Genomic DNA, 70,184 nt, shown 5'->3' on the forward strand with positions numbered 1-70,184 from the left:
ACTGCAATCAAATATATTTTTACTTTATGGCTTTTATCACATCTTTACCTAGGGTTAGTCTTCTGGTCTAGACAGCCTAACCCGAGACCAATTCTAGACCAGACAGGTCCAAGACTACCTGGGGTGCCAACAAATTAATCTGGCCCTGTATGGACACTGTGTCAACAATTATTAGGCAAGTATTTTGACCATATCGTAATTTTTAGGCATATTTTCTAATGCCAAGCTGGATAAACTTGAATGCTGAATGGATTTTAGCGCAGCAGGGGATGTGTATCTGTGTGTTGAGGGACGGTGTGGGCTAAGGAGGTTAAAAAAACCCTTATCTATCCATTATTAAGCAGCTTCTTTTCTTTAGGCAACATTGACCAAAAATACTTAACAGAATAAAAGGCTTATCACTCTTATTGAAAAGAAGTAAGGGGGGCTATTTTGATCTATATTGATTTTTTAATGTCAGAAATGCGTATTGGAAAGTTTTGAGTCATTTATTATTCTCACTTGAATTAAAATTTAAAATGTGACATGGGAAAATGTGTCTTTCATTTTGTCGTGTAATAATTATGCACAATAAATGTTGCCCAATATTTGTGCACATATATTCTCCTGAGAAAGCCGAAACCTATTATTTGGTCTCGTTTGAGATTCACTAACATTTTTGAATTAACCGAGAGCTCTGTAGCAAAAAATAAAAATAATCCTCAAAAATAAAACTTGCCTAATAATTGTTCACACAGTATTTATTTTCCACTAAAGTAGCATCTAGAGCTCAAAATAAAGTCATTCTACCTACATACATCTCAATTGTTTGGCACTGATCCTCTAAGAAGCATCAATCCAACCCTCAAATACACTGATCTTACTCACAGCAACAGGAAGCCTCGAATCCTTCATATGAGGTGTTGTTTGTTTTTGGTATTACAGTATCACTTGATCCCTTATGTATAACTTCACCTCGGTGATAAAAAAAAAAGGGTTAGTGCAAATTTCAACAGAACTGGCACCTGCTAAGTTTGCATCAGTCCACTGAAACGTGTGCGTGTGCTTGCTGTGTGTTGAATGTTGAAGGCTGGTGATACGACAGTAGAAGCACTGCTAAACAATAACATGGTCTTCGTGTAGGTTAGTGCCTTAGTTGGAGATGTTTTTTTTTTTTTACTTCCTTTGACTGATTCTTCCGGAGCTGGTGTTTACGATGTCGTCGTACTGAGGAGGCGGTTCTGTCTCTATCTGGACATCCGTGTGGCCCACGGCCTCGTCGTACGACGGCGGCGGATCTCCCGCGCTTCCTCTCCCCGACGTGATCTCGGAGCCTGGGTAGGCCGGGCTGCTGTGGATGCTGAGTTCTGATTGGTCGCCGTGAGGGTAGTCCCTCCCCCACTGGTCCATGGAGACCACCGACAGGATGTGGTTGTGATGCGGGTGGCCCAGGCCCGGGCTGCGCTGCGAGCGCTTGCGGGAGTGGCAGCGCCACGCAGTGATGGCGACGGCGACGACGACGAGCCCGACCACCAGCAGCGGCACGACCAGGTAGAGGGACTGGACCCCGCCGACCACAGAGCCCAAACCACCGGGTGGACTGGTTTCCCGGACTCGTTCCTCCCAGAATCGCTTCTGCATATCAAGGAAGAGATAGATGTAGTGACAAAGATTGCAATCAAGTCAGACTCAAAGAAAGCTAGAGCGCCACAACAAATCACTTCCTGAGTGATTGCTTTTTTTTTTTTTTGTATGTGGGAGGACAAAGAGAACCTAAACAAAAAAAAAAGAGAACACATGACTGGACGTCCATCTGCGTGACATTGTTCTCTGGGCTCTCACAATGGCTTTACAAATCTGGCTCCCTCTTTAGTGTTGCTCTTCCTGCTGATAAAGATCACTTCCTGAAAAAAAACACCCACATTCCACAAAAACCATCACTTTGGTTTCAGGATTTCACTGCTGGACACAGAAGCGCCACAATTACAAATTATAGAAAGGAAAAACTTGATCACGAGAGCATGGATTTTGTTTTTCCTTTAATAATACGTGTCTAGTTTATGTGACACAGTCATCATATTGATTTATGGATTTTAGCTCCAGATGTAACTCAGGCCTTTACAAGACACCTGTGAGCTTTTTGTAAATGTATGCCTCGCCACAAAATGTCTCTAATATGGAAATATAGAAGTAGAATATAACTTACACGTCTTTTGGGAAAGCATCTGTAATTTTTGGAGCAGTGAGTAGAACTAATTGGAGTTAATCTGTGTGAAAAATACACTACTGCAAATCCCCAACACAGCAGTTATGGCCTCCTAACCCACCAATTAAAGCAGCTCTACCTAAAAGTAACTGTAATCCTGTGGGTTAACCAAACCCACATCAAATCAGACCATAATTATCTTTATTGCTCATCTAAGTAGGGTCATTGGGGGGGATTTGTGATGCTTCCCTTTTCTGAGTCTTTTAGGTTAACACATGACTTGGAGTTGACAAGAACTCATGACTAATCTGAACTACATAGTTTTTTTCAAATAATAAACCACTGCATCCACCACACCTGCTGCAGGTCTAAATAAATGCTTTAACAAACAGGAAACCTTTAGAAAATGTTTTAATTTAAGAAAACCTTATGCAAACTTTTAATTACAATTCTTCGGTGGAGACATTTTAATTACACCTTGAATATTCTGCTCTCATTATCTATATTTTCTAATTTATACTTTTTAATTTTAAATCAGTAATCGATGACTTTTTATATCCCTGGGGTATAAATAGTATAAGACAGAGCCTCATTTCTCTTCAAAAGTGGGTTGAAGAGGGAAGAGGCCATAAAAGAAGACAGAGGTTTGCTGAGCTTCATAAGTCAGAGAATGACTAGAAAGGAAAAACAAAAAGCATTTTAAATAAACACACCAGTATTTACACTCACAGCAATAATCAGGAAGTGTTTCAAAAAGCCTTAGTATATGACTAATATGCATATTTCCACAGTAAGGATGTTGAGGCCGGTGAAAAAGTAAACACCAAAGTCTCCTTGACAAGCATTGCATGTCGTCGATATGCCAATCGGCTGTTTTGGGAATGATGCCAGCAGACACACTTGACTGTCCTACCGTCACAAACGTAAATATGTGACTTTTATGAAGCTGCAATATGCGGCATCTCCTGCTCCCTGTTAAGTACGGTGGGACATCTGTGATGACGTGGGCCCGTTTCTCGTCTTGTTCACCAGACACGAAAATAAACGCTTTTCCATGGCCACAAAGCCTATCCTTTAGAAAAGGAGGGAGATGAAATAAATGTAATAAATATTTGTGGTGCAGGTGATCTGGTTCATACCTAATCTCTTAATTTTTCCTCACCAGAATAAACACTGCAAAAACAGAACTAAAAATAATTAAAATGTTCATGAAATGAGTGTATTTGTCCTTGATTTGAGCAGGTAAATAAGATTTTTCCACTTAAAAGAGGAACAATTCATCTCCATCATCTTATTTCAAGAGCAGGATGTCTAATTATCTTATTTTAGGGATAAAGATACTCATTCCATTGGCAGATAATCTTATTTACTGGCTCAAATCAAGGACAAATAGACTAACTTTGAGAACATGTTACTTGTTTTTAGATCCGTTTTTGCAGTCAACCAATCAACGATTGGATTTTTTTTTTAAATGTTCAACAGGACGACATACTACCACCAAAAAAAGGTACATTTATTTTTTACTTCTTTCAATGGGGTGGCCAATACTCTGTACGCGACGATACCGAGTAGGAGCAAGTCTAAAGCGTAATCCTTTCATCCTGAAGCGTGTTCAGACGTTAAAATGAATCACTCATGACGCGTCTCATCTGCCGTACCGTCTTCTCGTCGTTCTCGAACGCTTCCCGGGCCTCTTCGTAGGTGCAGTTCTCCTCGTAGCATTCCCTCTCAATGTTGCCCAGCTTCATCTCCTCCAACATGGAGTTGGCCCTCCGCAGCCGCCTCAGCACCGAGTGGGCCGAATTTGCTGGCAGGAACACTGAAGGAGACGGTAACAGGAGAGGAGTGCAGGAGAAGAAAGAAGAAGAGAGAGAGGATACAAGTTTCAGAAAGATGAAAGTGACAAGCCAATACTTCTAAATGGGAAAAAAAGAAAAGTTGGTAAATGGAACGGCATGTGGGAGTGGGGGGGGATAAAAAGGCAAAAAGCTAGAAAACTAAAGGCCAAAACAAAAGAAGCAGAGAAGAGGCAAGCGATGATCTGTGCCCACATTTCTGCATAAAAACAAAAGATTTATTTTCCCAGACCACAAGAAAAAGTGGAGGAATTACCTTAAAGAGACAGTGTGCCCGTCTCCTTTGTTCAGGCATCCAGAGCAACAAAAAAAAAAAAAAACACCCTCCAAGATGCCACGACATGATCTGCTACTGATATTATTACTAAGCAATAACTCCTGCTTGACTCATAACTTTAAAAAGGAATTTCATCAACAAGACGAGACGTCAGAAGGGGGGGGGGGGTGAGGGAGAGGGGAGGAACAATTTCAGCAGGAAAACAGGAAATCTGAGATCAAAACAAAAGGGAAGAATGGGAATTGTTTTTATTGTTTTCCTCCAGCGTCAGATTCCAGCGACTTCTGTGCGAAACAATACTGAAAAAACAAACACGCAATCATTTGAGAAAACGGCTGAAACTTTTTAGAACATGTAACCTCCCGGTAAATAGATCTTCGCAAATGCAACCATTTTGACAAGTCTTTTAAAAACAGTACTTGAACAGGACTTGGGACTTTTGTTTTTTGTTCTGTCCATGTTTAAAAATACATTATTTTGTGATTAAGGGAAGAAGACGAAAGCATTTCATTTACACAAAAGAGTTGAAACCTCCCAGTTTTAAAGATTCAGGTGACAACTTGCTGGATGTTGAGCTGCCATTATTTGTATCTCCTCCCAGATCCTGACTAGGGCATCACTGAGTTACAAACTGATGGCATTAGATGAACCTAACATGATGTCCCAGAGATCTTCTGTTGGATTTAGGACCAATGAGAATCAAGGCCAGTCCATGGTATCAATACCTTCATCTTCCAGGAACTGCCTGCCTACTCTTGTCACATGAGGGCGGGGCATTATTACGCACCAGGAGGAACTCAGAACCCATTGCACCATCAAAGAGTCTAACACTGAGTCTAAGGATTTCCTCCCCATGCATGAAATCCTTAGACAGGACACCATAAGGTATCCTGTACAGGTCTGAGTGTCTCTCCATGGTTATGTGACAACACTGGACACCAGAACAATGTTGCATGCAGCATACCATTCACCGCAGCTTCTCCAGACCATTTCATGTCTGTCACACGAGTTCAATGTAACCCTGCTGTCATCTGTGGGGAAAAAAACAGGGCACCAGTGCGGATTCCTGCCAGTTCCAGTGTTCTCTGGAACATTTCAGTCAGGCTTCATGGTGCCAGGCAGTGAGCACAGCGCCTACTAGAGGACGTCGGGGCCTCAGGCAACCTTCATGAAGTCTGTTTGTGATGGTTTGGTCAGAGTCATTCATGCCAGTGGCCCAGTAGAGGTCACTTTGTAGGGTTCTGACAGTACTCATGCGGTTCCTCCAGATACAGTCCTGCTGACGGGTTAAGGACCTCTGGTTGCCCTCTCCAGCAGTCCTAGAGTAACTACCTGCCTCTTGGAATCTCCTCCATGCTCTTGAGACAGCTGGGAGACACTGCAAACCTAGCAATGGCCATTGCAAAACAACTTAAAAGTAGCAAAAAAATGAGAATGGGATAATGTCTGGTGGCTCCACCCGAATACCTTTGATAACAGCTTCTAGCTCCTGTTCCTTGACCTTCTACAGGGTCAACTGTAAGAACTCTATCGTGGGACGGAAAGGAACTTCGGACTGCAGTGCCGATTTCAGACAGCCTTTAACTCAGACGTCATTACGTGACGAAACACACACGGATGATGCGAGTCAAACCCGGGTCTACAGCCGTCAGAAAATTAACTACAGAGTGAGCGTTCTCTGCTCTCAGGACATTTTGATTGATTTCCACGAGGGGGCTGTGCTCATAGGTCATGTCACGCAAAGGATTGTGGGATACCTTTAGGGTTCTTGGTGCCGGTAACGCATGCCGTGGGGTCTCTAGGCAAAACTAGCCGCGGGACGGAGCATACAGGCGACGTTTCCTACCTCTTTCCTTACTAACTGCACTATCGTGACAGCACTTATCATGGTGACCGCTGACGCACTACCGCTTTGACTAAAGAGTCCAATAAGTCTATAAGGATATTCGGATTGAGCCGGTGTCTCAACTTGTGAAACCATTCTTGTTATGGGCTCGTCTCGTTGGTGCCCCTTTAGAGCCCCTATTAATACTTTCATTAGCCCCAGAACAGCTGACACTGATAACACCCCCCCCCCCCCCCCCCCCCCCCCCCCACACACACACACACACACACCTGAACTGACCAGATCAATATTCTAGGCGTTTAACAAACTTGGTATTATATTCTGAGAAAAATGGTTCCTTTAATTTTTGATTGAGCAGTATATAAATACTTTTGCAAATTATCAAATGACAAATCTTTAATGGACATGACTACAGTTAAGCTCTATTATGATTGCTGACCAGATTTTGCATACTTCTACTAGTATTTTGTCAATTTATCTTTGGTGAAGAGCTCCAAGTCTTTAAAAAGTTGTATGGCCTACTTGTCTACACCCTAACCTTTATCTTCCTCATCGATTGGCCATCAAATTCAACCAGGCTCTCTGGCTGGGCCACACTAAAACGTTAGTTTCACTTCCAGTCATAGGGAACTTGTTGACAAAATGAAAAGATGAATTAAAACCTTAGTCCAGCAGGGGTAGGAACTGCAGATGAAACATCTTCTGAGTGCAATAACTTGTTGCCAATTAGACTTTGCTTTTTGAAAATAGTTTAGGTAAACTATCGGATGCAATTCGTTTTCCAAGGTAAAAAAAAAAGCAAAAATGAAAAACAAAAATCATCATCAGGATGACAATGAAACAAATTCCATCATATAATCAATTGTATTAACAGAAAATTTCACATTATGCGTGGACAGAACAAAAGTGGCCCCATGGTGGCTGACGGGCTTGACTGAAGGTGGGCCCCTCAAAATGAACAGCCCTGCTTAGGGCCTCTTCCAAGCTTTAGCCGGCCCTGGTGTTGAGGGAAAACCATGAGTGTACTGTAAATAAACAGTGAATCCACTTACCTGACATGATTCCTGCCAGTATGTTTGGGAGGATTTATCTGTGGAAAAGGTCAAACATAATATTAAAGGGATTATCAGGAAAAACTCTCCCTAAACAACCTCTTTTATGTCTAATAAACTCACATTTTGGGCTGTTTTCACAACCACACAATCCAATGATCTAATAATATTGCACACGAGGGACTTGTTCCCGTATAGTAATAGCCAGACCATTTGCAGAATCTCTCACCTCACTGATATTTCTTACAAACAGTTGGCAAGCAGACGGTAGCTGAACTTTAAAAAAAAAAAAAAGGCATCAAACACTGGAAATCAATGTTTTGACAACATTTTTCAACATCGATGAGTTAAAGGGCGTTTTTTTTTCTCCGTGCGGTCAACAGGACACATGCTCGAGATAAAACGACCAAAGAGTGAAATATGTACGCATGACCAATGTCGTAAACACATTAATGAACTCCCAGATTTCTAATCCAGCCTGAAATAGATGTGCGGCAGGGGAAAAAAAAAAAAAAAACTCCCAAAACAAAGCGCCGCCGCCCCGTTACAACAACAGCCCTGAAGCCCAGATTCCTCACCCCTAAACCGTGTCTTCGGCTCGGTTCGGCTTGGCAGGTCCGCAGCGATCAGAGCCCTCGGTGAAATATAATTCAGTGGCTCTAATCACCTCCAGCTCAAGATGCGATTTAATGACCGACATGTGGTTCAAAAGGCCGGATTTCCTCTCGGAGAGGTGGAGAAGGAGACCTCTGCCGACCATGATCTGTTTCTCTTCCAGAGCAAACCGACAGATCCAAAAGATATGAAACATGTTACAACTGCTCACCTTTTTTTCTGTTCGATGACAAAAGATATATACGTGCATAAACGCTCCCTCTCCTCGATCCTCCGTCAATCCGAGGAGTTGCTATGCGCACAGCGAGCGCGCATGCGCGAAAGGCTGTTTTTTTTAGGAGCGGACCCCTGATCAGTCCGCTAACGCAGCTCAGTTAAAGACACAGCCAGCATCAGGCGTACTGTTCTCACAGACTGTGCCAATTCATTTGTTTCTCAGTCATCTGCATTTTGAGTTTCTAAATGTTGAATATATGAGTACATGTTAGGCACAAATATCAAAGGAGATGGGATTTCTGTATGTAATTAGCAGTTTATTCCCTGCATTATGTTGCATTATGCTTGCGTATTTAAAAAAAAAAAAAATGTTTAATTAAATCCTGTATGTCCAAATCTTAGTCTTGTTATCAAGTTTTCCTTCTTTCCACTCCTTTTTTCCACTCAGGCTTTTTGCTCCTATAAAACTTCCATTCCATCTCACTTTTTCTGCCATTTTTTCTGTTTTTGGTCGATAATACTCCTTCTCTGTGATTTACTGACAGACTTATGGAGCTCAACCGGTGATATACTATACCATACCATACCAATTTTATTTATAAAGCACTTTAAACACCAGCAGGACCAAAGTGCTGTACACAATCATAAAATAAAAATGATCACCCATAAAACAATAAGCAAAATAGTATATAAAATTAGCAATAAAAGGAAAGTAAAATGCAATAAAAGAAAGTCAACGTGACAGCTCGCAATGACATTGAAAAGGAGATTTAGCATTGCAAAATCAAACATTAGCTCCATACAGACTGTGCAGGCGATGACACAAGAAGGAACAAACCAGAACAGGGGTGGCACAACGGAGGACCAGGCAGACAGTGAAATAAGTATCTACTTGGAATAAGACTAACCAACTGAGTAATACAGAGCAGAATATCAAATGAGGACAGGAAAGAACCGATCAGACTAACAAACAATATCAAAATGTTGAAAACACACACAGAACTGCACAATCCCCAGGAACCTAAAAATAGTCAAAGACCTGCCGATGGTGACAGAAGAACTGAAAAGCATGGTATGTCCCCTTTAAGGGGGACAGGGCCTTTCAGGCTGTAGCTCCTAAACTGTGGAACAGTTTTCCCCTGCTCTGCTGACTCTGCAGATGCTTTTAAAAACCAACTGAAAACCATTGTGTTCTACCACGCTTTTATGTCATGATTTATTGTAAATTTTACCATACTTTTTATCCTTGTATGTTATGCTATGTAGGCTATAACTTAAATGTGACTTATGTTGTACAGTGCACTTATTGTTTGTAACCCTATACTCTTAAACAGACCTGTTCAGAAGAATGATGAAAAACTGTAGCTTTAAAGGATAAAAATTTACACAACATATGTTTAGAAAAATTCCTGGAACCAAACGTAAAGTACTATCAAATTTGGATGAAACAATGTGGAGTAATGTATCGTTCACGAGTGATTCGTTCAAATTAGCGAATCGTTTTTTATGAACAAACTGAATCGATTCACTTTATGAACTGATCTGCTATTTTCCCAGTTCAGTCAAAGTCAGCCCAAGCCAGCTGGGAGCAGAAACTTCACCGTTCTGCTCCTCCAAGCTAACGTCTGAAGATTAGCACACTCACATTCACAGACCGACTCGTTCACAGCGCGAACGATTCACGACCTGGTTCGCTCACAGCACACACAAACGAAGCAGCATGTGAATTCTTAGTTTTGGCGTGAACGAACAAATAGGCCTGAATTGTGCAGTACTGAAAGCGCCGCTGGACTAAGATAGAACGAACAGACGTGGTTTTGCTGCTTCTCTGGGTACATTCACTCGGCGTTGTGTAGTGTGCAGCTCAAAGAGAGCTCTCCATCAAGCTAATCACAGCTAGCATTAGCTTATGCCGTTCAGGATGTTTCTAGCTGCGCTGATGCACGTTCAAGAGCTGTATTGCGCTTTTTATGTTGCTCTCAAAGATCTGTTTCATACTGTTCCATGTTGCACTGACATTTATGCTCATGAAAAGTGAGTGTAATAGTTTTCATCCTAATTCTGAAAACTTTCAGCTGCAATACGCTGCCGAGAACCCTGGTTTAACAAAGTTCTGTTGTTGATAGTATTAAAAGCGGTGCTGAGATCAAGTAGATCAACATGAAATATTTCCCTGCATCAGCAGCCATTGAGAAGTCGTTGTAAACTTGTAGTAAGGCAGTATCAGTGGAGTGTTGCTTCAGAGAGCCACACTTATACAACCAGGATCTGAGCTGACCTGGGTTTCTAGTTTGTCAAGCACACTGTGCAAATCCTCACTTTTCCTAGTCATTGCAACCCAAACACAAACCTATCCAGGAGTCTTTGTTAATTCTGCCGGGTCACACACTTAAGCAACCTGTAGTTGGAGCACTGCTGTCTTTGAACTCGTGGAGGCCCATTTAGGGATGCAAATCTGACCCACCCATCACTCTCCTGCATCATTACAGTCTATTGCTTGGTGTGAGTTGTGTAGTTGGCCACCTGAATCACAATGAGACTGTTCATTTAACTCTGTTGGAATGAGTTTCAGCACTGGGTTGTATATACTTGGGAGCTGAAACCACAATCCTGCCCCCTCTGTTCAGGGTTGCATTTTCTCTTTTGACTAAGATGGCTTCCTTCACCCCTCTTTCCAACAATTCAATTCAATTTTTCGATTCAATTTTATTTATATAGCGCCAAATCATGAAACATGTCATCTCAAGAACAGAAAATATGTCTTTTCTGTTCAAAATCTGAGCAGCTTGGTCATCAAAGGTGTGTCCATTGCTCTTGAGGTTCAAGTGGACTCCTGAAACTTGCTCCGAGCTGCTGGCCCTCCTGTGCCGCGCCATGATTTTATGTTGTTAATGTTTGGGTTCTCCAATGTAGGAGTTTGAAGAGTCCCGGATGCACTGAACTGCATACACAATGCCACTCAGGTTTGGTTTGGGTGTTCTGAGAAAAGGCCGCTTGGAAATAGAACAAAACTTACAAATCATGATTGCCCCCTTGAATCTTCAATTATTTGTGATTGTCAACAGTTTGTGGGACTTTGAGTTTCACTATAGCCATAAAGGAGGCTAAAAGACCTCAAAACGTAACATATCATACACCAATCCAAAGAAATTCAGCAACAGATGAGAAGCAAAGTCCTGACATTAATCTAGAAGTAGGTTTACAAAACCATTTCTACGGATTTTGGTCTTCGGAGAGCTACAGCGAGGGCTATTATCTACAAAAGGGGAATACATGGAACAGTGGTGAAGTGGTCTGCCTATCAAAATTGCTCCAAGAGCGGTTTAACAACTCATACAAAACATCAGAATCAGAATCAAAGTTTAATCGCCAAGTAGGTTTGCACTTACAAGGAATTTGACTTGGTGTTGATGGTGCAGACAAAAAATAAAATAAAAATACAATAAAATAAAATAAAATGGATATATATATATATACAGAAGCTGTATACACTCAGCAGACTGTGCGTCAATGTAACGCAGAAGCTTATAAGTCTTGAACGGGGGAGAGAGACAGTGTCCAGATTCACGGGTGGCTCTTGGCCTTGTTCATAAGACCGGTAGCAGATGGGAAAAAATTGTTCTTATGGCGTGAGGTTTTGGTCCTGATGGACCGCAGCCTCCTGCCAGAGGGAAGATTCCATCCTGAAGAGACGGAAGATTGCAGCCAATCACCTTCTCTGCAGACCGGATGACACGCTGCAGTCTGCCCTTGTCCTTCGCGGTGACACCAGCGTACCAGATGGTGATGGAGGAGGTGAGGATGGACTCAATGATGGAGGAGTAGAATTGCACCATCATTGTCCTTGGCAGGTTGAATTTCTTCAGCTGCCGCAGGAAGTTCATCCTCTGCTGGGCTTTCTTGGTGAGGGAGTTGATGTTCAGCTCCCACTTTAGGTCCTCGGAGATGATAGTTCCCAGGAAGCGGAAATACTCCACAGTGTCGATGGTGGAGTCACAGGAGGTGATGGGGGTAGCTGGGGCTGAGTTCTTCCTGAAGTCCACAACCATCTCCACTGTTTTTACAGCGTTGAGCTCCAGGTTGTTCTCCCTGCACCACGTCACCAGATGGTCAGCCTCCCACCTGTAGGCGGACTCGTCACCGTCAGAGATGAGTCCGATGAGAGTGGCGTCGTCCGCGAACTTCAGGAGCTTGACAGACTGGTGACTGGAGGCGCAGCTGTTGGTGTACAGGGAGAAGAGCAGAGGAGAAAGAACACAGCCCTTGGGGGGGGGGGGGGACCAGTGCTGATGAGCTGTGAGTCAGAGTCATGTTTTCCCAGCTTCACCTGCTGCTTCCTGTCAGACAGAAAGTCTGTGATCCACCTGCAGGTGGAGTCGGGTACATTCAGGAACATTAGATGTCATTTGCCTTTTCTTTGTGCCAAGTGCACTTGAGTCATGCCACAACAATGATTCACTGTTCAAACAATTCAATAAATGATTCTTTAATCATCTCTTGTTTAAACTGTGATTTCTCACGCTATAAGGTTTTGCTATGCATGTGGCAGTAAAATTAAATGCAAAAGTACCCTAATTCTCTCTCTCTATTTAACTTTAAAAAATGTGAAATGCATGTATATATAAAGAAAAACACACATCATCATAACTAATAATTTGAAAACTAAATTAAGTGTTTAATCGACATTTCCCAGGATCCACTTCTAATTTTTCAATTAATGATAACAGGAAAAATAAACTCAAATTGTTTTTCTAATCTGTTTTTCTAATCTGCCACAGACTCCCAACAGCAAACACATAAAAATCCACTGGCAAGAATGTTTTCCCCCCAACTAGTAAAGAGGTTTTACAAATACATCTGGCCTATGAGGCGCTTTAGGCTTTGTTCATTGTTTGATTTTATCCACCAGTTCCCAGAACAGACAAAAAAAAAATTTAACTTTTAGCAAATTAAAAAGGAATCTTCATCATATTATATTAAACTGTTTTTTTGGAGTTTGGAGCTTTTTCATTTTTGAAACATTATTATCTGTGTGTCAGTGTGTGGATGTGTTTGTGTTAATCAAACTGAATTAATTCTGAGGTTATTCCTTCAGGAAAAAGAATTATCAATGTTTAATTATAAAATAAATGAGCTGTGTAAGCCCTCCTCGCTGCATATGTGGGTGAGGGACAGACAAAAAAAGGCTTTGAAAAGGAACAAGACAGACTTGAGGCAAAAGAAGCATTGAGTCGGGAGCTACCAGACTAAAGCAGAGTATTGCATGCGTGATAAATGCTATAAATTATGTTTTTTTTATGTTGTTTGGATCTTTGAGGGCTGTGTGTATTTGCCAATATAATTCATAAAAGTAATCTTCTTCCCAAGAACACAACAGCAAGCATATCAATTACTGCTGATAGATCTGTTTAGCTTTTTGAAAGTCTAAACATTTCTCAAATAATTTAGCAATAACCTCCTTTAGGTAAAATAAGGGGTTCAAAAGGTATCAACTTACACATTAAGCTTAAAAGTAATACTAAAGCAAAATGAACTATCCATTTGATGCTGTGAATGCCAGAGAGATTTGTTCAGTTTTATGCAATTTATGCATTTTAGAGGAAAAAGGAAATATGAGCTATATTTGATAAAGCTGTATTTCACATAGGTCCTTGACCCCTTTCAAGCAACAGTTTCAAATATATCAAATATATATACATTGTGACAAGTCACAAATATAACTTGAAGTAGTTAGAGAACATTACCTCAAGCTAAAAAATAATAAAAAGTAATAAAAAAAACAATAGCCATCAATATTGTTATTAGTCTACAACCTCCGGAACAATCCTTGTTGAACTCAGCAAGTAATAAACAAAAACATTTTTATGTTATATAATTATAACAGTAAATACAGGAGACACCTCTTGTGATTTGACAAAATGTTTTTTTTTCTCATAAGTTACAGCGGTGGCCAAAAGTTGAGACTGATAGAAGTCTTCTTTTTCACCAACTATACAGCTTCAATGATCATTTTTGCACTTTGCATTGACCTAGGGTTGCAACAAACAGTGCAAGAAATGCAAGAAATTGTAAAGCGAATCAAAGTTGATGAAAATCTTTACCTCAACAGAAGGTGTTAGTGAGGACAGGTCAGCCGACGTAACTCTGTCTGTATGATTCCTTTGGAAGAGATTAATGGTTGTTTTAAAGGGAAGAAGTGCTTTAAGTCAATCTGAAATCTGTGCCACCGTCATTGAATCAAACAAGGATAATACAGCCGGAAAAAGCCCACTTGGCAGGATGTTCTCTGATGCAGGGCTTGCCTGGGAATGGCAGCAGGAAGATGGGAGAGGTTTTGCATACTTATTGAGGCTGAATACTTTGGATGATGACCTGGCGTTAAGAAAGGCAACAAAGACGCCATTCCACTTCAATATATAACATCAAGGACAGACTGAAACATTGCAGAAAGTACCAGGAATGTACTGCACAGCCCTGGGGTAAGTTTTTTTTTTTTCTCGTCAGACAGTTTGGGACATCTGGAGAAAAGACTGCTTGGAGAAGAAAAGACAAATGCTACCATGTCCTGTTTCATTCCAACAGGATATGGGGCTGCCCGTCATCTAAGGAAGTTGGCTCATTCACAGCTATGAATAAAAACACTGGCATTAGTAAAGAATGCAATCAAAACAATTCTTCATGAGCAGCTTTGCCCAACCATCCAGCAGCAGTTTGGTTATTATGCTTCTTTTCCCCCCATCTCAGGAGCATCATGTCACAAGGTAAAAGTAGAAACTAAGTGGTTCTAGGATTAAAACATCCAAGATCATAATGGCACTTAGAATCTGTTAATGCTCAGCCTAAACTTGATGCTTTCCTCAATTAAAAAAATTAAACTTAGGTTTGTTATCAAACTTCAGTATATCATAAGACAGGTGTCGAGCTTCAGTTCTCCGTGGACGGTTCCCTGAAAATTCCAGTTGTGTCCCTGCTCCAATAGATCGGAATCAGTTGGCTGGATCACCGTCTTAGGGAGCAGTCAGCTTCCACAGACTCCTGCTAATGATCCAAATATTTGATTCAAGTGTGTCGAAGCAGAGGCAAGTAGAAAACTGGCCTTTGAGCACTGGAGTTTGACATCACTGCTGCTGCAAAAAAAAAAAAGAAAAAGAAAAAAGAAAACATGACAAAAAGGTGTAACAACACTGAAGCAGTAAAGTTTGTTAAAAATAAAATTAGTCAGTCTTAAAACCTTGGGCAACCACTGTTTATCATTATATACCACAAATGTGTGCTTGAGGGCAGTGAAGGTCTTTCCAACAGGCCAGCAATCTTGATGTCGTGCATAATTTGCATGTGTGGCCCTTAAAATAAAACAAGCTAACAAATATTGCATCCAATGAGTATTTTGCAATCACAACATTGCAAACATTGCAAACATTGACATTGTGATTACATTGAGCAGCTCTAATTTAGTCTTTCCTTCAGTCTCCCCTCTGAAAGCAAGAGTTAAATAAAAAAAAAAATTAAAATTAAAATAAAACAATGCACATAAAATGTAAAAATGAAAACGTGTACAAACTGGTTAGAGTTGTAAAAGCTGCAACCAATAGTAACCTTTTTAAAAATCATAATACGGCATACTGATTTTTTTTTTTTTACTTGAGCATGCCAATTTATCAATAATTGTGCAATAATTACTCTGATATTTATTTTTACTTTTTTACTAGCCTTTCTGATAAAGCTCATTCTCTGTTGCTGTAGAACTAACTTTAGATTAGATTAAAACGTTTTTTTCATAACTAAAAATTGTGTGTAACTCTCTCTGTGTCTTTGCCACTGTCACATCGAAATTTCCCCACTGTGGGAAAATAAAGGTATTTCTTATCTCCGCTTATTTTACTTATTATTCTATTCATTAATGAATTTTACGCATTTATCTGATAAATTGCAGCATTAAGATGAGTAAATGCCAGAGGTGGGGACTCGGGTCATTGATTTTAATCTAAAAAGTGTTCAGACTTGTGACTTGACTTGGATTTAAACCTGTTTGCTTGAAAAGACTTGATATTGTACCCAACATCTAAAGCTTAAGACATCTATCATTTAAAAAGTGAGCACCCATCCATCCATTTTCTGACCCGCTTAATCCCTCATGGGGTGCTGGTGCCTATCTCCAGCGTTCACTGGGCGAGAGGCGGGGTACACCCTGAACAGGTCGCCAGTCTGTCACAGGGCAACACAGAGACAAACAGGACAAACAACCATTCACGCACACACTCACACTGTGGGAGGAAGCCGGAGTACCCGGAGAGAACCCACACATGCACAGGGAGAACATGCAAACTCCATGCAGAAAGACCCAGGGTCGGATTTGAACCCAGAACATTCTTGCTGCAAGGCACAGTGCTACCCACTGTGCCACTGAAAAAAAGTATGTCATTAATTAATTTCACTCAGTCAGTATCTACAAAGGCAGACCATCTCTCTCTATCCTCACTCTGCGTATGTGAGCGTGAGACTCAGCACAGCCACTCAAATTAACCAGATTTTTTTTTAAAAGGAAAGGAAAAAAGGCTAAGGACAGAAATGCTCCCAGGAGTAATTTCGTTTAGTTCAGAATATGAAGTTTGGCTGTTGCATTTTTCGCTGAATAGTCTGGAAAAATGTAGTTCAAAGGACTGTTCTTGAAGCTAAGGTTAATTTTACTGTTTTTTTAAGGTCAAATGCACTTGTTTCATCATGTTTTGAGATAAATACTCATTTAAGAACACATGCATTGTTATTTACATTTAATATGCATTGCATTGAAATTAGAAGTTTCGGACTTGGGATTTGACTCGAAAAATACCTGTTTTGACTTGAGACCTGACTCGGACTTGGCTTACCGTTGACTTGACTCGGCAAGGCAAATGGCAAGGCAAATTTATTTATATAGCACAATTCGGTACAAAGACAATGCAAAGTGCTTTACATGATTAAAATATAGCAAAATAAAAGCAAGTAGGAATAAAATGTAGATAGAAAATAGAATAAAAGCAAGTAGGGATAGAATGTAGAAACAAAGAAGAACAATAAAAACAGTAAAACAGTTTAACTAGAACAGGCAATTTTAAACAGATGTGTTTTTAATCTTGATTTAAAGGAACTCAGGCTTTCCGCACTTTTGCAGTTTTCTGGAAGTTTGTTCCAGATAAGCGGAGCATAGGAACTAAATGCTGCTTCTCCTTGTTTAGTTCTGGTTGTATGCAGATCAGACTGGAGTCAGAAGACCTGAGTGGTCTGGAAGGTTGACTCGGGACCTACAAAACAGTGACTTGGTCCCATTTCTGGTAAATGCACACAGATACATAGCACTTCATGGAGACACATGTCTTCTGAGGCACTAGGACCCAGCAGGTGTAGCATGGTGTTTTGGGCGATGAGCAGCTGCACAGTCCCGTCAGCAGAGCGCACTGTGCGCAACAGCAGGACGCGCAGCCAGTCAACGGCGGCGGCTCCCCGTCCTGCAACCACACAGCGCGGACTGGGGCTTCGCTCCGCAACCTGAACATCATCACTCACTCCATGGACTTCAGGAACGACAACAACCCACAAATGTTGCCGTTTTCTCTGCTCTCCTCCTCCGTTTGAATTCGCCACACACTTTTCTTTTGCGCGGGTGGGGAGACATGGCTTCATCCGTGAGCGGCACAGAAGAAGTGCGCGTGTCGGGGCTCACGCCGCTGAAGTTGGTGGGACTCGTGTGCGTCTTCCTCGCGCTGTGCCTGGATGTCGGGGCCATCATTAGCCCGGCGTGGGTCACGGCCGAGGACCAGTACTACCTGTCCTTGTGGGAGACCTGCTGGAAGCCCGTCAGCTCCGTGGACTGGTCCTGCAGCAGCACGCTGGCCACCGGTGAGAAAGACGCACGTTTTAGGGGGTGCTGCCGCTGCTTTGTTGTAAAGTTTTTTCCCCTCCGTTAAATGACAGGAATGTGGCTGCAGCTGACTGGCACCCACATTGGTAAATGTGCGCCGAGGCAACAATGGATCCCTGCAGTCAGAACACCGCTGAAACCAATCCAGTCTGTGGGTGAAATTATAAAAACATCACCCACCAGAGGGCTAGATGTTAATTGGCACAGAACGTCTACTGCTTAGTTAATTAAAACTACGGGATTTAGAGGGAGATTTCGGCTGCGCTTTTCTGTGCCGGTGGAAGGCAATGAGGTGAAGAAATCAAAGTTCATCCCTTAAGTGTAAATCTCCAGACGTGCATCTGGACTCTTTGTTTTTTTGCTGAAGCATTTCTCCGGTGCGCCGCAGAACGATGTGGGAATTCTGCCCGACCAGGAGCGCTCCAGATGGGGTTTCATTTGGCCTTTTGTTGCGTACAAAATGAGCCTTTGTGTTGGTTTTCTCCACCGGCCAAGGAGCAAGGGCAACTCAGAACACAGAGCTCCCCAGAGATCCAGATGCCTGGAGATTAGTTACCAGGGAAACAATTGAGGCACTTCAGAAATGCAGTTTTTTCCTCTTTTATGGGGGTCTTCCTCATGGAGTCCCCCCCCCCATAAGCTGCGTCTGGGTGCATTTTATGGGCCACCTCATATCATGGACAGTATATTATCAGTTATTGATTGAACAATATGTTGCATATTTGAAGCATTTTAAATTAATGTCACCACTAATAACCAATTTATTGCCAGATGATAAATAAAGCAGAATAATGCTGCATGTTGCTGATGCTGCATGGGCAGCAGATTGTCCAAGGTTGCATAAATTCTCAGAGGGCCAGTAAAGCTTATTGTTGACCAGCCACGTCTAGTATCCCATTATGTTTATCGGTTGTTGTTTTTTTTAATTATTACTTAGTGTTTTACACAGTTTGTTTTGAAGCTGTGACGCAACAACAAACTCTTTAAAGGAATAGTCCTGATTTATTTTAAAGCGGTCCCCATAAAAGGTCATGAACAGTAAATATCTGATCTGCGTTTTTTATAACTCTTTGAATGTTTTATTTTGAATAAACAGACCGTGTTTTCCTGGGAGCTGAAGCCAGCAGCTAATCAGAGCTGGGTCAAAAGCAAAGTCAATGTCTACCAGCCTAAAGCCTAAATTGTGTCCAGGAACCATAGTTTAGGTTATAACAACATCAGTGCCAAGTTCTTTCCTTGTCATCCTGAAAACCAGACATAAGGGTAAATGTATACAAGCAAACCATCCTTGGGTTTGTGCTGCCATGTCCCTGAGCTGAGCTTCTAACATTTTGTGCCTGTGCGCTCCGGTTTACCTATAAATATTTCATTTTTCTTCCCCGCCTCTGGCCTCCTCCTGCGTGCTGCATGGTGAATCGTGTTTTTGTTAGCTTGACAAAATGTTTTCTTTCTGTCTGAGATGGGTCACGCTGGCCTCCGCTCCTCCTCTGTCAGCGCAGACAAAGTGCACTTTGGTGCCCTATAAACACACGCCGTCTCCGCGTCAGCCCTCAGCAGCAGCAGCAGCGTGGCACACAGCGAACGCACGCAGCATACTTCCCATTTCCTCAGGCTTGTGCTTGGGTAAGGATTATCGATTTGAGGCCCAGTAATCACTTTCTGCCCTTCTCCCCTATCTCTCTCCCCTTAACACCCCCCCGTTGGTGTCATGCGCGGGGCATTAACTAAATCTTGTTAGTCTGAAACAGCAGCTGGCCACATCGGTGTGTTTGAACTTGCTCTGTGAGTCAGTGTGTGTCATGGAAAAGACAATATGACGCTGATGCTGCCTGTTCACAGGTTTGAGAGGTAGCAGATGAAACCATATTATTAAATTAAATTGAACACCTTGCAAAAAGAAGCATAATGTTTTATCCAGACTAACCTTATCCTGTTTTAGGTCAGACAGGATTACCAGAATCTTTAATTATTTTGAGATTTTTATGACTTTTTTTTCAAAGCCAAAGTTTAACACAAATATTTCTATGCCTTTAAACAGTTTAGGAAATCCCATATAATGATGTCCCGGCTTTTGCAAGCTTCTGATTGTTTGATTCGCAACTTTTGAGCACATGTGGGTGCATTTTAACGAAACGCCACAAACACGCCTTTTCCTTGTGTGGCATCATGGGAACGATAAAATAAAATCAACCTAGATGCCAGTTGGTTCATTCTTGGGTGCAATTTCCAGATGCCAGGAGGTGCCATGGCCATCTACTCCAACAAGCATAAAAAACAACAGGGGAAAGTTGTCTCCTCATGCAGGAAGGAGACGGGCTCCTTTGTTCCAGACATGGGCTTTGGTGCAAGAAGCACATTTGAACCCCAGAGCAAATGCAAAGAAGCTTGTGAAGAAGCCGGCTCAAGCTGCTAAGAAGAGCGCCTTTATCCACCGTGAAATGAATCCTGTAACCCCGACGTATGAAAGCAACGTAAAAAACCCAGATTGCAGTTTGCAAATGCACACGGGAAGAAAAAAAAAGACCGTAGGTGATGGAAACATGTCCTGTGGCCTGATGATGACCGAGTGTTTGTTCATCATGACCGTCGTGACGTTTGCGGTGCATCATGTGGTGCGTTTTGGCTTCAGGAGAGAACGGTGACGTGACAGAACTGCAACACCTCAACATTGGGAAGAGATGTGTCTTTGAAATGGACAACGACCCTACTGAAACCAGCAAATTGGCCACAAAGACATTAAAGTTGATGTTTTGGTGTAGCCAAAGCTCTGATCTGTGTCCCCCGGGCGGGGTTGAGAAGCAAGGTGACCTTCAAACCTGACTCAGTTACGCCGGCCCTGTCAGGAGGATTGGGCTAGATTTCAAGCAAACTATTGTGAGAAGCCGCTGGAAGGATTCCCAAATTATCTAACCGAAGTTAAGCAGTTTAAAAGGTAATAGGAACCCATAAACATCTCCACTGATAATTTCTGCGTCTACCGAATCCTAACTGATTGAAAAACAGACAATAAGGAAAAAAAGGATATGTTAATATCTCCATTTCCTCTCCCAATAATACGCACATAGACAGGGAGGAGGGGTCGAAGGGTCGAGTTTAAACAGGCGCTGGCTCGACGTCGGGCCTGGAATGTGGAGCAGCCACGCGAGAGCAGCGTGTGCCGATGCCAGGCCGGTGTGAGGCGAGGGGACGGCCGTGGCGCCGGCGTGCGAGACAGTCCGGCTCAGCGAGAGGCAGGCAAGCGCAGGCAAAGCACATTAATAATGTAATATTGATCCCATTTCTGGGAGCTTATCTCTTCTGCGAGGATGGTCACAGCTCAGCGATGGCCTCGTCGAGGTGGCAGCAGAGGGCTTGAACCGGGCCATGCTCGATCGAAGCGCTTTCTGCAATTCTCCGTCCCTCCGCGCTCAAAGTGGGGGGAGAGAGAGAGAGAGAGAGAGAGAGAGAGAGACACTCGGGGCTCTTCTGTGACACAGATCTGCCCAAGACAAAGGAAGCACACTGAGACCTCCAAGGTCTTTCTCAGTTTAAAACTTCACATCCACGCACAGGAACCGCGATTAAGTCCCAGATCGGATCTTCTCGTGTACTGTATCTGCTTTTCCATCTGTCATCACGCGGGGCGCAGATTAATAGTTTGGCACTTCCTGCTCGTCAGAGCCCTTTAAGCACTCCCAACTCTGGCTGTGTTTTTCTCGCGCAGCATGCAGGCTCTGCTCCAAATTTGAGATGAGACGGCTTTCTGCATCCTGCAGTTTTTTTGTTGTTGTTGTTGTTTTTTTTGTTTTTTTTTGCGAGCCCACCGATAAAAGCTCAGCCAATTGAGATGGACCGGAGGCTGAAGGCACTGAGCTGACCCAGGGAAGATATCAGAGCAGCGAAGTGCTGTGACAACTGCAGGTCAAGTCATTCTAACCTCGTCTCATTTCCACTGAGGGGCAGCGAAAGCCGAGGGGTCGGTGTGTGTGAGGGGGGGTCGGTTGTTTAACATGAAGTGGGCTCTTTCCAACATCCTGTGGTGACAGGGCCCATTTATAAACTCTAAATCCTGGGCCATATTTGGACAAAAGTAGCCGACGTTTGTTTACATTGGAGCTACTTGGCCTCTGGAATAAAGTTCCCTTCCAACAAGAGTGGGAACCGTACTTTAAGCGGCTTATGTACTTCCACTTTTCTTCCTTCTGGTGAATGTTTTGATGATTTTCTGCCCCAACAGAGAGGAAATCTTCTTGGCAATGCTCAATTTTTATTATTTTTTTTTTAATTCCCTGAGCTCCCTAAAAGGCAGAAAAAAAAAAGATAAAACCCATTCAGACTCAGGTCTGTGAATTTGAACGCTCCCACCTATTGTAAAAATGAGGCATGCCTACAGAGCTTGATTACTTCTATGCTTTGATGTCAAGTCTTCGCTCCACCCTCAGAGCATTAAATGATTTCCTTCTGTGTAATCAGATGCCTCCCCATAATATCCTCTCCGTGTTTATGTGTCTACCTCCTGTTTCCGTGAGTACACAGCAAAAGGTTTAAAAAAAAAAAAAAAAAAAAAAAACGAGGCGCCTAATCTCTAAACAATAACATTATGTCTCTGCAACAAACCCCAGCGTGTCTCCAATCGCTGTTTAAAACTGAAGCTGGTGTCTCAAAGACACTCTGTAATTATGCTCAGGTTTTTAAATGTTAGATAGATTTTTAAATGCTTTTTGTTTTTCCTCAGTGGGGTTACTTTTGCTTGCCAAAGTATTTCTACCCATTTAAACTAATCACACTGTATTCAAAAAAGTAAAAAAAATGGATTCCCATTTTTTTTTGTTGCAGTTAAAAGTAAGAAAAGTTTGCCCTGCATTTATATGCAACGCGCCAGAGTTGATGCTTTGTAGCATCGCCTTGTGGTACGTCTCTATCAGCTTTACATGTCTGCCCATTGTTTTTTTTTGCCCACTTTTCTTTGCAGAATAGCTCGGTCAGATTGGATGGAGGGCGGCTTTGAGCAAATCCTTTCAAAGTCTTGCCATAGGTTCTCGTTTGGATTTAGGTCAGGACTTTGACTGGGCCATTTTTGAATATATCTTAAAGTAACCAGTTCCATTGTAGCGATAGATGATTCTTTAGGCTCGTTGTCCTGCTGCAAAGGGAATTTCGTCAGGAGTCCCAACAAGGGCTGACCAATTAATCGCATTTGCAATATAATCACAATTTTAAAGGACACAATTTCCAAATCACAGAGGTCTGCATTTTTTGGCTATGTAAAAATTAATGGATAAGACACGTCCTTTAGGTGTGGGTAATATGTTTAAAATGGCTTTGCAGCAGGGAGATAATCTAATTGTATTACTTATTTTAGAGTTTATATAATCATATTGTTTTTACCAGAAACTTTCAGGAATCTCACCATAGCATTAAGTACCGGTCAAACTGTTTAATACATAGACTTGTTTGTTGGTTGAATTTGCACTTTATGTTCAACAAGGATTGATGTTCAACTTAATTGAAAGCAATTCTTTTGAATATTAATATTCTAATTAATAAAAACTGTTTCTTGGTTTAAATAGCCGTTGTTTACAGACATCTTTATCTACTGGTAATTTTTGTTCCGGGTGGTTAATGCTGAGAAAAGTCAAAATTCAATCGCACTTATGGTTGAAAGAAATCGGAAAACTGATTTTTTTTGGCAAAATCATACAGCGCTAGTCTCAACTCTTTTAAAGTCTCCAACAGATTTCTTTAATACTGCCCTGAATTTAGCGTAATCCATTTTTCCAATGACCAGCTTTCCTGACATTGTCAAAGGATAGCTTCGGCTCAGCCTGACGCCGCTGCCACCGTGTTTTGCCATGGTGCGTTCAGGGTCATGCGCAGTGTTAGTTTTCTGCCTCATATAGCATTTCTCTTTAATTTTGGTCTCATCTGACCTGTGCACCCTCTACCCCATTGCTTGCTGTGTCCCCTCCATGGCTTGCAGTGAGATTTTTAAGGAGACCTCTTCTTGCTACTGTTCAATGAGGGGCGTCCATCGTCGTGGTCTTGTCTAAATATTCCCACAGACATAGATCTCTGCAGCTTCTCCAGCGCAACCACAGCCCTGTTGCCTGCATCTCTGATTAATGCTCTCCTTGCCCGGCCTTCCCAGTTTTATGTGGATTTGATAGATTTGCAGTTTTGCCATACTTTTTTTTTCCCAGGTGATGGATTGAATAGAGCTCAGAGATGCTCAAAGCATGGATATCGTTTCCTGCCATGTTCCTCGGTCGTTACGATGCTGTTTTTTCTCTGACGGTCCATAAAAAAAACCCCTGTTTTTAGACCAAAATTAAATGGCAATAAATGGAGCCTGTTTACTAACTAGGTGGCATCTGGACACAGTTGGATTGACTACATTTTATTGAGGGGGATCAGAGTAAAGGGATCTGGATACAAACGTAACCCACACTTTTCACCATTTGTTTTATTTTTTTTAAACAAAGTTTGGGTTCAATACCTTGGCAAGGCCCGGGACGTCATGGTTAAAACTCCGAGACATCTGTTATTTCCAGTCGAGTGCTTTTTGGGAGAGGATGTCAGTGAAAATGCTGAGAATGCTGCTGTGCTGGCATCAGCCCGGAGACGATGGAGGGATGGACATTATGTGGTCAGCCGCCTCGCAGAACCACCTTTTCCTTTCTATTGCACCGGTAATCATTACTGAAGTGCTGAGATCTGTGCTTAGCAAATGAAGAAAGGGGGGAAAAAAAAGGGGGGGCTGTTTGTTTCTTGTCAAGCTGGAGAGTGCTGCGCTCGGACCGACTCTTGTCCGCTGAGTGGTTCACCTCCTTTATCTGCCGCTTGGTCGTTGGTCCCGAGGGACTTTGGATCGGGTTGGAGCAACAACTTCCCTTCAGACTATGCAGCCCTCCCAGTTTCTGAACCAGAAATACTTTGTTTTTACACTGTGGTAATGTAATGTACTACCAGCTCAGCTGCATGGGATTTTCTTTATTTTTTCTGTCACAAATGCAGGAAAAATAGCTTGCATACTTGATAAAAATGCATAAATGCATGAAATTAAATTAACCTTTCATTAAATGTACCATTATCCACCTCTGCTATATTTTTTTAGGATTCAGGTTGGGTTCTGGGATGGCCGTGGAAGAAGACGTGACTTTGTGTCTGTTGATTTGGCCGTCTGTGTTTTTGGTTTATTATCCCGTTAAAAGACCAGATTACCCGTCTTCTGTTCAGTGGCTGAGCCGACCAGATTTGTAAATTAAAACGTGAAAGATTTGATGATGTTTTGATGACACCAAAACAAGGTTTTCAGGGCATTTGGAAGAAAAACAGACCCACAGTATCACAGAGAATCCACCTTACTTAACAGTGAGAATGATCTTATTTTACATATATATCCTGCGTTTCATTTCTAGACCCACCTGGAGTATTTGTAGCGGTTTACGTTTGTGATAGTAGGACAGAAAAGCCTTTTTCCTGACAGAAACAACTGGTTTTTATGTTAATAGCAGAGACTATGAACTGCTCTCTTCCCTTCTTGTGTCAACTATATGAACATTTACCTTGAGGGGAGCCTCTGTTCTGTTCTGACCACTATGTCACAATACATCTCGTACTGATTCTGTTTGTTTTTTCTCTCCCTTTCTGACGGCGTTTCATCTCAGACTGGCAGATCGCCACACTGGCCATGCTTCTTGGGGGAGCAGCCCTCACCCTGCTGTCCTTCCTCGTGGCGCTGGTCTCCCTGTGCTTCAGCTCCAGGAGTCGCTGCTACAAGCCCGTGGCCGTCATGCTGTTCTCCGCAGGTCCGTAGGTTTCTGCAGTGACCGGGAAATCCCTTCCAGGGCTGAACAATTAATCGCATTTTCAATATAATCGTGATTTAAAAAAACGCAATTTCCAAATCGCAGAGCATGCAATTTTTGGCTATGTAACAATTAGGGAATTAGACACGTCCATTAGGTGTCGGTAAAATGTTTAAAGTGGGTTTGCCTCCACATGGAAGACGGTTGCAGCAGTGAGATAATCTAATTTTATTACTTCTTTTAGAGTTTGTATAATCATACAAAGCATTAAGTACAGGTCAATCAGTTTAATACATGGACTTGCTTGTTGGTTGGACTTTGCACTTTATGTTCAACAAGGATTGATGTCCAATTAAATTTAAAAGCTGTTCTCTTGAATAATATTCTGATCAATAGAAACATTAAAAGTTCATATTTAAAATAGTCCTTGTTTACAAACATGTTTATTTAGAGGCTATTTTTGTTGCTTGTGGTTAATGCCGAGAAAAGTCAAAATTGCAATTTTGGTTTAAATATATCGTAGGCAGAACGCAATAATTTCTGCTCCAAGTTTAGATGCTGCGGGTCTTTTAGCAACTAATCCACATGGTGAGGAAACAAATTGATTTGTTGTTTGTATATATTTTTAAACACATGATAAATTAAACTGAAAAAACAATCGCATTAAATCGCAATATTAAGAAAAAAAAAATCACAATTAGATTATTTTCCAAAATCGTTCAGCCCTAATCCCTTCTGTTAATTTTTTTTTTTAAAAACACATCGTTGATCTTGTTTTCCTTTTACAGTGGTCCTTCAGGTCTGCAGCTTAGTCTTGTTCCCGATCAAGTTCATCGAGACGGTCAGCCTGAGAGTGTACCACGAGTTCAACTGGGGCTACGGCCTAGCCTGGGGATCCACCATCTTCTCCTTCGGAGGCGCCATGCTCTACTGCCTGAACCCCAAGAACTACGAAGATTATTATTAAAAGATGTCAGAAAAGGCAAGGGGGGTAAAAAGTGTTCTCATGCTGTAGTTTTATGAACTCTCTCTGTTCCACAGTGCACAACCACAGAGGGGAAGGGACAAAATGTGCGTGCCGAGTTCTGCCGTTTGATGCTAGTGAACTTATTGTCTGAAAGACTATCTTCCCAAAACTGGACCGGACACCACGACTTCTCTTTGTAGGCTAAACCGCAAGCCCCGATCAGAAATTCAAAGCCAGCGAGGAGAAGACATTTGGGTCATAATAGCACTAATCGGATAATTACGTGCAGTTCATGTAGGAACAGGGGAATAACAACCTAGTCAGAGCAGAGAGGAAGATGTCCTGCCCCAGCGATATCCTGGTGATGACAAAGCGAGGAAGATGGGGAAACATTTTACATTTCCCCAGAGATGTATCTCATCTGGATCATGACCAACCTCTTTGATTTCAACAAGAATGATTTTTTTTTTTATTACCATGGAGCAATATGTTATCCTCAATTCCTATCAAAACCCTGAATAATTATTTATAATAAGCTAAGGGCTATTTTAAAAGGGGAAAACATTCCACAGCACTCTTCTAAATTTGATACCAGTGAGAGAAACATCTGGTGGTTCATTATTAGCACAATCAATCAGCGTGTCAATTTACCAACACAGTTTTAGTCACTGGTGTATTTTTATTTTTAAATATAAATTTAGTGTACCATATGTAATTATGTGTGCATAATCAAAGAGTATGCAGTCGCAGGAGAAGGAGCGGGAAGGAAAATAGCAAATGACCATGACTGCTGAGTGAAGGCATGTGTCTGGATCAGGAGTGTCCAAAGTGCAGCCCGTGGGCCATTTGTGTCGGTCCAAATGTTTTTTGTGTGGCCCTCTGACCACAATCCAAGAATGGTAACAAAAACCAAAAAAATAAAGAAAAAATAAAATAAATTTGACCTTGCTGCTGAGGCGGTTAAAGCAGATGGTACCCTTTTTAAAACCCTCTAGGCCAAGATTTTCTCTGACGAGATGCAGAGCAATTAAAACCCTAAAATGGAAAGTGTTTGGTACAAGAGAAGAGAAAGTATTCAGCTTTTATTAACCCAATTTTTTTTTCAGGCTTGAATATTATTGAAACTAAATCAAATTGTAGAATATAGACCCTGCTACTTTTTCTCAAAAGCATCACAGATGGTTTAAACTTGACTAAACTACAGCAAGTTTAAACTTTCTGTAACTTAGCCACGTTCAGAGCCACTTCTCTGAAACAGCAAGGCTTTTTAGAGGAAAAAGTGACATATCAAGATCTTGTTCCTAAAAGTTTTACACCAAAAAAGTAGAAAACATTTAAAAACAAATGATTGTGCCTTTTAAAAAGGCAAAAAACATTTCAGCTCAGATTGTAGAACTGAACCACAAAAAGTCCCAAGACACTTGGTTTCCGTTCTACAATCATTTACAGATCTAGAGTAAAAAATACCTGAAAAAACATTTTACTGTTTCAAACTTTAAAAAGTTGTAATTGTTTAGGCCTGCGAGTGCTTTCAGTTTGACCATTTTCTGGCCAGCGGTGGGAAAAAGTTAGGATGCCCCTGGTCTGCATGATCACGCTGCCCACCATGTGCTCACAGCGCTCCCCATGTGACGCCTGCTTATCTTCCCACTCTGCAGAAATGGTTCATTAAAGGGGGGGGGGGGGAAAAAAAAAAAAAGTCTCTGTAGTTTAAGAATGTTGTATATTTAGTTTTTATATCAAAACAATAAGCGTATTTAATGTAACGGAGTGCAGCGTGGTCAACCTGATCACCGATATCTTAACGGTGGTCCTAAACTTCTCCCGCTTGGTCTTCACAGAGTGAGAGCATGTGCATGCCGCTACTGTTTGCTGCAGTGTTTCTGATTATCAACATAAACATGTACTGAAAGAAAAAAAAAATAAAATAAAGCATTTTATTCAGGAAATCACAAGAAAACTGTGCAGTCTTGTGTCGTCAAGTCACATAGAATCAGCTCTTTTATTAAGTACAGCAAGTTGAGGCATTTACACAGGAAATCCACATCCTCTGAACACATAATACATGGTGGCATAATATGCATAAAAGTACAAGGAGCATACTTTTTTTTATGCAAGTGTCTCTTAGTGTTCTCTCAGTGATACGAGCTCTCACGTGGAGCCGGGATACAGTGTACAATCTACAATTCGCATTTGTCACAACTTTACATACCACTTTTGTTCTTTGTTCTGCCGTCATTGAGCGACGCCTAAGGTCTCGGGTTAAAGTGGACGTGCCTCCGGTCTGAGTTCAGTAATCGGCACAGTGTAAACAGGGCAGTCACTCTCTTCTGCCTGGAATGTTCCCTCGGTTAAACCACGGCCGCGTCTCCTTGATCCATAAACCGCTTTGTTACACTCACTGCTGCAAGTCGCACCCTTTTTCCGAGCCCCTTTGCTCGACGCACACCAGGAAATGCATCGTCACGCCGGAGAAAACTATGGTCATGGTGCGCAGTCGTGGAGGACAAGTAGTCAGAGGGGAGATAGTGGCTCTTCCTCAGCAGGTAGGAGGGGGCGGGGCTTGTATATCCATTGACGGGGGCGCAGAGGTCAAGACGGATTGTGAGGGGTCGGGGCTCCGGGCGTCCAAAGATTCGCGTAGATTAGGAGCGGGGGATGGGCGATGCCGTGCCATGCTAAGCTCAGCTGTAGCGTGGCATCTCGCACGCCTCACAGCGGTTGAGTGCAGGGTGGTTGAGGAGGGTGCAGCTATCACAGTTCCAGTGAGCGCCTTCGAAATCCTCGTCTCTCTGAGGCGTTGGCTTGGAGGCCTGCTCCCCTTCTACCGAAAAACAGGAAGAGAGGAGGTTTAAGCACAAATAATACCTCGTTCACTGCAAATTATTTGAATCTTATCAAGATAAAAAAAAACTTAGATTTAGAAGTGTTAGATCGTTTATCTTGTTTTAAGAGTGAATTTCTTATTTTAAGTGTTCAACTTTACACTATAATCTTAAATCAAGCACAACCTTATCTTTTTTTTTGTCTCAAATAGGCATGACATCTTAAAATGAGGTAAATAACTGTTAAAATAAGATCTTTTACATCTCTCCCCCAAATTCTCATCAAAATAAAGCTTGTTTTAAGATTCAGTAACAAACTCAAGTTGCTCGATTCAAGAGTCACACAAAAAAAGCACCTAAATTCTGGTGATAAAACACAGACGGCAAACATTTCAGGGGCTGAAACTCAATGCATTTTTATCGAGCGGTGCATTAAAGCAAAAAAGCCTATTCAACTCAAAGCACTGAAAGACATGGACACAATAAAACGCAAGGTTCTTGTCTAGTTTCCATCTCAGAGCAAGGCCAAAGTAGAGTCGTAGAAGATAAATACAACGCTGCAGCTTTAGAGGAAGACGGGTGTCCCTTAAGGGTCAATGTCGGGACTAATTGTCTGTTTTCCATTTTATGAATCTTGGGGTAGGTCTAGATCGTGCAACGGATATACATTTCCAGAATTTCAGTAAGTATAGACATAAAATTCACCATTAATTCATGGCAAACATTGCTGCAGCGCCCAGACTTTAAAACTAAAACCTGCAAAGAAACAGATGCAGACAGACAGAGACATCGGAGGAGCGGTCAGAAGTTTTAGAGCATTGGACTGGAAATATTTCTCCGTATCATTTCCTCCCCCATATTTATCCAGACCTAAAAAAATATGTGAATTAAATTTCCAAACAGCAGAACAGAGAGGTCTTTCAAACACGTATGCAGACTAATTTCCAGACCAACTAACTTTGAATCATTAATCCTAACTTGGCAATTTCAAATCATTTATTAAAGCCGCTTTAGCTGAAGACCTTCACTGTTTTTAAATCCAGTTTTCATTGAATACTCATTCTTTTTCATGTTTTGGGTAATTGTTTTGTTGTCTAGAATCTAGTTCTTCCAGTCTGTGTACAAGATTGTTTTGCGGCTCATCTTGACCCTGACTTCCTGGCAGAAGAGACATTGTGTCTCAATGAGACATTCCTGGTTAAATAAACTTAAGTGAAAAGGGTCAACAACTAGATACTCGGCTTGGAAACTAAAGTTTCCCAGTTCTCAATTAAAACTCAATCTAATTTAAGGAATTAAGACTTATTTTCATATCCTTATTATCATAAGTCTTTCATCATTCACACAAACACATTTCTCACCTTTCTTCCCTGGATTGGTCGGCGCCAACGGACCAGAATGAATGTTGTCATAAAAGTTGCTCATTGCTTTTGGGTCAAACTTCCCTGTGGAGAAAAGCAGAAATAAGACCAAGAGTCTTTGTTTAATCCCGACTGTCCGGTACACCTAAAAGGTCCAATCAGTTTAAGCTGCTCGCAGAGACAAACTAAAATAAAAACTTTAGATTTTGCAGTTTTTCCCCCCCTTAAACCTTCTGCTTTAAATTGTACAAATAATGTAATTTATGTGGTTATTTAGGCATCTGATGAAATAACAGCATGACCAGAAAAGGCTCAATATACAAGCTTAAACCCCTCACAACTGTTGACATGATCATGCAAACATGCAAGAGATGACTGAAAAAAAATACACTTGTACATTTACATGTCCATTGTAAAGTATATATAAAAAGCTTGTGCTCAGTCCTTTAGAGTCAGAACTCAGCAGAGCCACTTTTCACTGCAGTTGTACTCAGAATTATAATCAGCTTTATTGGCTGTGATTGTGTGAATCAAGTAGTTTGCCTTTGGTTACAGGGCTCACCGTTTACAGTCATGGGGTATAAATATACAAACAGCAGCATGTACCAGTACATGTGAGTTTTTTTTTGATAATGTGTAAGGAAAAGAAACACTAGGTTGTGTTAGCTCAAATGTACTCATATTGTTTCAAAGCAGTGTAGCGGACTACGGAGGCTGTAATGTTTATTGTGTTCATCAGGGAGAAAGCCTAGACCCGTACAGGTCCTGAATGGAGGGACGTTCAGCCCAGATGATCCTCTCCACACACCTAACTGTTTGTTTCAAACCACAGAATGATGGATGAACAATGAACAGACTGAACGACAGCAGTGCAGAAGACGACCCGCCGCTCCTGCAGGATGTTACACTTGTTGAGCTGCAGCAGGAAGTACAGTCTCTGCTGGGTACCTATGTGTGAGGACCAGCTCAGGTCCAGAGAAAGGTTGGCTCCTAGGAACCGGAAGTGATCCACAATAGACACAGTGTTATAGCTGCGGGTCACTTTGGAAACATCTCCAGCTTCACACATCAAGAGAATAAAACCCCCCACTTTTGGGGAAAATAATCAAAGTTCAGTACGATATGCAGTGTCTATAAAACAGCAGGTTTCAAGTCATTCAGCATATTCTCTGTTGGGTTTCTGTTTTTTTTTCTTCCCCGACTGAGCCATTCTAACACATGAATGTCCTTAAATGTAAACAAGTCCAGCATAGTTTGCATTTAGTCCTGTTCTCCTGTCTCAAGTCTATTGCAGTCTCAGGAAAGATCCTGATCCTTAATCTGTATCTCAGAACGTAAATGCTGTAAAATACTTAAATCTCTGAGAAAGAGGCTTTGATGAGAGCGTTTCTTTCTCTCCATACCCGTGGAGACACTGAAAGTCCAACGCTTCATTTAATAAAATATTTTCAATTTTTGTATGATGGATTAAACAGTGTTCTGTTAGATGTTCAAAGCTAATTAGATGCCTTCTGAAGGCAGAGCAAAGAGAGCTGAAAATGAACCCAATTCACCCCTTAGATTTTCATCTTATTCCTTCTATAACTTCTGAATTATGCTCAGCTTTGTGTTGGGCAATCACAACTGTGTTGTACTGCTTTTCACAATAATAACTATGTTAATACAGTTTTTTTTTTTGTGCGTGTGTGGGAGGTTAAAACCATAAACATATTTATAGATTTTATCCTAATTCAAAGTGCAACTCCTAAAATAGACCAAATCACAGAAAAAAAAAACTAAATCCTCTTTATTTGTCATTGCAACTTTGCAGGTTCCAATGAAACTTGACCTCTGCTTTTAACCCACCCCTTAGGAAGCAGTATTTAGCATCAGCTTCTCCCTTTTCCAGGGGTCACCACAACAAGTCTTTACAACTTGCACAGAGAGTTTTTACGCCGGATGCCCTTATTGACGAAAGCAGAATGAACAAACTAAACAGACAAATGACTGAAACTAATTTTCCACACATTATGTAATAGTTATATTAGTTATGCAACCAACAAGGGTTTTGTAACAACCAAACTGAGCACCGACAGGGTGGGGGTCCGTTATGGATCAGCTTGTTACTATTTAAACAGAGTAAGACAGCCTCTCCATCATTTTAGGTCCAACTCTGCCTGCTTTGATGCCTGATTCTTTTTTAAATTTAAAATCAGAAACACACTCAAAGCTTGGTTTATGTAGGAATTCATCATCGTATTTGTGTGTGTGTGTGTACTCGTACAAGCAGCTGAGTGAGAACATATTTGTCATTTTTTACCACCAAAGCAGTTAAAAAAAAAAACTGGGCTGGGGATTAGATTTAGATCTAAGGTTTCAATTAGGTTTAGGTTAGGATGAGGGTAAGGTGTGTAATGGTAATGGTTAGATTTAGGGTAAAGGTCAGGGTAAGACCATAGAAAGGGTTGTAAATGAATAAAAGTCAAGGCATAGTCCTCAGTAAGTATTTAAAACAAGGGTAGGTGTGTGTGTTTTTGTACTTGCAGCTGAGTGAGAACATTTTTTGAGCATTTTACTGTAAAGTGAAAACCTTTTTCTGGTCCTCCCTTTTTCCTGGGCTAGGAGCTAGGTTTAGGACTAAGGTGACAGGTTAGGGTTTAGATATGTACTGGTAAAAGTTAGGTTTATTGTTAGGGCCAGGGTTAGGCCATAGAAAGAGAAGAAAATGAATGGAAGTCAATGGAATCCAAAGCATGGTCCTCGGTAAGTATTTTTAAAACCAGGGTGTGTGTGTGTGTGTGTGTGTGTGTGTGTGTGTGTGTGTGTGTGTGTGTGTGTGTGTGTGTGTGTGTGTGTGTACCTCTGGACTGCAGCAGATCTGTTTCCTTCAGAGTGCAGTCAATATCAATCTGCAGCTGTCTGTTCTGAGTTCGAAGTCGGGTAATCTCCTCAGGCTGCAATCAATGAAAACATCCCGGTGAGTTTAGATAAGCGTCGACTCAGGTCATATTCCCATTATGACTTTGAAAATGTCTTTATGAAACAAATAAGTAAAAATCAGCTTTTAACGATGAAGAGAAGTGTTTCTTGCACACTGCACCATTTTAGATGTAACCGAATGTCAAGTGTCCTTTCGTTTGCTTTTTTTTTTGCCACACTTCAGATCAGAAAGCTAATTAAATATCTGATAAAAATATTGTGGGCAAATACAAAAAGCCAATTTTTAAAAAGAATATTTTACCTACTAAAAAGGGAAAAAGCTAAGAAACGTGGTCCTATGAAAAAAGGTTTTTCTGCCCCCTAAACCTAACAACCGGTTCTGCTACCCTTGGCAGCAATGGATGCCATCAAGGATTTGGGATAACTGAGTCTTACAAGCTTGAATTAACTTAAAGTTCATGCCTCTAAATGGGATGTGAATCCGGGCTTTGACTAGGCCAGTCGAGACCCTGTTTTGAGCCATTCTGGGGTAGACTAGCTAATGTGCTTCAGATTACTGTCCCGCTGCACAACACAACTGTGCTGGAGCCTAAGATTGCAAACTGATTGATAATGTGTAGCACTCTAAGTCCAGCTATCATCTGCAATTATTTCAAAGATGAAATCATGGATTCTGACAGATCAGATGTGATAGCAGCAGCAGCGTGTGCGTCCTCCTGCTCTGCCATGTTTGTGTTGGTTCAGCTGTGGACTCAGCAGCTCTTGCTTATGTAGCAGCGGTATGTTCTGCCTTAAACCACGATACTACAACCTGATTGGCCCAAAACCGTTTTTTGGTTCGGACACAAACAGTTGAAGCCGCAGCGATACAAGACGGATTCGCGTGTGTTTGTGAATGCACAAAAAAAACAAAACACAAGGTTGTGGTTTTTAGGGCAAGTCCTCCAGGTCCTGCAGAAGTAAAGCAGCTCCAGATGATCATAATCATCATACTAACTCATATGATGTGTTTTAACCCGGGTATAACAGCATCTAACCCACAAGTTAAAACTTCAACTCAAGGCCCACAAAATATTTACCCTAAGATCTTTTAGGACTGGCAAACAGTGTTATTCCTCATTATGTAAAAATGTGAGACAGGCCTTTGTGTCTTTTTTTTTTTTTTTTTTGAAGAGTCCAGAGGATTTTTCCTTGGAACTCTCCCATGGGGGCCATTTTTTTTGCCCAGTCTTTTCCTTACTGTTGGATTTAGGAACGCTGAATTTAAACGAGCAAAGGCGGCAGAGCTTTAAGGCACATTTGAGATCCTCAACATTTTTTTCCCCCCTCCTAAACATAACTTCCGAGAACCTTTAACCTACCTAGGCCGTTTTTTTTTGTGTGTGCATTTCCATTTTGGGGTCTGAAAGTTTATTTATGTGGATTACAACCCTACCGCAACCGTGAAGTCCAGAATGTGATGAAAAACAGTGAAATCAGACAAATACGGCATTTTTCTGCGATTGTTTCATGGCTTAAAAGTCTCGTACTGCCGCTCCAAGCTGTGTGAGATCTCAACTGTGCTGAACGGGACTCTTGGAAAGAAAGGAGCGCTCCAGTCAGGATTACAGTCAGCTATTGGGAAAAATGAGGACATTTCATGGCAGCTAATTGCCAAAACTGAGTGAGTATCACTTCCAACTCAGAGGAAGTTTGTGCTAATCAACAGATCTTTGACTCTGTGGTGGCGTCAGCCACCTTCTATGGTGTAGTTTCTTGGAGCAGCAGCTTATCTACAGCTGAGAGGAAGTGGTTTGATAAGCTCCTCACGAAGGGCAGCTCCTTCCTAGGATGCCCCTCCGACTCCATGCCCGAGGTGGAAGACAGAAGGACTGTTGCAGAAACAACATCCCTGTTGGACCGTGACGTCCACCCCATGCATGGAGCAGGTGCAGAGCTCCTTCAGTGACCGTCTGCTGCATCCTTGCTGCAAAGCGGAGCAGATCCTTCCTCCCAGCAGCTGTTACACTTTATAACCATCGCTGCTCCCAACGAGCTCGATAAGTGTTTACATTGCTGCTGTTTTTGCATTTCTGTAAATAGTTTGTTTTTCATGCATATACGTACACATTTTGCAGATTTTTTGAAATCACCATCGTACATACTGGAACTTTAAAATTTGGATTTGTCGTAAAAAAAACAAAAAAACATAAACAAAAAAAAAACACTAAACTATGTATGATGATGTTTATACAGCCCCCAAAAATGAACGTGTGGTTTGATAGTTTTTTTCACTAAGGTTGCATAGGGGCAGCAAAAATATCAGTATTTTCTAACAGGGCTAATGCAGTTAATCTGTGCTATTTAGCAATAAAATTGAACTTCTTATTCAGAATCAGAATCCTTTATGTAGCTGCTACTCCAAAGCAGCCTATTCAATAATTGGTTACCGTATTTTTCAGACTATGCGGTGCACCTAAAAAACTTAAATTTTCTCATAAAGTTGATGGTGCGCCTTATAATCCGGTGCACTTTATATATGATTACCGTTATTGTTACTAACTGATTTTTTGTGATACAATACAAATCTGTTAAAATGTGTAAGGACAACTTTGGTCAGCAACAAAGCCACTCTGCTCAATGGATATTCAGAGCATTACGGTGCACTGTGTCACTACCACTGAGCTATATAATACACTGGAGTGCTAATCGCCGCTGTTAGAATGAGTCACTTTGGAGCCACCAGCCGCCATATTGGTACTCCCTATTTTCCCCCAGTAACTAGGCAATATGTGCGCTACAGCATCGAATAACAAGGATTTTCCTCATGTTCAGGGGGGCTTAAAACTTTTAAAATGTCAAATGCCATTTACTTTTATGCTATGTTCTAAAACTAGCAAGTACTGAGAAAGTCATGTGCTGAAATATTTAGCATTTTATTAATAAAAAAAAAAATATATATATATATATATATATATATATATATATATATATATATAAAATAATATAAATAATATATAAATAACATTTATAAATAACAATATACAAAAACATATATTTACATATATGTATACATATATACACATATATACATATACACTTATTTATATATACACATATATACATATACACTTATTTATATATACACATATATGTATATATTTAATATGAACAACATGTAAAATATTTCAGCACCTAATTTCCTAGTAGTTAATAGTGTTAGTACATCCACTGACTGTAGAATTACCTGTGAAACGTTTTCACACAGCCAGAAAACTGCTTGTTGTTGCAACCAAATCCTATGGGATTCTGTGAGAGTAGGGAGTAGCAAGATGGCGGCCAGTGACTTCAGTCTTTCTGAAAAAACTCCAGTGCATTATATAGCTCAGTGGTCACTACCTGATCGCACCCCTGAGCTGTCTACAAGACAGATAGCTCTCCCTCTCAGGAGAGAGGTGTGTACATGGAGGGGCGGAGTGATATTACACACTTGGGAAGAACATTTAATGCTCATTATACCCCGTTGCACCTTATGGTCCCAAAAATGTGATAGTTGTTCTTTATTGATTTTTAGTTTTTTTAAAGAATTGGGTTGTTGGGCTTTAACTTCTGCATGTCCTAGCCATAAAATATATTGCCAAAAACATGTTTTAAAAAAAAAACAGCAATAAATTGTAAGTACTTTTTATCATAACTTTTATCATTATAGCAATAAACATTACAAAACATCATGGTAAACCTTTAAGTCCATATCACCATGCCCTAGTTCAAGGTCTATCCAAAAGGTCCCACGTCCTTCGCAGAGAGGTTTTCTGAGTCGATTTCTAAACTCTTGTCTGATTTGGCCCCGGTTCCTGCAGTGGAAACACAGGGGGTGGGGGGTCCTGAAAAGTTTCCTACAGCAGAAGCACACCTTTAGATGTTATTCTTGGTTCCTTGGGACCTCCTGGATGAGTTGTCAATGTGCTGTTCCATGCTTTCCCCCATTTATGGATAACGGCTCTCACTGTATATGAGCAACGTCCCAAAGCTTTGGAAATGGCCTTGCAGCCCTCTCCAGACCCAGAGATGTGTGGAAAGGGACTGGATGGCTGTTAGTTTCTCATCTGTTCTTAAATTTCTTTAGATCAGGCCACAATATGCGGCTTTTCAAGGTGTTTTAGCCTAATTCGTGTCGTAATACTGCTTCTAAGTAAGTGGTTTCTTGATTGCAGGAGTTGGGCCTAGATGCAGTGAGTGAAACTGAACAAAGAAAAGCGGTTACTTTATGTTTAGAAAAGGGGGGGCAATTGGTTTTTTCTACATAGGAACAGCTTGGTTTGAATAGTGCTTGTTTCTCAATAAGTTATTATTAGAAAAAAAAAACATTTTTGCCATGATATCCTTAACTGAAATATCATGACAAAAGACGGAAAAACAGACAGAATCTATAAGGTGCATATTTTCATTCTTACTCTGGGTACAAGATGTGTGGAGTTGACTCGTCGAAAACGCCTTTGGAGGGCGTCGTACTCCATGTTATTGACGTCGCCCTTTAGCTGCTCCAGCTTCTGCTTCTCCATGTGCAGCTCCTTCACCAAACGCTCCATCCTCGCCCGCTGGTGGAGCAGAAGAGCTGTGGAGACGGACATCAATTATAGACGGGTTGGAAACGCACGACTAAAGAACGCTGTGTAATTTAGAACCATGTTTCACTTCAGTGCTCTGTTGCTACTGCTCCATACCAACAAACACACCCAAGAGGGACGTGATGCCAACTCAACAGGACAATTGTGTCATGGCACAAAAAAAAAAAAAAAAGAACTTAATTAGCTTTTAACCAAAACTAACAGTATGTTTAGTAACGTATTTGGACTACAAAACTTTTTATCTCACGTATTAAGATGTTAGCGGTTAAATAAAGGGAAGCAAATTGAGAAATTTAGCAAATACGAATCCACTATACATAGAAAAATGTCACAAGCTGTATTTTACTATGATTATAAGTCAATAAATTGGACATTTTAAAACAAAGTGCCATTTTATAATTTCTTCCTGCAGGAAAATAATATAAGGAGGTAAAATGTGCATAATCACAACATGGTTGCCTTTTTAACTTTGCATTTTATATACATTTTACATGCCTAAAACTTTTTAATTATGCTGTCATAAATTATCTGAACTTAGAGACGCACCGATTCAGTTTTTTCCGATCCAATCTGATACCGAAAGCTGGGCTGAGCGTTTCAGTCGATACCAATCCAATACTACTGTTGAATGAATAAACTGTGTACTTTGCCATGTGAGTGAAGTTATCAGGCTTGGAATAAACATTGTTAAAAAGTTATTTAGCATGGTGCTTTTGGTGGAGCTTATTTATGTTTGTGGTGTGAATTTACCAACCTTATCACCCCCCCACACACACACACACAACTTATGCATTGCAGATGCTGCATGTTGCAGTAGGACTTGTTGGCGTATCAAGTTTGAAATGTTTCTAAAGTAGCAGACTTGGCTCGGTCCGCCACTTGCTCCATGTTGCTCTGTGTTTGCTCCTCGCTAGCTGCTGTGCATAATCGGCGTTGTAAACATAGAATAGCAGTGACTATATCGCCGTGACTGTATTGCTGTTTATGATAATAAAAAAAAAAAAAGAAAAGAAATGACTGGACCGGAATGCTGGATTGGCATTAATCATCTGATATCCAATCCAGGTAATTAGTTAATATCGGAGCCGATATCGGATCAGTGCATCTTTAAAAACAAAAAAAGCAGGTGTTCTTAGTTTTGAGGTACATGATGAAGACATTATTTTTTTTTTTATGTTTTTCAGTATTTGACCAAGGGAGAATAGTCCAAATCTGATTTCTGGACAACTGATTGGTGCCCATCTGGTTCAAACACAACAGAGACATGTTTACAAGTTGAAGTTTCCTTTACATTACATTATTAAATTACATTACATTATTAAATTAAAACATATCTGCAACTCCCACCATTGTAGATGTGCGGCTTTATAAAACAGAGCACAGCTTTGTAACTATGGGCCTTTGACAATTATAAAACATTTTACCTGTCAATCAAATCTAGGTAATGTTTTCTGATCAGGTTTATGTTGTTGTTTTACTCTAAGCCAATTATGACACAAACTAATTTCTGTAATAAAAGCATTGAAAGGAAACACTTAAAGACCCAACAAAATCTAAATATATCCATTTAGTCTTAACTTTAAAGAGCTATTATAAAACTGGCCGATTTCAGTCTCTGGATGGTAGTTTGGTGCATCTCCAATCTTTTGCATCCCCAAACCCACACAAAGCCAACTTAAACAGAAACTTAAATCAAAACCACAAATAATATTAATGCACAATAAAAAAAAAAGAAAAAAAAAAAAAAAAGAAGTTTCATTCCTTACCTTGTGTGTAAGCGTAGTCATCAGAGGCGGAGCTTGAACGCCGGGACATTTGCTGAAACTGACTGACGATGTTCCCTGGCAGGGCGGAGATGGGCAGGATAGGTGCTGGGGTAGTGCTGTGCTCACCCTGATCTACAATGTTGAGAAGAGACTCAGCTTCAGTGACAGGTGGTGAGCTGGGCGGTCTTTGAACCTGGCCTCCGGGGGACAACTTAAATTTGGAGGTATAGGCAGACTGGCCTGGCTGGGGGGAGGAGGCCTGCAGAGGCCTTGCGTTGCCTTGGTGCTGCAAGTACATTCCAGGGTGGAAAGCCGCCGGTCCAGGAGGTCCGCTCATCGGGATGCCCCGCGAGGGGGAGCTGGGCGAGGGGCTTGTGGCCATGTAAAGCGAGGCCTGGGGATGCTGGGTGTGCACAGGTGAGTTGCTGCGAGGCCGTGGGCCTTCGAAAGTGATTTCGATCTGCTTTGTATGAGGGTTTTTCGTTTGGTAGGGCCTGTACTGCTGCGGGGGTTGCTGCTGGTGGTAGGGCATATTTATTAGGGTTGGAGGGCTAATGGGATGGAAGACATATTGCTGCTGCCCAGGCTGTAGCTGTGTTTGTGGCTGGACCTGATGCTGGGGCGAGCTGTAAGGAGAGCCGTATGTGGGAGTACTGTACGGGGACTGCTGATGCTGATAGACGGGCGCCGCCGAGGCGGACCAGGGAGCCGGCTGTGGACTTTGAGAGGGTGAGGGTCGATTGTACAGGGTGGTGTTGGTGCTGTTAGGGTAGTGCCCAGGGGGAATCTGCAGAGCCTGGTGGACGGTGGGTATGGTTTGCGGAAGAGTGACCGATATGGGGTTCATGGGATACCGTGGGACTGGGGTGTACGTTGGGGACATGCCTTGCATCGTGGGCGGAGGCGTGGGCGTGTTGGACGAGCGGCTCTGATCGTTCATAAAAAAAGGATTGAAAGTGGGGGACGGGGCCATGGTGGCAGGAGCCGAGAGCGGTTCAGGGTAGCTGGGCCGCTGGGGGTCGATGTGACTGTCGCTGGTGCTGTGCACCAAGGGTCGCCCCACTCCTGCCCCTCCTCCGTTTGACATGCCGGCCTCCGCACCTGGATAGCCCAGGCTAATGCGCAGCATGCGGTTTCGACTCATCCGCATCTCCTCTGGACTGTGGTGGAAGTCTCCATAGAGATATCTGTTACTTTCCTGAGACAGCAGGTGGCAGCAAATATCCAGGTTATTGTTGTTCTGAAAGAGTGAGAATGCTGAGTTAGGATTGTTTCAGTGCTCTTAAATAACAGAGTTCAAAAGATCACCTTCTAACCTTACAGCTCAAGTCAAAGCAGGGAATAAAACGCTGGTGAACCGTGGTTTAGAAACCAACTAGTTCAGTCTTTTGTTGTACTATATTCAAATTAATTTTATAAAACCTGACAAAGAGCAAAAAATGTGCAATAATATAACATGTCTTCTTGCATATGACTGATAATAAACCTCATAAACTCAGACTCATTGAGTGGAGTTAGGTTAAATACATAGGAGCAAATGGAGAAAGGAAGTAAATAAGAATCCTGCGTAACACCTAAAGTTAGTCATTTTATTTATATATCAAACATTTCTGATAGTTTAAAGTAAATATTTTTAAAGCAATGTTGATAATTGCCACTTATAAGGCTTAGTGGGATAAAAGGAATATTACATATAAAAAAAGCTGGCCTTTAACTGTTCATAAATTACATTTTCTTTCTTGAAACATGCATCTTTATTCCAAACATTTTACTTATACCTTTATAATGATTATATTAAAAAGGTCTAGTAGGATCTATTCACATTCACCCCAGTCATGTTGCACAACCCTAAAAATATACCTGCATCCAAATAACAGCTACGACAAATACTTAGATTACTTTCCTTATGTGATCTTTACAACAAGGGTGGTCACAACTGTGAAATTTTAGTAGCCACATATTTATAATTGTATATAACTTCTAAGTAACCATCAGTTTGTCTTTACTGTTAAGGTTCATGCTACTGATTCATCACAAAGGGATTGGGACTTCTTTCAAAAAATCCAACAGAAATGTACTTAATTATATACATAACAAAACATAACTACACCTAAATATTAGCACATGCAAACAGCACGACTCATAATGCATATTAATGGTATTCAGCTTCAGGTCTAAATTACTTATTTACTCAAGAGAGTCTGATCTGCTTTCTAGAGCATGCTTGAAAATCTACTGTAAAGACAATCAAACAGATAAATATTTTTTTAAAAAGAACTTGCAAATAGATTTTCTTGTTGCAGAAAACCAACAATCCTGTACCCCCAGACAACGTTTTAGAGAATAAGCTCAAATCCATCTGCGATGTGCACTTACCTGCAGAAGGACCTGAGACACAACTACCTCTGGGATCTCCGGGAATCGCTGCTTGAGGTCTTGCAGGACGTGGTAGTCCACTTGAGAGCCTCCCTGCGCCATCCTGAACCCACACAGCGAGTCAAAGGGCCCACAGATGCAAACGGCGTCTCATCCCCTGAGGAAGCAAGGCAGATAAACGACAAAAGCGGGTGATCAAGCTAAACGAAACAGGAGGGAGGGGGGGGAAGGTGGTTGCATTAAACCTGTCAGGAATCTTGGCCTTGCTATATGCTTTAAACACACCCTATGTGTCTGCAGTGCTGTCATTACAGACATCAGAGAAACAGTCTATAGGGTGTCAATAACAACAATGCATACACTTCTTTAACATAAACAAAACATTCAAATTCACCATAAACACAGGGACAACTTAAACAAGGCTTGTGCACGTTCACTCACGTCAGCGTTGATCTCCAAGGAGCCTGCCGCTCTGCTGTTTGTTTAGCCATACTTTTTTTTTTTTTTTTTTTGTTGCACCAAGCAACGACGACATACCGCCGTCAGCTAGCAGGCTACTTATCAACGTCAGTTAGCCTCCGGAACGCGACCCAAACACAGCCGCACCTGTTAGCTGCGCGGCGGCGGCGGCGGCTGCACCGAGGCGGCGGGAGGGGGGGGAAACACACAGAGCCACTGTCCCTGAGAGATTGCCCGGTGTCCCCTGGCACAGACCCATCGGCCCAATCCTCTAAACAGGATGACTCGTTAAATAAGATTAACCCAGCTCCTAAAGAACTGCCAAGCGGCTAGCTTTGCTAATGCTAACGCCAGGCTGCTCAGCTGTCACAGACCCCGCTGGCAATGGACCGGCCAGCTAACTATGCTAAAGCCAACCAACGGCTTCGTTGGACTTACCGTGGGTTAAAAGTCTCCGTTGCGTTCAGAAGCATAGCCGACTGTGAAGGGACGCCGCCATATTTCGGAAACGACGGGGAGGACGTTCTGCAGTTTGTTTGCTTCGGCTAAATAGCTTGTAGTTTCACATTACAGCGTCGGTCGGGCCCCTGCAACTGAACTGCAGAGCGGTTCAGTTTATCGCGATACTGTCAGGATTTCCCGGTGTGTCGCCGGAAAAGGCGCCACACCGCAGCTCGAGACGAAAACGTTGCATCGGATGATTTTTCGGCGAGAGTTGTCAGGGCAGGGGGACGCACTTTGCGACGCAACACCGAACCAGGAAGTTGTTCATGTTTGACGCGAAAGCGTGAGAAAGGAGAAAACCTCACAAGCACATAAATAAATAAATATATATACTTTATAAATTGCAACAGAAAACTATTCTAAGTATATTTGGAGATGTGTTTTTTTTAGCTAAATTGGAAATTGTTTTTTTATATGTTTATTTTCTGCAAATTGATTTGTTAAAAGCAATAATATATCAATGTCCATATGTTGTCTGTTTATTTTTTTATATATATATATATATATATATATATATATATATATATATATATATATATATATATATATATTTGTCTATTTTTATACATTCATTTATTTATTTAGTTTGTTATCTTGAGGACAGTGCATTACTTAAAAAAAAAAACATCACAGCATTCTGTCGAGCTGCTTTTATTATAGATCAACAGTATTGTCATGTCTGTGGTCAGCATTTACCTAGGCTGACTTCTAAGTTATTTAAGTTTTGTAAAACACTTAAGCCAACTGAGTGGTGTTTTGGTGTATTATATAAACACAGTTGAGTTGAGCTATTGGAAGAAGTGAGACCTCCGCTAAGACAGAAAACAAACAGTGAGTGGCATAATTTACTGCTCTGAAACCTGGATGGATCCTATGTGATAAGAACTGAAACATCAATGATTACTGAATGATTATGAACTTATGAAGAATTAGACAATCAGAAACACATATTTTATGCAGTGCAACTTGAGAGCCAAAAAATTGGGCAGTTCTGTAAAACGTTTGCTGTAAATTGTAAAATGTGCAAATTCTCTGTCTTATTGGTCTCTGACACACTCATCAGCCCCTGCCAATCTTAACCAAAAGGACTCATGATTTCTGGAATGCTAAGGATGATATATCATCCTTAGCATTCCAGAAATCTTGAGTATATATATATATATATATATATATATATATATATATATATATATATATATATATATATATATATATACACACACACACAATCATATGGCTGGTTCCAGCAGGACGATGGCATAAAATAAGGGAAAACCCTGCGGAAGAACTAAATACAATAATATTTGAAGCTACTTTTAAAGCAGAATTTACATACATTTTGTAAATAGCAATTAGTGAAACATGTCTGATTTTAGTGTGTGTGTGTGTGCGTGTGTTATTTTTTCAACAAAGATAGACCTCTGAGTCAGAGAGGCTATTAATAGAAAAATACCGGGTGGATATTTCACACACTTCTGCAGGTCTGCAGCCTTTAGAAAAAAAGTTTGAGCAAGAGTTTCATCTGATCTAAATGTTTGTGCATGATGTCATGATTGATTCTGTCACACTGATATGAGTTGTCGCAAGGTAAAGATGCAAAAATAGCTTAGCCTATTTCAGGCGTGTGAACAATGTTTGAGTCAAGCGGTAATTACAGTTGTTGCATCGTCAGATTTATTTCGTCAGAACTAGCATGTGTTAAAATTCTCTTAAATGTAGATTTGTTTGCTTCACCGTCTGCAAGAAAATGATTTCAGAAGATTATTTAAGACTGCAGTTTGCTTGTTTTTTTGGTTTAACGCTGACAGTAGATCACAGAGCACCTGTCTGTGGTGGAGTCCCCTTTCCGCTCCATGGCAGCTGGACCCCCAGCATTGACAACTGGGAGAGTATCACTTTAATTTTGGCGACACAAGACAGAAATCGCAGCTGTAAAGACATCAGAGGCGACAATAGTACAGTGTTGTCCCACTTTTGTACTGTGTTCAGATTTCAGAATCAAATGCAAAACCTGAGATGGAACGAACTGTGCTCCTCTTATCACAGCGCATGCACATCCATGTGGTTTTCAGGTTTGAACATGTTTCAGGTGCAGAAATGGAGGGAATATATCAGACATATGAGTTGTTTGTAGTCTGGCAAAAACATACAAGACCACAAATTACTGTTTTTGATATGGACAACATGGCTTTCTGCCCAGAGCACCACGACATGGATGTGCTGAGAGGTAAAATAGTTTATGGGAGAGAGCACCGCCTGGTGGTGGGGCCAGTATTAGCACTGGAAGAAAATGTTTGAGGCTGTTAATCGATTGCTTTGATAAAGAATGGAAACTGCCTGCTTCAGACTCACACCAAGACCTACGGTTAATGCAATATTTTGCATTGACAGTATTTTAGGATCGTTGCTAGATTACCAGGACAATGCAGTGTTTTTTTTTTTGTTTTTTTTTTAGGAGTCTGGAGTGCATTCGAACATTTCTAGTTTAAAATACTACATGCTAAGATGGATCCAGCACCAGCTGGGGAAATTCTGAGCTAAATCACTTGGCATTAGGGCCACATTAGATTGAGGAAAATGTGAAAAGGACGATGGATTACTCAAACCTGAACTAAATTATTCTACAAAGATAACAGGTCTTTCTAAAACAGTTTTATGATTTTTGAAATCTTTATGGAAAACGGGATTTTAGTCCTCAGTTATTTTGTAGTAATTTGAACGTCTCACTTAGTGTCAGAAATATCCTAATATCTGATAATTAACATAATAAAATAAGCTTTTATTTGTCAGGGAGAGGGCATGTATTTGGTTTTTTGTGGGGTGGAGAAGGGGGATTGGCTCTGGGTACTGAAGTCTTAAAATGTATTTCTAAAACAGTTCATCAAGAAGTGAAGTGTTTTTATTCTGTTGTAATTGAGATAAACGAATGCTAATTGTTGCCAAAGGGCTACAGCGTAAGACGATTATGGACCATTTTAAAATTGTGTCTTTGTCTAATTGTTTCTTAAAAACATCATGATGTTGACCTTTCTCTGGAGAACATACAATTACGGTTCAGTTTATCTGGAGCGACGCTTTGAGAATCCTGACTGACTTTACTGAATTTTTGCCCTCTAGCCTGAAGTTTACGCTCTATGTTAGGCATTAATCAGTCAGTGTCTCTGTGGCATTGTAGGTCCATGTTATCTATTGGAACTTGTTAGTGTTCTCTGGCAAATCAGAAAGACAACTCGAAGGATAAATAAATCATTAACCTGCTTTTGAAATTTATAGTGTGGTCCAGCAGATTTTTGTTGTTTCACAGCAAACATAAACATAAAAAACGATGCCCCAGATTGGCTCTGCCCCCTTAGTGTCTCACGCCTCCCTCGGCCAGGGAAAACTGGGAAGAAATGGAGGAGACGCCGCATCGCAACACAGCTATTTCTAGGATGCAGAAGTGTGCGCCCTGCTGCCCTCTGTTCCTCCAGTGACAAGACCGATCAATATGCCAGTACAGGTGATCTGGAGCGTTGTCTTCTGTTTATTCCTACAATCTTTAAAAAAATAAAAGGCTATGATTATATTATCCCATGTAAAGTGTAAAAGTTGATATTCCCACATGTCCAAATTGTTATTTGCTCTGTGGGAGAACATGTAAGAATGTTGTTCTGGAAATTGTGATTTACATTTCAAGCAAAGGATCATGGTTTGTAGAATCAAGGTGGCTATATTTCTGAATGGGAGATGTGGGCTAGGTTTCACAAAATATTTATATATTTATAAATGTATATATATATATATATATATATATATATATATATATATATATATATATATATATATATATATATATATATACAAATATAAAAAAAAACTCTTGTTCCCACTCTTAGCTCTATATTGAATTTATATATTTAGCTCTATATTTATTCATTTATTTTCCAACTATTTAACAAGTATCAGAATCTCATTCTGTTATCAATATAACCTGTGCTACATATTCTGTTTCTTTTCTCATGATATCTAGGCTTTAAAGAATAGATGTATCCCACAAGTAGGTGAAAACTGATTGGCATACACTGCAAAAACGCATATAAAAATGAGTAAAATGTTCTTAAAAATATATGTTTTTGTCCTCGATTTGAGCAGTTAAATAAGATCATCTGCCAGTGGAATGAGCATTTTACCCCTAAAATAAAATAATTAGACATCCTGCACTTGAAATAAGATGATGGAGATGAGTTGTTCCTATTTTAAGTAAAACAAATCTTATTCCATTGGCAGATCATCTTATTTACCTGCTCAAATCAAGGACAAATACATTCATTTTAAGAAAAATGTATTTATTTTTAGGTTGGTTTTTGCAGTGTAAATCTTGAGTTTCTAATGCAGGCAGTATGAGCTTTTACCATTTGGTTTATATGCTGTCTGTATAGGTGTGGAGAGGCGTGTCCTTCCACCAGCACATTGTAGAGATTCAGCCTGCTGAGCCGTCTACCGAATCCTCGTCATAGGTGAGGGCTGGACCACCACAAATATATTCAGACGGGTTTTAGGGCATTGCCATAGCAGCTGAGGCTCAGGCCCAGTCTGACTCAGGTTTGCTGTCCTTCCCTTGTTGATTAGTCGCCACAGCTGCAGTTCTATTTAAAGCAGCGTCCTTGTTGTCCCCGAAGCCCCGCAGCAATTAGAAGGGAGGGGGGGGGGGGGGGGGGGGGGGGCGCCGTTTTCAGGGCTCAGAGAGTTTGCAGAAAAGACCCCAAACTAATGAAGGCCTTCTTCTTTTTGTGGATGCACGTTTGTTTCACAGAAATATTGACACATGATGGTACTCACGTAATGGCCCAAAAGACAAGTAAGACTTGTGTGGCGGCTTCGAGGATGTTCGATGAGCTCAAATTACATCAGTTCGCTGCTCCCTGTATAAGATTACTCTCTCATGTTCAGTTTCTACACTGTGTGCAGTTTGGTCCAGTTGTTTACCAACCTAAGTGTTAATGCATGCACTTCGCAAAGAATTTACTCAGTTTTGTCCAAGGAATCCAGAGTCGTTTTAGTTTAGCTTTATTTGCAATGACAGAGTCTCGGGTTACACACCTGAGAACAGTAGCCCAAGCTTTGGCCCTCATGTTTGGGGGTTTCCCCAAAACCTTTTTTAAGCTTTGATTCAATTTAGCTTCGCCATTATATTAAAGTATTTTCATGGTAGTATTGTCAGTGTATCGGTAGCTGTGCATGGAGGACACATGCACAGCTACACATACAGAATGGTAATTATTTACATCCATGCACCTCAGTTCCCCATCCCCTTTCTGCTGATGAGGTCCACTATTCAGTTCAGTTCAGTTCAGTTCATTAGTGGCTTGTATGTGACCTCTGGTGTCTGAAATCTGAGAAGCTTTAGTTTCTCACTGCACACACACACACTGTTACATGGCACGGAGCTCTCTCTAACTGTCGTTGCATGCCAGGATGGCAGCGTTATGCAGGTTATTTCGGTATAACAAAAGCGTAAGCAGTTTTCCCGACTGATAAGTCAGGAATTCATGTGCTACGGAGACAACAAGCAGATAGCAACAATCTCAGTCTGCTTTTAGTATTCAGTCAAAGAAGACAGACGTGTCCAAAAGTGTCCAGCATCTGCTTCACCAGAAAGTTCAGCCAGTCTGCTGCTGGTTTCCCTGGTAAACATGTAGACAATATGGGTTTCTAATCAATATGTAAAGTATTTACACCCCTTGAAGTCTTTCACATTTTGTCACAGCACATTTGCAAACTCCATAGTATTTTAGTGGGCTTTATTGTGATAAAGCGATACAAAATGAAACATAATGGTTAATTGGAAACAAAATGACACACATTTTTAATTTATTTCCCCACTCTCCTTTGCCAAACAGCTCAAGCTCAGTCAGATTTGATGCTGAATGGCTTGCAACATCAGTCTTTAGGTCTTGTCACCAATTCTCAGTTGGATTCAGGTCTGGACCTTAAAGTGGCTAATTCTAACTCATGACTATACTTTGGTCTAAATCATTGGAATGTAGCTCTGTCTGTGGTTTTAGGGCTATTGTCCTGCTGCAGGGTGGACCTCATACCCAGTCTCAAGTCTTTCTCTTACAGGTTCTCTAGCTCCAGCTTTCCTGATGTCCCTGATGAAGAGCAACCAACGGCATATTCCCGGCAGGGATGAAATGTTCAGGATTATATAGAGTGTTACTTGTCACACAAATAGTGGTTGGCATGTAGGGCAAAAAATAAAAAAATAAAAAATTAATATCATCTGACTGGAGCACGCTGTTCAACATTCTTGTTGCTTCCCATACTTGAGTGGTGGGAAAGTGCAAACTGGACATCTAGTTTTGTTCTTTTAACCATGACTTTCTTGTATTTAATCCTCCGTAAAGGCTAGATGTATGGAGAGCACGACTAATAGAGGTCAACAGAGTCTCTGCAGCTTCTCAAGCGTTCCCTGGTTTTTGCTGTCCTCTGGGTTTCCAGTTCATGTGAGCAACCAAGTACTGGTAGATTTATAGTTCTGCCATATGCTTCCATTTGGGGATGATGAGGCTTGTTAGTCTTTTAATCTAGCCCTGCTTTAAATCTCTCTACAAGTTTGACTCTGTCCTGTTTGGAGTGTTCTTCGCTTTTTGTGATGCTATTTGATCAATAATGTTAGCTAATAAACATCTGAGGTCTTCATAGATTCTATACTGTTAAACCGGATTTTTAAATTCCCCGTCTGAAAAACTACAAGAACGCCCCCTGAAGTCGGAAGTCACCTGGAAAGGTCTGACGTTGTAGTCGAGTAGCAATCTCGAGTACTGTATCCAATATGGCTGTGTGAAAATATAAAATTAAGTAAAGATAAACTAGTGGCACTCATAGTGCTGTAAAATATCTCCCCTTGTGTTTGGATGCATAAAACAGAAAGAAACGTATTGTAAAAAGCTTGTCTTGGTAATACTAGTTAGCATCAAAACAAATCCTTTTATTTTCTGACTTGCAACCAGAACACTCTCCACTCGGGTGTGACGTCATGCCTAGCTTCGACTTCTAAAACAAATTAAACGCAGCGTTATACTGAGGTGAAATAGCACAGAAGTTACCTCTGAAGGCAAATGGTTGCACTGGATTTCATCTTGTGGGGGATGAATAGAAATCCAGGCCACACTTTTCAGATTTTTAAAGGAAATTGTCCATTTTTTTTACTTCACAGTTGTGCTTCTTTATGTTGATCAGTATGTTAAAAAACACCACAACTGTTTATGTAGTCCAGATGCACGACCATTGACTACTTGTAACAAGAGAAATACAAAGGATATTTTTTTTATTCATGCAGTTGTGATAAATAACCAGGACGGGCCTGTGTGGTGCAGACGTGCGGGCTGGGCAACAGCTGAACGTGCGACAGGCTCGCGCGGTATCCGGCAGAAAGTAACGGTACTTTTATGGAAACGCCTTACTCCCCCCCCCCACCCAAGCCAGCAGCCAGTAGGGTCTGTGCAGACAGTTGTCCCACCTCACCGACGGTCTCACTGCTCTGACTTTTACTTCTTTGAGTTTTCATTTACAAAAAGGATTTTTTTAAAATCAGAACTTGAGGACTACAGCACATTGAGAAGGTAAAACTTCCCTTATTGTGTGATTAAAAAAAATGCAGTTTCGTCATAAAGCGGGAGTAAAGGGTTATCTATCAGGCCTGTTCATGGCTGACTGGATTTATTAGCTGTTTCCAGCCTGTATGAAGTCTTCTGTGTTTTGGTGAATTATACTTTTTGTCATTTCCCCACACGCACTCACTGCAAGATCCACAGAAAGCTTTACGCTACAGGAGGAATAGCACTGTAATCTTTCTGTGTAACATGTGTGTCAAACTCATTTATTTTTGTCATGAAATCTTGTGCCAGCTGCGTTCAAAAATAGGACAGCACCTGCTGAAACTAAAGTTTTTCCAGTTAGCACAATTTCCTTCCGTTAGTAGTGCGTTACCGTAAAGATATTTACTCTGGTTATAGTTTAGATTAATTGGAGATAATTGATTTTCTTCTCTGCTCAATAAAATATCTAGATGGTTTGTAATTAGGAAGTTGACTGGGTATATTATGTAATTATGATTCAGTAAATTTTAGCTCCACTACCAGCATGTCACAGGATGCTTTAAGAAAGGTCATAACACACATTTATCAGTTTGTGCTCCTGGGATTTGTCTGATTGGAAAATCCAGGAATGTCAACTGAAAGACAATACAAATGAGCCAGTAAGGCTTGAAAAAAAAAGAAAAATTATTACAGAGAAAGCATAGATGCTCTTTTTATGCTACAATTTAAATCTCGAAAAACTCATCCTACTCGAAACTACGGCATTTTTTTCATGGAGACTTAAAACATGAATAAGATCTGTATATGTATCTAGGTTGAGTGAAATATGGTGTTTTTACTTTAGATTGCGATGCAAAACTTGGTAGAGTCTTCAGAAGCGGATCCTGAACACACCTTCTTGGTTTACAACGGTCACGCCTGAAAACTCTCGGCTGTGTCGCTGAAAAGGCTGCAGTTTCTGATAAGAAGCATTGTGTCACAGTGAGATCATCAGATCTGAATAGAAAAGGTATTTGTGGATGCTGATAAACAGCAACAGTTTTAAGGTGGGATGACTAACAGTCCCTTTTGTTGACCAAGTTGTCGCGCACTGAGCCTGGCCATTTTGTGGAGGGTCCTTTGGGCGACATGTGGGTGCCAGCTTGATCTTTGTCCAGCAGCCTATCACTCATCAGAAATAGCTATGATCACATGTTCTGGGTGCATAAGTGGGCTATAAATAGGAGTCAGCAGGTCTTCATGGCACTCTTTCTCAATAGGATGAGAAGCAGAACGGCGCTCTTTGCCTAAAAACTCCGCTTTGAAGTTGATGGTATTTGAAAAACTACCAAAAACTAACCGGCAAGAAGTTACAATATCCTTTGGAATATTAATATTACATAGATGCTTTTTATTAGTTAAAAACTGTTAAAAACTGTGATGCAAAGATGCAGCAATGAAAATCTAATTGTATTAAGAAATAATACTAATTATCAGCAATAATTAAGACAACCCCTGAAACGTTCAAGGAAAGAACTCGTCATGTCGTTTATGCTGATTATCGAAACCAACAAAACAAAAGGAAATTATTTTAATTTTCCAGATGAGCGTATTAATTGTATAAAACCCTTCAATTCAGGTAATTCATATAAAACCAATTCACAATAAATGTCATCTGAAGGCACTACGAAAGATAAACAGTAATTCCTGCATGTTTATATGGGATCCAGTTTGGCTCAAATAAATCCCGATCAATCTAAATCGCTCTATTAGAGCCTGATCGTCTTAAATATAACATAATACAGTCAAATCCAGTTAACCATTCAATCCGAATTGGTAAAAAGTGATGTATCTATCTGATTACACTGAGTCATTGAACTTGCAGCAATTCCTTTTCCTTAAGGAACATTAAGTGACAATGGAAAGGATTCACTACCTCTTAACAGGAAACCTTCAGCAGCTCGGTTCAGTACGAATGTCCACTCACCATGACAGGCTGGGGGATGAAGGGAGACACAGCTAGAAGCACTGAACCAGGAATACTTTATAAGGAAAAGAGAAACGAGGAGAAGCTGTTGGTAGCAGATCTGTTGGTGGCATTGTCCAGCAAAGAGATACAGTTAAACAGCGGCTTTTGGCCAGGTTTGCTTTCTTTAGTGAAGAAAAACAAAGAGTGTGCATATGGCTGCAGCTCGGTCAGCTGCTTTCTTAAGGTAACAGACAGCAAAACATGAAAGCAGTGAACCAGGAGTACTTTCCATGGAATGCAAAACAAAGAGTACATATAGTTAACGGCCGCAGCCGCTTTGTATGACTATGTCTGGAGGAGAAATGCAGATAAACAGAAGCATTGAACTAGGAGACATTTTTTTATGGAAAGAAAAACATATAGACAACACAATTATTCGTTTTACAAATACATTTATTTGCGGCAACATACGATATATGTTTCCAATAATGTTCACTCAACTATGGCTAACTTTCCTTTTGGTTTGCAGCTCAGGCCATAACAAACCCTGTTTGTCAACTTGTCATCGTGGCACAAACATGACCGAGGTGGCGCAGGTTACCGCTGTGGACGCTCACGGCGTCGAAGAGGACGTACATGACAACGAGCACGACATGAGCACCGGAGACGACTCGGAGGAGGAAATGAGACAGGAAGAAAACGATGAGACGGTCAGTGATGCTGAAGACAGAAGCGAGAGGACACCGGAGGGCAAAGACAAAAAAGCTCACAGAATGAAAGACATAACGAGTGAGGAGGCTGAGACAAGACAACTGAACGGCGTGGAGAGCAGACAAAGTGAGAAAGACGAGGCTGTTAATGGGGTCTCAGACAATAAGGAACAACAACAGGAAACAGAGGACTCAGAGAACATGTCTGATCTGGCTTTTAAGAAAGAGGTAAGACAGGAAGATGGACGAGCAAGATCATGTCATTGTACTCTAAAGAAACTGACTAAAATCTGACTCAAAACATCGTTTTTTATCATTTCTGTCACTGTAAAAACCGTAGAAGCTCCTGAGGTCCAGGAAGCTTGTGGCCAGAAGCTACGTGCCCAAGCTGAACAAAGGAGACGTGACGACCAAGTTTGAGGCCATGCAGAAAGCCAGAGAGGAGCGCAGCCGGCAGAGGAACAGGGAGGAACAGCAGAAGAGGAAGGATCAATACGTCAAGGAGAGGGAGTGGAACCGCAGAAAGCAGCAGGTCAAAGAGAGACAAACGGCACTAACCTGCGGCTGTGATCTGCATGGCATGATGGGGCATGATGGAGGTGACGAAGCTGCCAGTCTGAGTGAGAATCTAGAGTTTCATCCAGAGCACTGCGGCACCACTCACACTGTTTTTTTTTTTTACACTCACAATCACTTTTAATAACTAGTTTAAGCTTTACGTTTCTGCCTGGGTTTGCTTTGGTTCTTATTTAATGTCTTTAAAATCCTATTAATGTTTATTAAAGCACTGAATCATGAACTAAACAGGAGTTATACTGACCTGCACAAAACAACTTAACGGCTAAGTTACCCTTTCAAAAATGTTATTACTTATTTTATGTCAATTCTGTTGACCTGCTTTGTACAATAATGTAATACCAGAACGATTAGTTATTCAAACATATCTAAACCTTCAATTCTAGGATAATTTGATTGGGACATTTTTTTGAGTGTGTGAACAATCGTTAGGGAATTTACATTTCTCCCATTTTTCAAAATGGAAAAGTTTCAAACAACTTCAGCATATTTAATGAATGCCTGAAACTCAAATACAAAGAAAAACAGAGCTAAAAATAATTTATAGTGCATGAGAGCGCTTTTAATGCCTATTCAGAAATATTTGTGAGAAATTCCCTTTTTCAGTAGTTCTCTCCAATCACCATCCAATTTTGTGTTTATCACAAATTGAAGCATCTATTAGAGCCTCGCAGATGATGGTAAAGGAGATATACTGTTATTTTATGTTGTTTAAATCTTGACACGCCATCAAGTTAGTATCTTATATTTATCCACATGTTTTATCTCATACCACTACCTTTCGAGAGGAAAAATGCTCCTGGGGCACAGGGGTTTGGGGAGGTGCATGGCCACCTGTCTTACATGCGTCATAACTGTGTAAATATACATTTGGATGAGGAAAGGACGAGATTTAGGATGCAGCAACATTTATTTATTTGTTTCAACAGAATTTGTTGTGTTTTCATACTGCACTAGTTTTTAGAGTCCATCAGTCACTCCCAGTCCCAGCCTCAATGGCCCTGTAAGCTGTGTGAATGGTGGGATAAAACTCCTGCAAATTCTGTTGTGCCTTTTGGTTTTTCTGTTAAAACACGTTAAAAGTGTATTTAAGTATTTTCAGCTCCACCCTGAACAATATTCTCTGTGAAAACAGAGAATATTGTTGCAGTTTTCTAATCTCTGGTGATGTGCATCTTGTCAGAGGGAGCTTTCACAGTTTATTGCTGAAAATGGTAAAACATGAGAGGTGACATGTTTCTGGCTGCTTCATCAATTAGGGCTAATGGATGAAGTCTTTAATTTCAGGCTTTTTCCTACTTTTCTGTTTCCAGACCGTTCAATAACTAAACACAATATAAAATGTTGTGAAATTGCAATGAAATCCAATTATTATTATGTGCAATTATTTTCACAACCTTGCATGTTATTGTAATAATATTATTTCAGTTTTTATTGCAGATTTTATTGGTGTGGTATACATCCTTTCTTCTGTTTTAGCCTTTTATGATTTTTTTAAAATCCATTTTAACTGAGTTTGTGAAGCTGCCTAGGTTTTAATACAAGTTTTTTTTATATTACTGAAAAAAAATCCCACTCAATAATAGTTAAACCCAATAAGCATAGATATATTTATATTTCCTCAAGTCAAAAAATGTCCACAAACAATACCAAAGTGAAATTAGTTGCTCATTTGCTCATGCAGTTTTATAACCAGAGGATGATAAGAGGATGGATGTGGTAGTTAGCTACAAAATACCTGAGTTACACACATATAAAAAAAAGAACATTTAAATGAAGAGAATGAATGAAATTTAGCTCCACAACAAATTAATGTTACTTTAACTTTCAAATGACCTTCATAATGTTGGAAATGTCAGCTACAGTAATGACCAAAGTAAAATCAATGATAGAGAATTTCAGGGTGAGCAGCTCTTCCTCTTGTCCGGCAGAGGTAAAATAAAAGCAGTGATACGGTGTTATGTGAGTGGATTACTGGTGATAAGCAGACACAACAAGCCTCCTGTAGACTGCCGTGCCAGAGCTTGCCAGGCCTGGACACCTAGGTTCATCTCCTATTTGTGCCGCTACACTGCGGACCAATCAGAGGCCCACGGACAGGTCACATGACCCTGATATTAGCAGGGATTTGGCCCTTATTCTTGCTGGGACCAGTATGGCTCCTGAGTGGCAGAGGAGATGATCCCAGCTAAACCTTAACCTCACCACACTCTCTCTCTCTCTCTCTCTTTCTGATCTACTGCAGATAAAAGAACTACTCGCTTCCAGTGATGAGGAAGAGGAGGTGAAACAGAAAAAGGTGGAAAAGTCCTACGTCCCCAAAATCACAGGTAAGACACGCGGAGGGATGCTGTTGTTGTTGGGGAAACGAGGCGATAGGCTGAAGGCGCTGTGTCTTCCTGTGCGGTGTAACCAGGTAGTGTGAAGGGCAAGTTTGCAGAAATGGAGAAACAAAGACAAGAGGAGGAGAGGAAGAGGATGGAGGAGGAGAGGAAGAAGCGAGAGGCCCAGGACAACATGGAGAAAGCCAAAATCAAGAAGGAGCTGGCTCAGAAAGCTGCTGAGGTCAGTGATCGTGGAGCTAACTGCTTGTAAAGAGTCTCCTATCTTATTGAGAAGCATGGCAAACCTGTGTGAGTGGTTGAGCCCTGCCTTTATGTTGACAATGGAGTACTTTCGTCTGTAATGATTAAGGTAATCCTCAGCTGCCACTCGGAATAGTTATTTTAAGTGGCTTTTGAGATGAGAACAGTTGGCAGGGGCTGGATATAGGTCTGAAACCGGACAGTAGCATTGTTGGCAAGCCCAGACTGTTAACTGACAGTGCTTTCAATGTGTCACATGCATGGAAAATGATTTAAACATTTCCAGTTATTATATACAACTTCTCTGGAAGGCTTATGTAAGTATTCTTGTGCCAAATCGGTGATTACAGGCAACTACCGGCTATCTCTGTGCCCTAATACTGCTTTGGTACCGTGTGAATGACATTACCAGAGCTGTAAGGAACAACAGACGGACATTTTTATCAGGACACTCTTACTATAGAGATAACTGAGATATCAAGCTTAAGTTTACTTTATGGAGAGTTATGCCCCGCATCGTAAAGCTGATTTCAGAGTTATCAGTGGGCTATTTTACCGGCAGGAATGAAGTCCTTGTAGGAGCTGTAACTGTAAAGTCTCCTGAGGCAAAGTTACTGTATGCAAGGGTTTGACTGGTGGTCCTAACTTTAGATGATCGCATTCCTCTAAGAATCCCACATTTGTGTTTTATGCGGCCAAAGCTGAAACTCATTTCCTAGGGACCCTAGACCTGCACCTCCCCCTGCTCCTGTTCTTTGGTGCTTGACACAGGCAGTAGCTAAAATAGCCTGCTGAGAAAATGGAAACACGTTAGCAAAGCTGATAGGGGATCAGTTCTGGCTGATTCCTTGCATGTAAACACACATTGCTGTCCCCTGTTGTCTTTCAGCCTTACTGACAAGTGCAGCACTTTGAGGCAATAAAGCAACTTGTATTTTGTCATATCACCTCTCATCTAAATGTATTGTCTTTTCATCAAATGATATTCAACATATTACATCGTATTGTAAAGTTCCTCACATTGCATCGTGTCACATCTTAATGTATCATATTTTATTGTACTGTATTGCATATCACATTCGTCGCATTGTATTATATATTAAATTGTATCTCAGAGCATCATTTAGCAGGGCACGGCATGGTATAACATTTTACAATATTCTATGATATTGTGTGCCATTGCACTCATTCATACATTAAAATGTTTTTTTTTTTTTTTTGTTCTTGCAGCTATTTACAATGTATTTTAACTGAGGAATGCAATTTTTTTTCCAAATTGTTTTGTTCTTTTCATTTTGCTTGTTGAAAAAACATGAAAATGAAAACCAAAATATCTTATTATATAACACATTACAAATTATAGTGGTTGTAAAATATTTTAGGTTAGGCAATATGTTATTTTTATGCTTTGATTTAAGCAATATGTTATTTTTATTGCATGGTATATATATATATATATATATATATATATATATATATATATATATATATATATATATATATATATATATATAAAATTTTTATTTTTTTTTCTTCTACTAACAGTCATACCCAACGTAATGTATCAGGACACCTCAAACTAGACATTGGAGTGATTATTGGGCCAGTAGAAAAAATTCAACTGAAATTTTTTTTTACGATGTGAGTGTATTTGCAAGCTCAGCTCCTTGCCCCTTGTTTTCGAAGCTTGGTTTTTCACGCTTCTCCTTTAAACCATTGGGGTAGAGCTACGAATGAGGTACAAATGCAATTTGGCCATAAAATTTGACGTTATTTCCATTTGACAGCTCAGAATAGGCCCCGCATGTCAGAGAACCTTTAGTTTTTGCTACTGTGTCAAATCTTGAACTAGCTAATGTATAATGGTAATCAGTAAATCACAAGGATCACAAGGAAATATTTTGCAAATGTGTTAAAAATTACTGTATGTGTTCTGTTTAAATGGTCAAAATTCAACATTTTGGAGAACTTTCTTTGCAACTTTTACTCACACCTATTTTAATTAGCCATTTTCTTTCCGACCAACATGATCTAACTGACTCTGCGATCAGGAAAGAACTAGAAGAGAGCTGGCAGGTGTAGACAGCACATGCCTGCCAACTGTTTCCCACACCACCCAGTGACTAAATTTGCTCTAGACATCCTCCCTGTGACTGATTTAGACCCAGCTATCTTAGACTCACACCACTCACCCTTACGACGACCCTCTGCAGTGATGACATTGGCCCTGCAGAGTGCCTCTCAATCACTTTTGATCTACTTTATAGGAAGGAGATGACACAATCCTGATACGCGTGGTTCCCGCGAAGCAATCAAGACCTCCAGGGAAAATCAAGATGAACTTTGAGGACATCGAGAAAAGCCGAGAGGAGGAGCTGAAAAAAAAAGTAGAGGAGGAGAAGAAGAGACGATATGATGAACACAGACGCTCCTTCAGAGAAGCCAAGCGGCGCTCTGTTCAACAGGTACATTTCCTGCACTTTTTAAAACTGTTTATTTCAGCCTCACCATGTGGGCTGATGTGAGGGTCTTCTTAACTTGTATCAGGATGAAGAGGAGAAACCTTCGGAGAAGGTGTCGGTGACTCCTGGAAAGCTGAAGCTGACATTTGAGGAGCTGGAAAAGGAGAGGCAGGAGCAGCGGAGGAAGCAAGCTGAGGAAGAAGCCAAACAACGCCTGCTGGAGGAGAAGAAGGCTTTTCAAGAGGCTAAACAGGGAATGGTAAACAACATACATTCACTGTGCGCTCTGCAAAATTCTTAACTTCTTGTATTGAACTTCCACGTTCACATAGCTAAAACCTCAACTTTAGAACCACGTGCAATAATAAATGTTGTTAAAACAATCAAAATTTAAGTTTAGATTTCTGTTTATACATGTTGAGCAAACTTAATAAATGACATGTCATTAGGAAGAAGATGAAGACATCAGTCAGGAGGATCAGGAGGACAAAGAAGAGATTCGTCCGGGAAAACTGAGGCTGAGCTTTGAGGAGCTGGAGCGACAAAGGGTTGAAGAGGAGCGCAAGAAGGCAGAGGAAGAGACCAAGAGACGCATGGAGGAGGAGAGGAGAGCTTTTGCCGAAGCAAGGAAGAGCATGGTCAATATTGTTTCCTTTTTTGGAAAAAATCTAAGTATATGCATGGTTTTCAGATCTTCCATGGAAAAAGAAATTAGATTAGATTAGATTAGATTCAACTTTATTGTCATTACACAGGTACAGGTACAAGGCAATGGAATGCAGTTTAGGTCTAACCAGAAGTGCAATAGCAGCAATCGCAGGATAAACAATGGTTCCATAAGTACAGGACATGGGTTATTACTGAATAAATATAGAGATGGATACTATTATAGACAGAATTTTACTGATAGATTTGTCCTATGAGTATAATATAAAGATAACTAGTATTGTGAACTAAATTTACAGCTGGATACGTACCGAATATAATATACTGGTGGATATTACTATAAATAGAGTTTTACAGATATGTACAGATATGTATATATAGATAACTAGTATTGTGAACTAAATTTACAGCTTGATATGTACCGAATATAATATACAGGTGGATATTACTATGAATAGAGTTTTATACATATGTACAATAGCATAATATACAGATGATTGTTATTATAACAGAGTTTGCATGTACTATGAATATATGTACAGATGGCTATTACTATAGGCAGAATTGTGAGCAATTCTGCCTATAGTGAGAAAAGAAATGAAAGAAAATTTGTTTCTGAAGGAACAGCCTCAAAATTGGAGGATAGATTTCGTCACTATTTTCTGTGAGCTGAGAATTAAGTGAGTTAAATGTCAGGATTGGCACCATTCCCATAAATTCAGCAAAACATTTTTTTTTTTTTTGCTTTTATTTTTAAACTGCTACATTCTAATAAATTATAATACATTACCTCCAGACAATTTATTAGATAAGCAGGTTCAATTCATATCCAGTAACACACATCCAGTTTCTGATCAAGCAACAAGAAAACAAACAATCATCAATAGAATAAATCAACAGAACGCACCAAAAAAGAGCAAATAAATATGGGAAAAAAATGGATCCATGTAGTAAAAGGGAAATTTCACTCACAGACATTATCAATGGTCAGTCTCTAAAATGTACCTTATATTCCTGCTCAGCTCATAGATGAAGATGATGAAGCACTGATGGCCTTGCTCAACCTGGAGGGCAGCGAGCCTGGTAAAATCTGCGTCAGTTTCGAGGATCTGGAGCGGCAGAGACGCGAGGAAGAGCAGAGAAAGGCTGAGGAGGAGGCGAAGAGGAGACTGGAAGAGGAGAAGAGGCTCTTTGCTGAGGCCCGCAAGAGCATGGTGAGTTCAAGTGACTCAGTGACCAGATTTTTCAGCATGTGTGTGCTGGGCTGGTTGCTAACATGTCAGAGCTTAATCATTGATCAGGCTATTTAACTGTTCATACGGTGATGGTAAGAAGTTTACATACACTCATCATGGGTATTAAAGTCATGATAATTCAGGCCTTTTAATCATGCTTCTCACCCAGTTTTCCATTCTAGACCAATAGTAAGATGTACAACTGCAATTATTTTCAAAACCTAGTACTGATTGCCCTAACCTGAATTTATTGTGGATTTTCTCTAATCCAAACAAGTTCAAATTTACCCACATAAGCTCAATTATGTAGATACAAAATATGTTTTTGGGTTAAACAAGCCTTAGCAAATTGTTTGCAATATATAAAGGTTCTGGCATAATCTTGGATTTCTTTTCAGACATTATATAGCCAATTTAAAATTGCTAGTGTCCCATCATGGGGGTGACCGTCAAACAAAGTCCATAAATGTTTAAGATTCATGACAAGTTCAAAGGAGCAAAAAGCAAATTTTCACCACTAGGTGCGCTGTTGAGCACTGTCTGTAGACCAAAATAAGATGTGTCAACAGCCACACCTCTCTACCTCCCCAATCTAAGCACCACCACAACTCCGATTAAAAATGTAATTTTTCGTCAAAAAAAGAATGACCTGTATGTACAAGGATCACTGTGGGCAGCTTCCAGCAACACAAGTCTAACAAGACTGTAAAACCAACAACAACCAACATTTGACTTCACGCTGCTACTCCCCAGTCCGGAACAGAAAAGCTAGCTCTGAGTCAAACTACAGCTGCTTATTTGCTCTTGAAATCCTCTCCACCTTGGAAACGCAAGGCCAGCGTTAATCCTCATTTTTGTCTCTTTCCTTATCTGACAACTTCTTTGCCAAAGACCAGTGTCTTTTGTGGTAATAACGTGTCCTGATCGTCTTCAGGTAAACGTGGCGGTAAAGAGTTTTATGGGCAAGGAGCGGCTAAACCCTGAGTGGCAGCTGTTCACATGCATGTGCATGCATTTGCGGCCGGCCCGGCTTTTTAAACAAGACAATGGAGAACAACACAGAGAGACGGTGTGTGACATCATACCATATTCGATCCAAAAAGATACATGTAGTTCTTCACAAAACAATTGTTTTGTATTATTTTCTAGCTAAAATAATACAATTTCTCGCTCCTTTAAAAGCCGAACTGTCAAGCATGGTGGTGGTATAGCGTCATGCTGATGGTCTGATTCGCTGACAGTGATCCTGGTTAACTCAAAAAAGGGATGTAGTATTGTGGGATTATCATTTCATCTGTAAAAAAGGAACAAGTTACCTTACTAAAAGCCCCAAATTATTCTGACTTTCACACCCGTGATGGATGTGTGGAAAATTATGACCTTTTAAAGATGTTCTTTATTTTATTCCAAGGGGCTCAAATGATACATCTGTAGTGCTGTTACCATCTCCAAATTATTTCTTTAAGAGCCCTATCCTGGATCAGGAAAAGTCTGCATATGGCGATGAAACAGAAACAGTAAGGTTTATTTTTTTTAGTTTAACCTGTTGATTAAGGAACAATTAAAAAAATCTGGATATTAATGCAGAATAATAACAGGATGCATGCAGTCTGTAAATGCAAAGCGAGAATGGAGCTGCCTTGATGTTACATTACGTCACGTTGTGTTACTTTACGTCATATTATGTGACATCATGTTACGTTACCTCATGTCGTATCAGGCGCTGGAAGATGACGAAGTGATGGTGAAGACTGAGTCCCAGGAGGCTCTGCATCCCAGAAGATTGGAGATAAACTTTGAGGAGCTCCTAAAAGAAAAGGAGGAGGCTGAGAGAAGACGTAAAGCCGAGGAGCGCAAGAAGAAACTGGAGCAGGAAAAGCAGGAATTTGAGCAGCTCAGGAAAGAAATGGGAGAGGTGCGTCTTTAAAATTTAAAGTGGAAACCTAAACTTTTTTTTTCAGATGCCTAAAGTTTGACTTCATATTTTGAACTTCATACATACAAATGTTTGTGAATATGACATCCACACTGGGATCTTTTTGGCCTGCACGTTTGTTTTGTTTGATTTTGCAGAAAGCAATTTGGAAGGAGCCTGTAATCTGCTGCTGTACAACAGTCGTGTCTGCATTTGATTTGTGCTGACATTTTGCAGGATGAAATAAATGAAAGCTCGGATGTCATAAGCAAAGAATACGAGGAGCTGACAAAGCTCAAGAAAACTGGCTCCATTCAGGCGAAAAACCTCAAGTCCAAATTTGAGAAAATCAAGCAGCTGACAGAGGAGGAGATCCAGAAAAAGATTGAGATGGAAAGAGAGCGGAGGAAGGCCATTGATGATGAAATTAAACAGAGAGAAGCTGAGAGGGCCCAGGAGGTAAAAGGATTCAAATGCTAAATGAATAAGTATCTTTTTCTGCAGGATACTCGTTCCTTTGACCCACAATGGTTCTTGAGAAAATACAAAAAGCTCCCATTTGGCTTACTGTGAAGATATGAATGTGTCCTCTGTTGCAAACAAGTTTGTGGGTCAAAAAACAAAAGAGTCCGTCTTCATTAAGTAATCGATCCAATAGCAAAATGTATCATTTAATAGTTATTAGTTAAATAAATGAAGGAATGATTCAATGAGATATGCACCAGAAACCATATGTTCGCAGAGTATGAAAAGGCACTTAACCTTTTAGGTCATTTAAGATTAAGGGAGAGATTTCTTTCAAAAATTACTTATTGCCTTTTCTAAGATCACTATGCTTTTAACAACAGGTAATGATAATGGTACAACATATTTGTAATACCGATTGTTTAAATCACAATATATGAGTGAAATGCAAACAGACATATGCATGTTTCAAGACAGCACCTCAAACACACCACTTCCCCCTGTGACATCATGAAAATAATCCACAGAAATCCACTAGATAAAGAAAGTAATGGACACATAAATACATCTTTCGTCGTAGAATTAGAAATAATCTTGATAAACCAAACTGATCTGAAACAGGAAAGCTTCAGGCTTGTTTTATGTCTGACAGTAATAAGAGAGCTCATGTCTTTAAACTCCACCATCTGGTTTGAACTGTACCTTCGTCCTGTGCCTTTTAGGAGGAGGAGGAGGAGGAGAGAGAAACAACTTCAGCTCCATCAGGTGACACACCTTTCAAACAGAAGGTGGACATGCGGGCCCGATTCGAACAAATGGCCAAAGCCAGAGAGGAAGAGGAACGCAGGAGGATAGAGGAGCAGAAGCTGCAGAGGATGCAGTTTGAACAGCAAGAGATTGATGCTGCCCTGCAAAAAGTACCCACGCCTACCACTGTGTCCTACACGACATGAGGACGAAGCTCAGTTTGGGCTTCATTCGATCTCTGCAGGAGAATCTAACTGTTTTTTGTTTCCTGCTTGCAGAAGAAGGAGGATGACGGCGAGGATGAAAGCAGCATCATCAATGGATCTGCAGCCTACGAAGATGAGGAAGATCACGCGAGGTCCGGGGCGCCGTGGTTTAAAAAGCCCCTCAAGAACCAGTCGGTGGTGGATTCTGAGCCCGTTCGGTTCACCGTTAAGATCACCGGGGAGCCGAAGCCTGAGGTCACCTGGTGGTTTGAGGGAGAGATGCTCCAGGACTGCGAGGACTATCAGTACATCGAAAGAGGAGAGACGTACTGCCTCTACCTGCCAGAGACCTTTCCGGAGGACGAGGGGGAGTACATGTGCAAGGCTGTGAACAGCAGGGGCACAGCAGCGAGTACTTGCATCCTCACAATAGAAAGTAAGACCACTCTGGTGTGACTGCATGCCTGCATGGTGATCTCTCCCCTGGAATCTTCCTCACTCGACAAAATGCATGGCACGCTCCTCTTCCCCAGGAACTCAGGCAGAGAAGCAGATGTCGATAAAAGTTCTTCTGTTTCTGTCTTGCAGCTTATGACTACTGATGCCCCTCCATGTTGGAAAGTTTCCGCCGTTGTTTCTCAATGTAAAACACCATCCGCTATGGTCAAAGGGTAGAGGGAAGGACAGTATGCTTGGCATTCCGAAGACAAGGATACACAGCACATGCGCGCACATAAGCAAGACATCGAGATGTTGTTTACGTATTCCTCAGTGAGAAATGCTGCCCGCCCTGTGAGGATGTTGGATGATACTTGTGCCAAAACAGACAGATTCCTGTTCCAGTGTCAGGGGTCGCTCCGTACTTCAAATGTTTGATTGCTTAGTTCAAGATGCTGTTGATCTGCCTTGTAAATATCAGACTTCATGGTCCATAAACAGCGAAAGACACAGACTTGCTCCCATTCTGAGAGGCAACACATGTCAAGGCATCATTACAGCAGCCGCTTTTCGCAGGAACCAAATCCGTGTGAGCGTCCAAACTTTTATAAGCATAATCTGACTAGAAATTATTGATTGTTAAATGATTTAATTCATCCACCCCGTTTTCTCAGAAATTCTTGATGAAGATGTCATTGTTTATTGTGAAGAACAACTTTTTCTCGTTTGATATTTACATAAAAGTAGGCTAGCTTGAATATTTGTCATATTATATTATAATAGAGAACAAGTTTTAATAAAATAAAAACACTGCATCATGGCGATGTCTTTTAGGGGTTGACTGAAACATTTATTTGTGTGAGTTGAGTTCTGTCATACACATATATATATATATATATATATATATATATATATATATATATATATATATATATATATATATATATATATATATATTGTATAAGAAAATGTTGGAGCATGAAAACTTCATTGGGATTTTAACCTTATAATAGTCCTGGAAAGTACTGTTAGACATTTTTGTCAAGAATATAAATTGCTTGCCCTGAATTTCGGATACCTGGATATCATCTCAGGTTATTTTGTTGATCAGTCGCATTGTAAAACAAACATATATGAAACATATATACTAAATTAATACCATTATAAATGTAATTATAAATGAATGTAGGCAATAAGAGACACAGCTTTTTGCTTGTTTAAAGAAATGCTTAAATTTGCTATACTGCTCATATTTTAATTTAATTCTCTGGATATTACTGAACCTAACATGGAAATTAAGGGATTTATGCTGATCATGGGCTGCACAGTAATGCAGTTGGTAGCAATGGTGGGTTCAAAGCCCAGCCCAGGGTCTTTCTGCTTGGAGTTTGCCGGTTCTCCCTGTGTGTGAGTGGGTTCTCTCAGGGTACTCTGGCTTTCTCCCACAGTCCAAAAACATGACTGTTAGGTGAACAGGTCTCTTCAAATTGATGTTTGTGAAGTGGTGGGTGAATGATTGTTTGTCCGAGAACATTCTCCTGTGATGGACTGGAGACCTGTCCAGGGTTTACTGCGCCTCTCGTATAAAGGCCGCTGAGATAGGCACCAGGCCTGCAGCCCTCCATGGATAAGCGGGTCTAGACAATGGATGGATCAAGAATCAAGAATCTTTTATTGTCACCGCGTGCTACCATGGAGACATTTTTGGGGGACAGACACCGGCTCAGGATACACACAAACAATATATACAGGTAGACACAACAGAAATTGACTTTTTTTTTTTAAGAAATATAGAAATTAAGTCAGTCAGTTGGCTTCCTTGGCCAACCACAATTTCTGAGAAGCCAGGCATGCAAAATAGTCTTTATGGTCTGCTAAGACTTGTACCGAGTTCCCAAAGTCAGTCCCTTTTAAACGATATGATTTACTGTGTTGCATGAATTAATCATTCAGGGCTTCTTTGATGATACATTCATGCCAGCAGTAAGTTCTGTGCAATATTCTTAAACCTTCATATACAGAGCTGTGCAATGAAACATTCCTGATAAGTTAAGGCAGTGCAAATATGCATTCACAGTCGTTTTACTGTGATGTGTAACAGACTCAGTCTTCTCAGCAAGGGGCGATAGCCTTCACAGCTTTTGCGAAGAACATGTTTTTGAGCTTGTTTGTTTTGGGTTCAATGTTCCTGAAAGGTTTGCCTGATGGAAGAGGGGCACACAGTGCATTGCCTGGGTGGGTGGGATCAGTGGCAATGCGTCTGGCCCTTCTCTGAACTCGTGCAACATAAACCAAGTTCAGTTCTTGCAGACGGCGTCCTGTGCAGCTCCCGTACCACACAGTTATGCTAATACATAAAACACTTTCTATTGTAGCAACGTAAATGTTTCTTTTAGCAGCTTAGTGGAAAGTCCAGTCCGTTTCAGTTTTCTGAGGAAGAAGAGCTGTTGTTGGGCCTTGTTCACCAAGTGGGAGGTGTTCACAAACCAGGAGAAGTTGGAGGAGATGTGAATGCCCAGGAGACCAATACTGTCCCCATGCTCCACTACCTCTTCCTGTATGCAGAGAGGAGCGTGTTTGGTCTTGCTGGACCTCCTTGGTCTTGCCGGTGTTCGGGATTAGGACGATGATCATGATAGTTTTCATCGAAGGCAAGCGCCAGATGAAGCAGCACATTTGATTATTGCCTGCTTCAGTGAATAGGTTCATTTTCCTGGAGGTTTCGGCACTGGTCCATGCAGCCAAAAGCACCATACCTGATTTAATAACTGGACTCAATTGGTCAACAAACTCCCCTGATCTTAACTCCATGCAGGAATGGCTGTGTCAAGGTGAGGATAAAGGACAACAAAGTCAGAGGAAGTGAGGGGCTCTGGGCTTGTTTAACACATCCGCAGTGCCACAGACTGATCTCCAGCCTTGCACCGCACTGATGCACAAATTCATGGAAAAAGAGCCCTGACCAAAATATTTTTATTAATCTTATGCAACTTTCCAATTTTTGGCAAAACAGAACTTACGTTTTCTTTAGTTTCAAGTGATGCTCGTCTAAACGAACACAAATAAACGTTTGAAATGTAACTCTCTGTGTGTAGTAAATCTACCTTACATAAATGTTACTTTTTTGAATTAGTTACTTAATTAGATAAACCGTTTGACCCTTTTTTTTTATCCCTCTGAAGGTACAAACCCTGAACAAACAAAACAGAGGGAATATTTCTTCATGAAACACCAGGCATGATTTCACAGGGACGGCCACATAAACCTCAACAGCTGCTTGTGTTCACAGCAGGGCAGGGAGGGAGGTGAGGATGCAGAGCAGGCGAATAATGTCGCACACTGGCTCGTCAGTATCAGGAGAACATACAAACTCTTTCATAGCAACCAATGTATTATATCAGAAATGCACTTATAAATAAACAATTACTCTGAAAATTGACAGGAGGAAAAGACTAGAGGCAACTTCTCGAGACCATTTTAAATATTACAGGAATATCTGGTTCACTGGAAGAAAGAATACATAAAGTCATACAGGACGACTTGAGAGATTTAAAGTGGGGTTAGGTTTTGAAACAGTATTCAAAGTTTTGAACGTTACACAGTTTACAATTAGATCCGTTATCTAAAATTGGAAATAATTTGGAATAACATCAAAAGACATGGCAGTTCACTTTAACTGACGAGCCAGACTAAGAAAGCATTAATTAGAGCTGCTTCTTCTTCACTGACTCTGGAGGAGTTGTAGTGACCACATGGAGGAAGTGGTCAACAGGAAAACTGTAATCAGTCCACTCCAAAAATCTTGCCTTTGTAGAAGAGTGGCAAAAAGAAAGCCATTGTTGAAAAGAAATATTGTCAGTCCTGCCTAAAAGTTGCCTTATGCCATTTATGCAACGTGAAGGTGCTCTTGTACAAATCACTGCACATCAACCTGAAAAACAAAAACAAACCATAAAAAAACACCATCCAAATGTTGAAACATTGTGGATAGCATCATGTCATGTGGATGCTTTTCTTCCATTGAAGGACGTTGGTCAGAGTTGATGCGAAGATGGATGGATCAGAATACACGTCAACCCTGGAAGAATCAGATGCTGCAAAAGACAGATAGAGGATCATCTTCCAGCTGGAGAGCAACCCTAAACACACACATCCAGGGACGTGGGTTTAACATATCAAACCTATTCATGTTTGAATGGCCCAGTCAAAGCCCAGACCAAAATCCTTTTTGAAAATATGTAGCATGATTTAAAAACTATGTTTTCGTGTGCTCTGCATCGAATCTGAGTCAACCTCAGCTGTTGTGTAAGATTGAATAAGCATCACTTCGTTACTACTTTTTGTGAAATCTATATATAAAAAAATACGATGAGTCGTGTAGCCGTAACGTGAAATGCTGCTAGTTCATGGAGACATGTGTGTAATTGGTACGTGGTTGCACTAAAAATGAATGAACACACAATTAGTGGGGAAGTTGGCGTATTTTCGTAGCTCGCGGAAGACAGGAGCGGCTCTTGTCGCCATGGCAACGTCCATTGACGAACAACGCGGTGCGCAGTTGCGCTGATCTGTAAAACATGTCACCTTACTACACCAACCATCAGTTGTATCGATCTCTGGCCACCAGATCTGGAAACAGCTGATAGAGCGACTTCATTTAACGGAGGCAACAAAGGAGGATTCACGTCTTTTCACCCAAACTAACATATTTCCCAGCCACAGAGCTCTGGTCCCTGTCACGAGTGGGGGTGGTCATCGTCCCATCCAGCTACTTACAGATCTGCGGTGTCGGCGCAGGGCACAAGCATCCAGCCCACCAACGTTTTTCGTCCTGCAAACGCTGCGTTTTGCTGCGTCTCCTGCCGCTGGAGTGGACACACGTTGGCATTACCATCATGGTGCCCTCGGTGGAGGAGGTGTCTTCGTCTCTAGTGCGTGAATATCTGAGCAGAAAGGTAAATCAGCGAAGACTGTGGTCTGAACAGGACTCGCCGTTTCTGTGGAGACCGTACGCTAGCTAGCTAGCTGGTGTTAGCCCACCCTTCTCAGTAGTTGGTGTGTGTCATTAAAATGAGTGCTTGCCCGATCAGCGATGAGTGACGGAAGTTTGAGATTTAGAAATACACGTGCAGTTT

The 70,184-nt window shown here is 40.8% G+C and overlaps 5 protein-coding genes across 13 annotated transcripts in view; 3 read left to right on the forward strand and 2 right to left on the reverse strand.

Moving 5' to 3' along the window:
- Nucleotides 1-1,144: 1,144 nt before the first annotated feature.
- Nucleotides 1,145-8,145, reverse strand: prrg1 (proline rich Gla (G-carboxyglutamic acid) 1). 3 transcript variants are annotated; one of them, XM_021324214.2, is made up of 4 exons: nucleotides 8,046-8,145; nucleotides 7,217-7,256; nucleotides 3,844-4,004; nucleotides 1,145-1,614 (listed from the first exon to the last, which is right to left on the reverse strand). In XM_021324214.2, the coding sequence occupies exons 2-4, from the start codon at nucleotides 7,221-7,223 to the stop codon at nucleotides 1,156-1,158; spliced, it is 627 nt and encodes a 208-aa protein (XP_021179889.1). In that variant the 5' UTR covers nucleotides 7,224-7,256; nucleotides 8,046-8,145; the 3' UTR covers nucleotides 1,145-1,155. The 3 variants fall into 3 exon arrangements, with proteins under 3 accessions (XP_021179889.1, XP_021179887.1, XP_021179888.1); XM_021324212.2 differs by having other exon boundaries at nucleotides 7,217-7,254; nucleotides 8,043-8,145; XM_021324213.2 differs by lacking the exon at nucleotides 8,046-8,145 and adding an exon at nucleotides 7,795-8,008 and having other exon boundaries at nucleotides 7,217-7,254.
- Nucleotides 8,146-17,462: 9,317 nt separating this feature from the next.
- On the forward strand, nucleotides 17,463-26,793 carry tmem47 (transmembrane protein 47). The gene is made up of 3 exons (XM_012877870.3): nucleotides 17,463-17,923; nucleotides 25,592-25,732; nucleotides 26,521-26,793. Exons 1-3 carry the CDS (start codon nucleotides 17,698-17,700, stop codon nucleotides 26,697-26,699), a joined length of 546 nt encoding a protein of 181 aa, XP_012733324.1. The 5' UTR covers nucleotides 17,463-17,697; the 3' UTR covers nucleotides 26,700-26,793.
- A 1,825-nt stretch (nucleotides 26,794-28,618) lies between these two features.
- tab3 (TGF-beta activated kinase 1 (MAP3K7) binding protein 3) lies at nucleotides 28,619-43,766 on the reverse strand. 2 transcript variants are annotated; one of them, XM_012877869.3, is made up of 8 exons: nucleotides 43,451-43,766; nucleotides 42,554-42,710; nucleotides 40,418-41,417; nucleotides 40,178-40,309; nucleotides 38,238-38,398; nucleotides 33,725-33,818; nucleotides 30,886-30,969; nucleotides 28,619-29,523 (listed from the first exon to the last, which is right to left on the reverse strand). In XM_012877869.3, exons 2-8 carry the CDS (start codon nucleotides 42,653-42,655, stop codon nucleotides 29,384-29,386), a joined length of 1,713 nt encoding a protein of 570 aa, XP_012733323.2. In that variant the 5' UTR covers nucleotides 42,656-42,710; nucleotides 43,451-43,766; the 3' UTR covers nucleotides 28,619-29,383. The 2 variants fall into 2 exon arrangements, with proteins under 2 accessions (XP_012733323.2, XP_012733321.2); XM_012877867.3 differs by having other exon boundaries at nucleotides 40,178-41,417.
- Nucleotides 43,767-50,981: 7,215 nt separating this feature from the next.
- nexn (nexilin (F actin binding protein)) lies at nucleotides 50,982-65,882 on the forward strand. 5 transcript variants are annotated; one of them, XM_036141178.1, is made up of 15 exons: nucleotides 50,982-51,120; nucleotides 53,574-53,982; nucleotides 54,095-54,286; nucleotides 56,576-56,660; nucleotides 56,747-56,895; nucleotides 59,183-59,380; nucleotides 59,463-59,636; nucleotides 59,827-60,015; nucleotides 61,066-61,257; nucleotides 62,745-62,795; nucleotides 62,999-63,193; nucleotides 63,431-63,653; nucleotides 64,379-64,575; nucleotides 64,684-65,047; nucleotides 65,200-65,882. In XM_036141178.1, the coding sequence occupies exons 2-15, from the start codon at nucleotides 53,623-53,625 to the stop codon at nucleotides 65,211-65,213; spliced, it is 2,583 nt and encodes an 860-aa protein (XP_035997071.1). In that variant the 5' UTR covers nucleotides 50,982-51,120; nucleotides 53,574-53,622; the 3' UTR covers nucleotides 65,214-65,882. The 5 variants fall into 5 exon arrangements, with proteins under 5 accessions (XP_035997071.1, XP_035997070.1, XP_035997069.1 ...); XM_036141177.1 differs by lacking the exon at nucleotides 65,200-65,882 and having other exon boundaries at nucleotides 63,431-63,652; nucleotides 64,381-64,575; nucleotides 64,684-65,168; XM_036141176.1 differs by lacking the exon at nucleotides 65,200-65,882 and having other exon boundaries at nucleotides 53,579-53,982; nucleotides 64,684-65,168.
- Nucleotides 65,883-69,433: 3,551 nt separating this feature from the next.
- mindy4 (MINDY lysine 48 deubiquitinase 4) overlaps nucleotides 69,434-70,184 on the forward strand; it is a 7,247-nt gene continuing 6,496 nt past the window's right edge. The window contains exon 1 of one of the 2 annotated variants that reach the window (XM_012877941.3): nucleotides 69,434-70,004. In XM_012877941.3, the coding sequence (XP_012733395.2) occupies nucleotides 69,945-70,004 (60 nt within the window). In that variant the 5' untranslated portion in view covers nucleotides 69,434-69,944. The remainder of the gene's footprint in view (nucleotides 70,005-70,184) is intronic. The other variant, XM_036141180.1, reaches the window with a different exon arrangement.

The sequence above is a fragment of the Fundulus heteroclitus genome, chromosome 9 (genome assembly GCF_011125445.2).
Source record: "Fundulus heteroclitus isolate FHET01 chromosome 9, MU-UCD_Fhet_4.1, whole genome shotgun sequence".
NCBI classification, from domain to species: domain Eukaryota; kingdom Metazoa; phylum Chordata; class Actinopteri; order Cyprinodontiformes; family Fundulidae; genus Fundulus; species Fundulus heteroclitus.

Excerpts from the sequence above, each read along its gene's own strand:
- tab3 (XM_012877867.3), bottom strand. The coding sequence starts at position 42,655 with ATGGCGCAGGGAGGCTCTCAAGTGGACTACCACGTCCTGCAAGACCTC. Across the intron at positions 38,399-40,177 it reads TGACTACGCTTACACACAAG|CTCTTCTGCTCCACCAGCGG; the intron begins GTAAGGAATGAA and ends CCGTCTCCACAG. Across the intron at positions 30,970-33,724 it reads AGATCTGCTGCAGTCCAGAG|GGAAGTTTGACCCAAAAGCA; the intron begins GTACACACACAC and ends TTTTCTCCACAG.
- nexn (XM_036141176.1), top strand. The coding sequence starts at position 53,623 with ATGACCGAGGTGGCGCAGGTTACCGCTGTGGACGCTCACGGCGTCGAA. Across the intron at positions 56,896-59,182 it reads TGGCTCAGAAAGCTGCTGAG|GAAGGAGATGACACAATCCT; the intron begins GTCAGTGATCGT and ends TCTACTTTATAG. Across the intron at positions 62,796-62,998 it reads ATGGCGATGAAACAGAAACA|GCGCTGGAAGATGACGAAGT; the intron begins GTAAGGTTTATT and ends ATGTCGTATCAG.
- tmem47 (XM_012877870.3), top strand. The coding sequence starts at position 17,698 with ATGGCTTCATCCGTGAGCGGCACAGAAGAAGTGCGCGTGTCGGGGCTC. Across the intron at positions 17,924-25,591 it reads CAGCAGCACGCTGGCCACCG|ACTGGCAGATCGCCACACTG; the intron begins GTGAGAAAGACG and ends GTTTCATCTCAG. Across the intron at positions 25,733-26,520 it reads CGTCATGCTGTTCTCCGCAG|TGGTCCTTCAGGTCTGCAGC; the intron begins GTCCGTAGGTTT and ends TTCCTTTTACAG.
- prrg1 (XM_021324214.2), bottom strand. Across the intron at positions 1,615-3,843 it reads TCGAGAACGACGAGAAGACG|AAGCGATTCTGGGAGGAACG; the intron begins GTACGGCAGATG and ends CTTGATATGCAG.